The sequence below is a fragment of the Typha angustifolia genome, chromosome 15, assembly GCF_048772165.1.
Source record: "Typha angustifolia cultivar Huaian chromosome 15, ASM4877216v1, whole genome shotgun sequence".
Taxonomy (NCBI): domain Eukaryota; kingdom Viridiplantae; phylum Streptophyta; class Magnoliopsida; order Poales; family Typhaceae; genus Typha; species Typha angustifolia.
The window spans coordinates 14,881,809-14,953,897 of record NC_133253.1 but is presented as its reverse complement, the minus strand read 5'-3'; the positions used below and the strand labels follow the sequence as shown (position 1 = coordinate 14,953,897).

The window sequence follows — 72,089 nt, the reverse complement described above, 5'->3', positions numbered from 1 at the left end:
GAGTAGTTTGAGCGGTCTCCATCCTGCCCATACCCTTACTATTAATCGATAAATGTGTAGAGGGTCGTCTTCCATGTTGGTTGGTGTGCTGCCCATGTGACTAAAGTTGCACTCCAAGCTATCTCACACGTAATAGTGACATCTAGCCGTTGTGCCTATCCATCGGCCACATCGAAACCCTGCTTTGGCTTCCCTTTCTCCTTCATGGCGGAATGTTAGGGTTTCCGTCACTTGTGGACCTCTCCTCTTAATAGAATTAATCTAAGTATTCAAACATTGAGAATTAATTGAGTTTAGTTACTTTTTTATTATCGTATTTACTGTTTTATTGTAGCCATTAGATCGTCTTTACCTTTCTAGGAATAGATCATAGTCGTAGAACCTCCAAAGCTTCTAAACCCTGACCATCATTTTTCTCCAACAGCCATCCTACCTTACAGCTGCCCACCACCACCCTCTAATGACTGCCACAATATCGAATATTTACCATTCTAATCTTATTTTACTTTTTATTTGTCTTTTCATCCTGATCTCGATTTAAATAAAATTAGAGCTATTAGAATCCTAACTCATGAAGCTATTCTATTTAAATTTTCATAATTTTCTTACATCCGGATATGTCCAAATCTGGTTCATAACAGAGCTAGAGTCGATTTGCTCAAGCTCGGCTCGTTTACACCCCTATATGAGACATTGCACCATTTTCATGTATTATCTAAAGATAGAGTGTATTATATAGTACTTAAATTACTAGCAATCTATGCTTGAGGTTGCTTAGCCTATGTGGCATTTAGATGATCATACTATCTTGTATAGATTCTAGACGTTTTATGATAACAGAAAAATAATTGTGAGGTATGGTTATAGTTTCAGTGGTATCTAATGATGTAGTGTTAGGGAATCCATTTTGAGTCGTGCGCTTTTGATTTTCATTGTATGCAATAATAGTGGTGGAGATAAGGAGATGAGCTTACAATTGAGGTCCTTAGACTAATGGCCAGACAACTAGTGATATATAATATTGCTAAGCATGTATAGGTGACACTACTACTAGATGTCTATCCTCCTCATTGTTGAATTTGTTAGATGATTCATGGGCTAGGTGAGTGTAGAATGAAATATTATTTTATGAGTTTGTGTAAGCATATCATGTAGATTGAGTTTCTAATTTCAACTTAAGATGTGATTTATAATTAAGTAAAAATTTATTGATAATCACACTCGTTATGTGTTTTTTTATTATTGTGATACTTGAAGAGCATGTATTTATATTTACCTTTTATATTATCTTGGACTATACTTGTTGGGTTTTGTGTTCACCACTTTTTAGTGAAGATATTAATAGATTTAGAAGAGGAGGATGCGGATATCGAGGAGTAGCTGATTTTATTATGTTGAAATTATATATTTTTTGACTAGTTGGATTATAGCCCTTACGTAACTTTTATTTTATTTTTATTTTTTTCTACATAAAATATAATTTTAGAAGCTTGTTGCAGCCCGTGATACTATGTACATAAATTATTTTTGCTTGGATTGCTTATGGTATTTAAACCGTTCTTTGGATATACTGTGGAAGCATTTTCTAACATATCATATGAGAACCACGTAGGTTCCACCCACGTGAAGGGCATATGTATTTGAAGGTGGATGTACTTATTGCACACATTCAGCTTTGTATATGCTTAAACTAAATATAATGATTTGATAAAATTGATTTAGAAGGAATTGATTATTTATCATTTTATCAAATTGATTTTGTTATACACAGTTGCGTTTCAGGAGTATGTTTTATTTTTGAGCTTCACGAATTTTTATAGATAAAAAAAATTATCTTGATCATATAAAAATTGAATTGAGTAGAAAAAATATTAAGTGTTTTGTTACGAAATTGCTATAGGAGAGATAGTAAGTTCTAATTTACATAATGACAAATTCATGAACACAAAAAACTTTAAAATATAGTGTATAATCTAGTTTTATCTAATATTAGATCATGACATATGACTCGTGAAAGATTTCTCGTACCAAGAAGATCGAAGAATGAAAGTAAATTGAAGTCAATACTATAGTGTTCAATTTCTACAGACTTGGCAATTTTTGCGTACAAAACATCTTTAGTACAATTAGATTGCTTGTAAGTGAATCTTATATATAAATTTGGGTGTGAAATGGCTTGATCCAAGAAGTTGATCAGATCTGTGGTTATTTTTTCTATTTATTGAAGGAGGTTTTTTCATGTTAAAAAAATTGTTATAATGTGTTTATTGTATTTTTTTTTATTTCTTACTCTTAGTTTTCTTTCACCGACTTGAGTTTGATTTTCAAAATTAAGAGTATTACTCAGATTTCCATATCCTACTTAGTTTCGATTTTTCAGAATTTGATTTTTAATTAATTTTCTAAACTTAGTGAGATTTAGTTTCTTTATTTTTTTGACTTAGTTTGACTTTTTTTCTAGCTGGTCTAGGTTTTAATATCTCCTCCAAATTTTAGTTTTCAAATATAATTATTAATGTTTAAACTGCACAATTCATTTCTAAATGAAATCAATTGATTTCCATCCCAAACAACAATATTAGAAAGATTTTAATTCAATTTCGTTATTTTCCAAACAACTGCCAAATAAAATTAATTGAACTCCATCAGGATTGGTTTCAAACGTTCTCTACAGCACCTTCCAGCTTATTTTTTCTAATCTTGTGTGAAGGATACTTAGGGTATCCTATTTTTCACCATATGTAATTACCTTTTCTACCAAAAAAGAACCTGCTCTCTACATTTATAGTCACACTCCACCACTACCATCGTAACCCCATCGCCAGATTAGAAAGTGAAAGAAAAAGCAAGGATATAGGAGGATGTTATCATCTTCCTTGGCAACTCTCTTCCACCATCTCACGTTGTTCTTCATCACTAATCTTTCCATCCAGCTCTGTGCTTCATTGCCTTCGCAAAAGGTGGGTTTTGGCTACCGTTTGGTCTCCATAAGAGGAAACCCTAATGGAGGAGGACTAATAGGCTACCTCCAAGTGAAGCAGAAAACCTCCAAATATGGCCCTGATATCTCTCGTCCGAGGATTTTTGTCAAGTAAGGAGTTAAAAATAGAAAAACTAACCCACATATTCTTCTTTTGTTCTCTGCGACCCAAAAGTTCTTTTTTTCTTACTATAATAAATTATTATATTTTTTTTGACTTGCATGCTCTTCTTTTTTAGAATTGTTTTATATACTTTTTTTATTCTAACCTTGTTTTAGCATTTCTTTAAAAGCTTATGTCAAAAATTAAGTAACTATATTTCTGAAATTATCAAAATACCGCTATCCAAAGAATAATATGAATACCACTGACATAGTAAATATTTAAATTTAAAAATATAAAAATTAGAAAAAAGTATTAAATAAAAATTACATGATTGTGGGAGTAAAATCGTTAGGTATAAGCTCATTATATATTTAGAAACTTTAAAAGATTCACCATGAATGGGATTGAATTTTTCTTTCTAAAATATTTTATGTTAACTAAAAGCAACTCCAATCGGGCTCAATGTGGCTCTAAAACTAGCTCCAAATTTGGAACTAAGAATAGTGAAGCTCCAAATTTGGAGACCTACCATGAAAATGGAGCCCGCTCCATTTGTCATTTCAATTTTTAAAATACCAAAATTGCCCAATAATTATTATATTTAATAATTTTAATTTCATTTGTATTTTTTATTAAATAATTTAGTTAGTTAAACTGAGTATATAATTAGTTTTATTAATCGGTTTTTAACCAAAATAATATCATTGGAGAGGTCTCATGGAGACCTTTAAAATGAGTCTAATATTAAATTATTTTATTATTTATAAAAATGAGTCTAATATTAAATTATTTTTGAGTTAATTTAAATTTAAATTTAAATTTTAAATCTAATATAGAGAGATCTTGTCAATTAATTTAAATAAAATTGAAGATCCAGATGAACGTTCTTTCTTTCAAAGAAAAAGACAGAAAATTTGTAAAAGAAGCAAGGTTCATCGCAAGAAAGTGTATACAGTCAAGAAAGAGAAGGTGGCTACGGAACCGGAACCGATGGCTACGGAGATGACTTACCAGAATATTAAACATCTATTATTTTTATTATGTTTGGTTAATTTCTGTTTATTTTATGTAATGTAATTTTGATATTTTTAGTTAATAACATGTAATGCTTATTTCGATGTTTATTTCGTGTAATGTAATTTCGATACGTTTTAAAAAATTTGTAATTTAAAATTACTTCTAAAACTATTGATTATTAGGCTTATTTTAAAGATCTCGATGAGAGTTTTCTAACCATATATTTTTATTAAAAATAATAACGCTAAGATGACCTATTAAGTAATTTAAAATAGCTAATATAGTAATATATATTATATTATTATTTTAATATATATGGAGCCATATTTGGCTCCATATTTAGAGCTTTTGGGCTCCAAATATAGAGTCAGTTGGAGATGCTCTTAGATGAGTTACCAGCATGTTTTAAATAAATATTTTTATAAAAGGTAATTATTTTTATTTTTTTGTTGAAAAAAGTGATAAGGCAGTTTCCAACCAAAACAAACTCATAAGGTAGGGATTTTTTTTTTTCAAAAGTACATGGGTAATGGTCTTGGAAGATAAACTGATATATGAGTTAACATAAGTTTTAGATATATAAAGATCATTCTGTTCTTGTTTCAGTCGCATTATTAGGAAGGTACAACTGTGATTCTATTGAGGCTTCTTGTAGATTTTAGGTTTCCCTACTGACAAATTTGGTTGATCCGAAGTGCCCATGTAATTATTTAATAGAAAGTTGTAATTATTTACTTGGATCAGCTAACAATCTTTGCATTACTAACACTGAAGTCTTCTTTGGTTGTTCTTTCCTAATCACTATGTGAAAATGATATTGTAGGCATGAAAGTGGGGAAAGATTAAGAGTTCATATAACTGATGCACAGAAGGAAAGATGGGAAGTCCCCTACAACTTGCTCCCAAGAGAGCAACCCCCACCGCTGAGAAGCACTCTTGGGGTATCTACAAGTACTCCCTTCTCGGCTTCCGAGTACTCGGGTGATGAACTAGTCTTCAGCTATGCAGCAGACCCATTTTGGTTTGCAGTGAAGAGGAAATCAAATGGGCAAACTCTTTTCAATACAAGCTATGGGACTATGGTCTTCAAGGATCAGTATCTTGAGATCTCTAGTCAGTTGCCTTCCACCGCCGCGCTGTATGGCCTCGGTGAGAACACGCAGCCAGACGGCATCCGGTTGCGGCCAAATGATCCTTACACGCTGTATACGACCGACGCATCGGCAATCAATCTTAATACTGACCTCTATGGTTCTCATCCTGTGTATATGGACCTAAGGAATGTGGGGGGAGAGGCCTCTGCTCATGGAGTATTGTTGCTTAACAGCAATGGAATGGATGTTTTCTATAAGGGAAGATCTCTCACCTATAAGGTTATTGGAGGGGTGTTTGATTTCTATTTCTTCTCAGGGACGACGCCCTTGGCGGTCGTCGATCAGTACACTTCGCTCGTCGGCCGCCCTGTTCCCATGCCCTACTGGGCTCTAGGTATATTGCCTCGTTATCCATTAGTCTTTCTTGTAGTCATTCTCTATTTTTAACTTCTCTAACCCACTCTGCTCGTCAGGATTCCATCAATGCAGGTGGGGATACCACAATATCTCCGTAGTAGAAGGGGTTGTGGAGGGTTACAAGAAAGCTCGGATACCACTTGATGTGATCTGGAACGACGACGATCACATGGACGCCGCCAAGGATTTCACGCTCGACCCTATCAACTACCCTCGCCCCAGGCTCCTCGACTTCCTTGACAAAATTCACTTAGGAGGCTTGAGATACGTAGTCCTCATTGATCCTGGTATTGCTGTCAACTCAACATATGGTGTCTATCAAAGGGGAATGGAGAAGAATGTGTTTGTCAAATATGAAGGCCAACCATACCTAGCTCAAGTCTGGCCAGGCCCTGTCTACTTCCCAGACTTTCTCAATCCGAACACAGTATCATGGTGGGGCGACGAGATTGCACGCTTCCATGAACTTGTACCTGTCGTCGGCCTGTGGATTGATATGAATGAAGCATCAAACTTTTGCACTGGGAAGTGCGAGTTACCAACAAATCACTCTTGCCCAGATCTAGCTGCCTCTACAAAACTTTCGGTGTGTTGCTTGAACTGCAAGAACATAACAAGTACTAGATGGGATGAGCCTCCTTACAAGATCAATGCGTCAGGTGAGAAAGTACCACTGGGCTTCAAAACAATAGCCACTAGTGCAGTACACTACAATGGGGTATTGGAATACAATGCACACAGTCACTATGGCTTCTCCCAAGCTATTGCTACACATAAAGCCCTTCAAGGCCTCCAGGGTAAACGCCCGTTCATCCTCACGCGCTCTACTTTCGTTGGATCAGGATCGTATGCTGCACACTGGACTGGCGATAACAAGGGCACATAGGAGGATCTCCGTTACTCAATCTCGACAATGCTGAATTTTGGAATATTTGGCATGCCGATGGTTGGCTCAGATATCTGCGGATTCTACCCTGCGCCAACAGAAGAGCTATGCAACCGATGGATTGAGCTTGGTGCGTTCTATCCCTTCTCAAGGTATCATGCAAACTTTGCATCACCGAGGCAAGAACTTTATGTCTGGGACTCAGTTGCACAGTCTGCGCGAAATGCTTTGGGCCTTCGGTACAAGCTACTCCCTTATCTTTACACCTTGAACTATGAAGCTCATCTCACTGGCGCACCAATTGCAAGGCCAATCTTCTTTTCATTCCCTAACTTTACAGCGAGTTATAGTTTGAGTACTCAGTTCTTGCTAGGGAGTAGTGTCATGGTTTCACCAGTCCTTACTCAAGGTGCTACATCAGTGAAGGCAATATTCCCCCCAAGGACGTGGTACAATATGTTTGACATGACAAAGGCTGTAGTTTCCAAGGACGATCGCTATGTAACGCTCGATGCACCTCTTAACGAGATCAATGTGCATGTTTACCAGAATAGCATACTTCCATTGCAGCGAGGCGGTATGGTTTCCAGTGAGGCCAGGACTACGCCGTTTACACTTGTTGTTACCTTTCCTTATGCTGCCACTGACGCCATCGCGAATGGCAAGGTGTTTGTGGATGACGATGAGCGGCCTGAGATGGCACTCATTGAAGGGGAGGCATCATTCATTGAGTTCTACGCCAGTGTTCGCGGGAAGACCGTGACAATGTGGTCTGAAGTAGAAAAGGGGAGCTTCAGTTTGGAGAAGGAATTGGTAATTGAGAGGGTGAGTGTATTAGGACTGCAAGGAAGTGGACAAAGCCTGGAGATTGAGGTAGATGGGAAGCCCTTAGGTGATACTTCTAATATTTACTTTAGTGAGACTTCTCAAAGCCATGCAGAGAAGCTTGAGGGCGGTAACAAGAGGAAGACTATGATAGTTGAGGTTGGAGGATTAGCATTGCCTCTTGGGAAGAGTTTCTCCCTGTCAATAAAGATGGAGATCAAAGGGATGAGTTAGTTCATTCTATATGTAGGGCTGATTCATATGTTGCTTAACTCTTGCTCTGATAAGCCAAGTGCGTTTGCATGATGGTGAATACCAGGAAGAAACATTTCCATTTAACACACTGCATTTAATTCTATTTGCAGTTTACGCCCTCTATTTAAATTTACAAATTAAGCCCTAAGATATAACCAAACTATTTTACTCTCTTTCTCTTGCTTTAGAGTCTCTTTTTTAAGAAACAAGAAGCAATCACATGTATTAAAAGAAATAAAGAAAAAAAAAAGGAGGAAGTAAGTGCATTTTAGTCTTTTTAGAAAAGAATTATTTGTAGTTGACTAAATATTCTTTTCAACGCCATCTAATAAAAAGGTGTTAATGTTTACTTAATCCATAGTATTTTCTGCACATATTTAATAAAATATAGGACTTTAAAAAATAAAGAAAGAGTATAAACCACAAATAGGTTAATATAAATTTATTTATTAATAAAATATACATTGAAAAAGGCTCCTTATATGACAGGTTTGAAAGCCACTTTGATATAAGTGTTCAAGAAAAAAAAATCTTAACTCATTATTGCTTCAAAAAGTGAAGAAATGAATTGAAAACAAAGAAAAAGAAAATGAAAAAGAAAAAGGAAAGCAAACTGTTGAATATAACTAAGACTCTTTGGAAATGTCTACCTTGTTTTATAAGTGTGAAAGCCACCGACCACATACCTAAATTAACTTCATGCATATATCATAGATTCATTTGTTTTCTAGATTTGATTATGCGTCAGCTTAACTAAAAAATTAGGGCATGGTTGGGTTTTATATTGAAACTAGCACTTCCTGTCTTACATTATGGTTAATATCGAATTTTTAGCAACATGTGTTGATTCTGATGTCCCTAGTCTGAGTCTAGTATGCAGTTATTTGAGTTAAGACATATTTTTGCAAACTCAAATTTCAAGAATTGGATCTTGTTTCATTTAAAACTTTAATTTATGTGACTCGAGATTGTTTTTAGCTCTATTTAGTAGGCAAAAATCTTTTGGAGTCATCTGGAATTGATGGGATTTCTAACCATTGGATTTTGGAGTTATTTCAGAATGCTTCCAAAAAGTCAATAGCCTTGGTGGTTTCTGAGTTCGGTCCGCACCGACTCTGGTCAGTGCGCACTGAAGCGAGAAAGTCTTCTTTTTTTAACTGAGTTTTAGGATTTATTGTGCTTGAATTGGATTGAAAATGATTAGAAAAATACACTGATGACTTAGTGCATAATTCTTTTGATCATTTTGGTATGTTCTTTAGGTTTTGGAGCTTTATACTAAACTGTTTCTTTTAGGGGAGATGAGTAGGAGATGATATGGTATGAATTTGTTTAGCATATATAATAGAGTTGGCATTAGCAGATTATATTTTTTATGTCGGGTGTAGAATATAGATATGGTCATGTACATTAACCAGTGATTTTATTTAGGAGATATATGTATGTAAATCCTTTGTAGATACGTATCTGTTTGTAGCTCTTGATAGTTTATTGTAACCTGTATGAGTTTTGCTGGATTCTAGTGGTTTAGAATGATTATTTTAGATTCAGATATTCATGTGCTAAAAAAAATTATTTTGGATCGGAGATAATTCTCTTTTCACTCCTGAACTATCACCGAAATACCTCACCTTTTGATGCCGTTGACAAAATCTATAAATTGACCAAATTACCCCCTTTTATTTATAATGATAGAGTTAAGCAGCATAGCTAATATTAAATATTTTATTTTTTTAAAATTCTTTCATTGCCTCAAATCCCTGTTTCTCCTTCGAACCATTTCTCTCATCTTCCTCCCCCTCATCATCTTCCTACCTAAATCTGAGGCATTTAGAGAGAGATATATATATATATATAGAGAGAGAGAGAGAGAGTAGGGCAACGATAGGATGACAGAATCGGAAAAGAGGGTGACAGCAATGTCGGGCTCAGTGAGAAGGTTGATGGTGATGGCAACACCGGGCTCAGAGAGAAGGGCAACGACAATGTCGGGGTGGTGGGAGATGGGCGACAGCAATGCCATCTTCCACTCCTGTCATATCACCTCCTCCACTAGTCATCTCTACTCGTTGTCCCACCGCTCTAAGCACAGGCATGAGGAATTAGGGAGCCATCTAGGACTTTGTAGAATCGATTGACCTCCCTCATAAAAGCTAACCTCGATTGACTCGACCATAGAGCTACCACATATGTAGAAAAAGAGGGAGCAGGCAAGGAAGAACAACCATTTAACATTGGCATCGAAGAAGTAGAAGCAGGAATGTCGGCTGAAGGTTTGATCTATGGTGCTCTCACAGAATTGGTTGTACTGACTTACCTCACTAGCTAAACTATTTGAACTAGCCTTGGACGAGTACCGGAAGCCGAAAAGCAAATTATTTCTCTTCCTTAAATCCATCTTCGGCAACACTAGGAGAAAGAATATTTTAAGAAATATATTGGTTCTTAAAGAGAGCAGCCACCATCCCACCCTCACGTAAATCAAATTTCTTCCTAGTAGGGGACCGGAACAAAATGAGAAGCCCTTGTGCTCCACCTTGTTGTTTTTACCTCGCCACCAACCGGTGGCTAGTGCCAGAGGAGACAATGAGAGAGAAGGAAAAGGAGGGAGTAGTGGATGAGGATATTTTCTAAAAGAAGGAAGAAGAGATCGATGGTATTTTTAAGGTTATTTTGGTCATTATAAAAGACTATTTAGTGTCACGTAACTAGCACATGACAACTTATGAATAAAAATAGGTAATATAATCCTAAAATTGGGATATTTCTAATAGTTTAGGAAATTAGTGTATACTAAAAAAAAATTTAAATAGTCATTGTGAAAATCGATGATGATAGTTAAGAGGGTGAAAAGATAACTATTCTTTTGCATTATAGTATAATTTACTTATGAAGTAGATAATATTGAGTATAAGTTTATTTTTGTGTTAATATTGATCCACCTTATCACTCTCACTTACAATCACTCTCACTTAAAAATTGATGATGCCAAATTGGTATATTTTGATGTACCATTTTATTTATGTTAAATTTGTGAAATAAGGCTGTATGAAAATATGCAGATTTCTTATTATAGTACAAAGAAATAACCATCTGGTGCATATTATAACCCCACATAGTGGATATATAATATTGTACTACTGATAGATAAATATGCACCGTGTGAAAAATAACCCCGCACACTACACTGCAAGAAAATAACCCTATAGTACACAGTGTTATTTATCATTAGTGTGGGTTTATATATCCACAGTGCAGAGTTATAATATGCACTGCATATTATTTTTTCACACTACAATAAGAACTCTACATCTTCTCACATGACCTTATTTCACAAATTTAACGTAATATATGTCGTGCTGCTAGAAGGTTGTGACTAGAGATCTACTTCTAGAACAAATAATTATAGTAGGGAAAGCAAAAGATGAGAGAATCAAGCTCATGTGTTTTAGTGATCGCAAGTTATTTATTGATCAGCAACCATGACCTTCGTTGTCTCTTGCTCACTTGGAGAGGTGGGAGAGTTATGCTCTTGCAACAAGACTTAGTTAAGAATGCTACTAAATTCTTCTTAGAGGAGAGAGACGAGAAAAAAGAGAAAATAGATAAATGAAGTGACCGATGATTTAGTGTTATCTTCTCAATGAGCAAAGTAGTAATTTTAGATTATTATTAAAATAATTTTTAAAAGTAGTATGAAATAAGAAGAGAGAAAATAAAAAAATAAATTAGCATATTAGAAGAAGCTAAATTATAACACTAGAATAAAAAAAACTTATTTAAAAAAAATTAATTCATATCCCATAAGTGAATAGGGCTATATAAGTACATATGAACATAGAAGAGAACAAAATCATGCTGACATATGACAGTTTTTTTTTATATATAATAAATTAGTTGTTGTATAATCCATTTATATGGACTGAACAATTAAGTAAATCCATCCATAGAATGAGTAAAATATCTTTTTGAAGGAAAATATGATATTTTAATAAATATTTTTCTAATATGATTCTATGAGACAGGATACGAATAGTAAGATTCTAAGCCTTCTTTTATCCCTTTCACTCTACAACTACTTATATTGTTTTTTGTGTTCTCCTTTTATCTTTCCTCTTACAAATTTTAATGCTTAAATAGTCAACCCTCCAAACTTATAAAGTAAACAAGTCTCTTTTGAATGTGTCACCTACCACCTCATCGGCCTCAAAAAGAGTCATTTACACTAGAAGCGTTTTATATTAGATGCAAAGTGCTAAACATCTTTAGCATAAAAATCTAACTTCACTGGTACTAAATATATTAAAATTGAATAAAATAGTGAGAAATATCATATAACAAGAATGTGGTGCATTCACTTAGGCAGCCTTTTATTTGCTATTGAATCATTATCATATATACTTTTTGCCGTTCTTTTTTTTTTCAAAGAGAACATGAGAGGAGAAACTCCTAGTGTTCTCATTCTTTCTCACCTCAAAATTACTAAGCCTTATGATCCCCCTAATCCACCAAACTCTCACGGAGTAGTAAATGCTAGCTCTGCCATCAATGAGTAAGGGTGCTCAGTCTAAGGGCTTGCCACCGGAAGAGTTATTAGGGTGGATGCTGTTATTCCCCCATAGGTTCCTAGTCAAAAAAATATTTTGCAATAGCAAAATGAAGATGCTAGTAGTAGAGGTTGAGCTCATGGTCCCCCAGCATTGTGGGCTCAACTTTTCAAAGTGGCCAATACCTTGTCGCCTTCCATCGAGACGATTACAACATATCGCTCCATCATCGACAAGATTACAAGCATCTAGGTAGTATGCGCCCATGAATGCTAAGAGAGTAACATATAGTAGAGCTAAATAGAGGTTCAACTTAATGAGAAAAAAATTGGTCGTCCTCCCCCCTTTCCTATCTCATACAAGAAACGACGAAGTTTTTGGAAGCCGGCCGATACTCCCAAGATAATAGATATAGCCTCTTTTCACCTTTAAGTTCTCTTTTAAACATGATATGATCAATTTGCTCATAGGTCCATAGACCTCTCATAGCCTTGTACTTGATAAAATACCCTAGTGGCCTAACTTTCAATCTTTATCAAAGAAGATTATCTCTGCCCTAGTTCGAGTTCAACTGATTAGGCTATCAAGGGAATATTGGTTGCAGGACCTTCTTGATGAGGCAGCCAGCCAGCTTAGCAAATTGATTAAAATTGATAATTATACTCTAGCAACAACTGGGGGGAGGTTTGCTAGGCTTTGTGTCGAGCTCGACCTTACTAAGCTGGGTTAAGCAAACTATAATCATTGGGGCTCCCTAACAAACAACTTCACCAGTCGGTGGCATACAAAAATCTCCTATAAAAGTCTGCTACCATTATAGAAGAATAGGGCATCGTATTACTCCTTGTTGTGAAATTCTTGTGATGACTGTTCCTATCACCTTCGAGGCGAAGTGGGGAAGTGATGGTGCATTAGTGGTAGTCGATCAGGTAGGAGGTGGGTGGAATCAAAGAGAGCCAGATATTTTTGGCCATTGGATTTGTATTCATAAAAGGGGTCATGGGGTCATTGCCTGAGTGGCGCTGAAAAAAGTGCCGCTAGTGGTAACTTGGGGAGCCCGTTGCTAACATCGTTGAAACTAGGGGTAATGAGCACTCGAAGGTTGGTAAGGTTATTGCTAGGTCACTAGCAAGTAGCGTTACCAACCTTGCTAGTGCCCTTCTCAATACCTCAGCCTCGTGAGGACCAAACTTGTTATGTTAGCAAAATTTCGACTCTTGTGCAATGTGGCAAAAGAAGAGAAGGTAACTCTTTTTTAGCCGCACACTCTATCTTGGGACAAGATGGACCCATTAAGAGCCATGCCTCTCTCTTCTGAAGCCATGTCCATTCACATTACCGCTTCACCTCCCATTACCATCTATTCTACTGTTGTTACTTCATATATTAAACTTGTCACCTTTGCATTGCTCAGCACGCCTCTTTAGTGAGCCCTGTCGTTTCAGGTCAAGGTAGCATTAAGAAAGCTATTGTGCTGCCCTTTTTTCCTAAAGCCATGGGTAATATACCCCAAATCTCTCAAAGGGATTCTTTTTTCACTAATGCTTGCCATATGGAGGCTAGTCATAATGGACACCCAGGTGCCATGGAAAAGAGGTGTGAGACCCACGATGATATGGCAATGAATGATTTGTATAGCCTCAATCACGAGGCATCTTTGGTAAATGTTTCAATTACTTTCTTATCTTCTACTATTATGGCTAACTCATTTTTGTTCCCTATAGTTCTTCTTTCTCTAGCATCAATTTCTTCTCTACTTGCTTTACCTACGCCTAGTCCCATTAATATGGGGGAGAAAGGATGAGTATGGGGTTCTATTCCCTTTTCCAGTTCTCGATCCTTCCTCTTATACCCTTGACCCTAATGGAGGGCCCGAGCATGAGGAGATGGTTGCTTTAGCCATCTCCCCCTTGGAGCTAGCTCGCATTAGGGAAGTGAAGATAGAGCTAGATATCCAGAAGGAGCCTTCGGATCCTAATCTTAAGGCCTTCGCCATGTCAAAGCCATCCAAACAAAGGAAATTGAAGAGTGAGTCTACGTAGGTCAAATTTGCAGCCCTCCTCAAGCCGTGGAGGAGTTCTCAATGCAAAAATATAGCAGAGGTCCTCAAAGATCCGAGCCTACTATTAGAGATCTCGACTATAGCCGAGAAGAAACCTATTCTTAAATAGTTGATTAATGTGTCTAATATGTTTGAATATTAGGGGCCTTTTCAAAAAGGAAAGGTAGACACTTCTTTTCAAACTCCTAACTATTCATTCCCCTAATTTGTTCGCTTTAGTAGAAACTCATTCAAATAGAGTAGTCACAAACAACTTTATTCATAGATTGGGGTTGACCTGGGATGGTTCTTTTATTCCGAGGATGGGGCAAGCAGGTGGTGTCATGCTATGTTGGCGGGTTAGTTAAAGTGACGACTCTTTATTCATCTGAATAATTCCTTTACTATTTAGTATATGGAAGGTAAGTCTTGCCTCTTATCTATAGTTTATGCAAGTACCGTTACTATAAATAGGAACTAGCTTTAGCATGAGTTAAGTTGTAGGCCTTGATATTTGCCTTGAGGATTTTAATTGGATTCTTTTTCCTTATGACAAAATTGGGAATTCCCCTTTCTCCCTTACTTTCTTTACCTCGGTCTTTAGGGATTTTATTTATAAGGCCAAGTTAATTGATATTGGGTTGTTGGGCATTCCTTATACCTAGTGTAATGAACGACATGACCGCGCAAATATTCTAGTCAAATTCGATTAAGTTTTTATCTCTCCATTTCTTATGGCTCAATGCTCTCAGTATTTTGTGGATCATTTATCTTGCATAAAGTCTAATCATGCACCTCTTTTTATAATATTTGGCACTTATAAAAGGTTCAAGAAATCTTCTTTTAGATTTGAATCTTTTTAGTTTGAATATGATGAGGTTATTAAAATAATTCTTGATATTTGGGTTCACCTAATTATTCAACCAACCTTTTCCCTTCGTGGTTTCTATGACAAACTTAACTTGATTCATTATTCGATCACTAGGTAAAACAGAACTTTACTAAGCCTCCTAAAAGTCATCTTAGAGAAAGTTAAGCATGACATAATCACTTTGGAGGGGTCGAAGGGGTAGACACCGATGTCAATTGCTGATAATTCTATGCTAGATATTTTGAACCACAAGTGTTTGGCCCTACTTAAATAGATTAATAGTAAATAGTGTAGTGAATCTCAAGTAAAATTGATTACTGATGGCGATGATAACACAAATTTCTTTCACTTATCTACTAGAATTTGTGGACAAATTTTTTTATCAATTTTATAATCGTTAATGATGATACTATGGTTAGTGGTAGTAATGAAATCCCTAAGGCTTTCACTAATTTATATAAAGATCTCTAGCATGTAGATGTCAGGGACACCTGTTCCCTAGATTACTACCTAGAGATACTATCAGTTCTAGTCGTGATGATGAACTTCTCAGGCACTTTTCAATTGTAGAAGTTACGAAAGCTTTGTAATCTATGCTGACTAATAAGGCTCTGGGGCCAGATGGTTTTCATTCTCATTTTTATCGTAACTATTGGGACGCTATTAGTTATAATCTTGTTAATTTATTTAATTTCTTTTAAGATTGATATGTTTTGCCAGTTGAGTGGGGTAAAAATTACTTAGCTTTCATTTCTAAGTATGAAAATCCAATCAAGGTTGTGGATTACAGGACTATTTCTCTCTGCAATGTGAACTATCTTATCCTGATTAAAATATTAGTTGAGAAGATCAAGCCTTGTTTGCTTAGGATTATCAGTTATAAGCAATCAGCAATTGTAGCTGGCCGTCATATTCATGAAAATTGCTTTAGCTCATGAGATTGCTAACTTTATTGATTCCTCTTCTTGTGATGATAAGTACATTATGATTAAGAGTGATTTAGAAGAAGCCTTTGATCAGATAAATTGGGAGGCTATCTTTAAATCAATGATTTTGATGGGCTTTCTCGATAGACTTGTGAGATGGATTACGACTTATGTTTCCTCTCTTATATTTGTTTGCGTTAGTTAATAGTTGTGACTTTTCTTGGTTCATGGGGGAAGGGGGATTCAACAAGGTGATCCCCTTTCCCTTTATCTTTTTATTATAGTGGTTGAAATTTTTTACTTAAGAAAGTTATTAATATTGTGGATATTATCCTTCTGTCTCTTACTAAGGAGGTTAATATTAGCCATCTTATATATACTAATGACCCCCTACTGGTCATCAAGGATGGTCTTATGCCTTGCTTGAATTTGATGTCTACTTTTGCTTGCTATCAAGCTATTACTAATTTGAGGATAAATAGAACTAAATCTAAGGTGTTCTTTCCTAAAAAGACGCCCGCTTCTCTACGCAACCTCATTTGTAGGACTTTAAATGTGCATGCTAAGGTATTTCCTTTGAACTACCTTTGTTCTAAAATCTCCCCTAATACGCTTTTAACTAGGGATAATGAGGAGTTTCTCTTATGAGTTGAGGGGAAACTCGTAAGCTGGAAAATGGCCACCTTTAATTGAGTAAGTCGGGTTATATTAATTAGCTCTGTTCTATATACTATGCCTATACATTTGATGTCTTCAACTTGGACCTCCCTTGTGGTGGTTTACCGCATTGCCAAAATCTCGAAGAGTTTTCTTTGGTAAAAAAAGGGTGAATAAAAAAGACTATACATTTAGTTAGGACCAGGCAACTAAGTCGAGGGTTATTGGATACCTTGTGATCAAAAACTTGCATCTTACTTATGCCTCTCTTATTGCTAAGAGTTTTACATGATTTGGAAAGACTGGGATAAAATGTTCAAAGCCAAATATGGCCTTCTGTATCCTATCCTGATGCTACTCATGGAATTAGCACTTATTCAATAATGCTTTGACTGAGGTTAGAAGGGGGGGTTCTTTTAGCTCATTCAAAATTGCAAGGATACCAATGTGTGGAGGGATCCCGTGGATCTCTCCTATTCCCCTCCATTAATGGCCTACCTTTGTTAATATGGAGAATAGGAATGCCTTAGGGAAAGTTGCTGATCTGATTTTAGATTTTATGTGGGATATAAAGCTCATTAATCAATGTTTTGAGCCTTCTTTGGCTTATAATATTCTTATCATTAATATCCCTATGCTTGATAAAAAAAATAATCTTTGGATCTAGCGGCACCAACCCTTGGGCATTATGACCTCCATAAACTGAGTAACTTTTGGAAAGGTTAGAAAGACATTTGGGTCCTAAGTATCCATCCTATGCTAATGGAGCATTTTGTGCTCATGAATGTTAGTTAATGCAATTTTTCTTAACAAAAAATCATTGCCAGATATTGTGATATTCGTATGTAAGATATGGAGAATGCCTTAGGTTGTATAATAATTAAACAACCATTTAGATTATACTCATACAGTCATTCCTATTTATCTCTCCTCTCACTTCAAACTCAAATTATTTTAGTTTAATAATAAGAATTAATTATTATTTTACCGCTTTATAGGAAACACTCAATCATGTCTTTTCTTCTACAATTTTACAATTAATTCCCTCTCCTCTCTCCAAAGCTAGCAATTAGTGACCTACAATGTGAGGAAATAAACTTAAACGAACGAACTACTCATAGAGTAGAATTCTTACCTGCTCTGTGAGATTATTTCTCTAGTCTATTGTGTTACTTCTTTGTGGGTCTTTTCCCCATATGAAATAATGCGAGAATGTTAGGATAGTGAGTTAAGAGTATAGATCTTTGTATATAGCTAATGTATATTACGTATGTAGTCTATACTTTTATTAATAAAAAAATGATCACTAGTGCATATTTATAAATATTAGGTTTATATCCAATTTAAGAATATTTTGGTCATTTATTATAAAGCATCACCATATTCTAATTCAACTTCATTTTCATACTTTTATATTAACTTTACGTCCTATTAAATATAGTTACGTTTTTCTAATACTAAAAAAAAAGTTAATATTGGTATAAACTATTTGTTTAATTTAATATCAAATTATGTCACATCGAATATAATTATTACTTTTTATACTATTATATAAATAAATATTAAACTCTCCTATACCAATATTTATTCTCATTCTTCTGATATAAAAAATTGGAACAGTTTCTGAATTGGCCTTAGTCTACAATAGCTTATACCGGTATTTCTCCTTATTCTAGTATGCATAAGATATTCTTAAGTTGCATGTTTATACTAACAATTAATAATAACTACCATCTTTTTTTGTATTGCATTGTATTCCTACTAACGTCTACCATTTTCCAATGTATTATATTTTTATCATCATGGGCATTTACAATGTATTATGATCCGACCACATAAATTAAGTCAAATCAAGTCGAGTCAAATTAGTTATTTAGCTTTATCTTATTATTTTAAATTTTGAATAAATTAGATAATCCGCATATAGATCCGATCCGCCAGAAATTTTAGTCCTTTAAATAGGGGTGGACATGTATTGATAATTATCATTGAAGAAATCTGAGTTTAGTCAAATTATTATTTTCGTCCTTATCAATCATAGCCATAAAAACATCCAAACTTTCTAAACCCTAGTCACCTTCTTCCTCCAATAGCCACTCTATCCTACGGCCATCCACCACCACTCTTGGTCATCCACCATCCTCCTACAAACACCGCAACGTCAAATATTTACCATTCTACCCTCTCTGATCTATCTTCACTGTTTTATTTTTAATTTTTCATCCCAACCTCCGATTTAGGTGAAACCAGAGCCATTAGAACCCTAACTCAAGAGGCTACCTCCACCTAATTTTTTATAATTTTCTCCCATCAAGATCATTCTAGATCTGATTCGTAACACAAATACGTAATAAAAGATCTATAAAGCACTACTCTATGAACATTGGAGGAGAAAATATCCAAAAATACAAGATATCGTGATATCCATATATTTATGCTGATTGATAAGTAAATAGTCATGGGGAGATGAGCATTGAGTTATAAAAATAATAATAAATGATAAAAAAGATCCTACCATCAACGGAAGGAAAAAAAAAAACACTATGACTTGTAATAATCTAAACTAAGATACTATTATGTTAATCAACTAATATTTCTTGAAGGAGTCGTACATCATAATACCAGTTGCCACCCATACAAATCCAAGAGCAATCATACATTGACTATTAATATCTTGAAACAACATTTTTCTAATAGTTGAATCCTATTATTCTGCCCAAGGAAAAAGTTGATTAGAGATTTTAAAAAATTACTAAATATTCAAAGAATGTTCTAGGAAGTGTAAGCTCGTCTACTTGAATGAGTAAATGAGATTCGTGGAAAGGTCAGATCCATTTATGCAGTCTGGTCATACTTTACCCTTGTAATGAGGAATCCATGGTAAACAATTTTGGTCTACAGATATAGTCTTTTAGTCTCCACATTTAAGATAATAATGAAATTATCATCTGAGTAACACAATGGTTTGTCTGAACAAATTAATAAAGAAAATGGAGGCTTTATTTCTTTCCCCGTTATTGCGATGGTACTTAATACTCAGTACCAAACCTTCAGTTATATTTCTCAGCCTTAAATCTAATCACCGGATTTTGGATGTCATCTTGGCTTTGAATTAAACGAATCTCCAAACTACTTGTTTTTGGATCAAAACCTGCTTTCTTATAATCTGCTAATGTTCTCTGTAGCAGAGCCTGCAAAATTGGAGAGAATGTATTAGGTTGTGAAGAAATGTTCCGCCGGAACAAATTCCCAGAAGAATCTGAATAGCTACAATACAATCAGGCAATTACTATTTAAAAGAATTTGTGGTTGTATCAGAAGCATAACATACATGCTGAAAACATGAAATAGATAGAAGAGCAGATAATGAATTATGATGTTCCCAAAGAACAGGAAGTAAGGACTCGTCAATATAATTAAGTGAGCAGAAAATTTTGCAAAGGCTTCCTGAGCATGATATCTAGATACCAGCATTTTGTACTTAAACATGCATATATCCAAATTTTCTGAAACTGGTTATTTTATCATGTTCATTTGTTGGTTGATGACCTTTACCCATAGCAAAGTAATTACTGTTAAACATAGTTTTAAAAGTTGGCTGCAGAGACAATATATGTGGGCCCCATAGGCGGTGACGGTGGATTAACCGCCTGAAATATGCATAAGTCAGTCCTTATGTACAGCCTGAATGCATATAGGCCACTTATGCAAACTGCACACACATGCAATTGCACATTGATTGCAAAATGCTAATAACTATATATGTGCCGCATATGCATATGTACCCTCATATACATACGAAAGCGACATATTGTAACATTGAGATATCTATATCGCTTCATAAGAAACTCTACTGACTAATTTTATTGATGGATAGGATATTATGAGGATGATTCTACACAAACTATATTGCAACTTTTACCTATTTATTAGTTTATTATGATTAAATATTAAAGACAGTAGATAGGGAAATTATATGTATGTTATTTTGAATAGGTTTATTGCTAGACTGAAACTGAATCCATATATACACACACATGTTGCATATGCATTATGTGGTGGCTTGACTGCCCACATACTGCAGACACTTTTCACAGCATTATTATTGAATGTCTACTTGCGTAAATACAAACAATATGACCATGGGTATAAAGATTAGGCAGCATTACACATTTCCAACATTTCAAGAATTGGTTACAGAGGAATTTTATATTTTATTTGTAATCAAATTTTCTATTTTACATTTATTTTCCTTCGTATTGTAAAAAAGGATTAAGATACTGCACATTGCCTCTGTTGCTATTCCCAAATTGCAGGCACATGCAACGTGCAACACAGCAATGATACTTTGACCCAAAATGTTACCATCCTATTAGAGTCGGTAATATATATAGCATCACTGTAATGATACTCAGGGCTCTTGCATTTAAAAAATTTCAAGTTTAACGAGAGTCTGATTCATCAACAACAATTAACACTTCCCAATCAATAATTAACACTTTCAAGAAAATCGCACAATAATGTCATACAAATGGCATTGGCAGATTATAACGTTGTAGAAACTAATGGTATTTTGATAAAATGTCACCCTGTTGTGACTCAGAAGATAATTGCAATTTACCATCAGTCATTCAAAAGATTTATGCCACTACTATCTATTCCAAAGCTCATTCAATAGGAAGGAAAAATAAAACTGGTCTCAGGCTAGATGAAGGAGATCCAATAACCCCAGTTCCACTCTTCTAGTATATTAATCTTTAATCTTTGGTTTAAATATATGTATTAAAACCTACATTATAATTCTTTATCTTTAAATTATTTTGTAAATGACCTAATTTATTAAAAATAAAGCAACAATTAAATACAAATAATATTCAACACATAATATGATTGAATATATTTCATTAAAACTAATATTAATGATTGAACACTCTATAATATAATTGAACACATAATAACATTTAACATATAATATTAATTGATAATAGTTTAATAATTAAAACTAATATTTAGTTGAACATAGAATGATGAGGAGAATTAAAAATTTTATTTGCTGGCACAAGGATAACACAAGAATGTTACATCAAATACTATCGATATTCTCTAAAACTTATTAATTGATAGTATTGCTTGTTGTAACGTCTCATATAGTCTTTATACAAAGAATTTTATAATTCTTCTATAATATAATATGAATATTAAATATGCATAGGAATGATCGGCACTAGCACAAGCACAGATACACCATAAGCATAAGATTATGGATATAAAGTATAATAAGGGTATTGTAACTCTAGTGGGTAAAATTGATATGATGGTAATGATGATAAACTCATATTATCCTGTGGGTATATCTCTCTTGATGTTCTGCTACCTATAGACTAAGTTTCATTATTATCACCATCACTAACACCATCATCATCATCATCATTATCATCAATTTTATCTAAGCCTATAAATGATAAATTGATTAGTTGATTTCATAATGATTGATAAAGATAAGAAAAATATTATAAAAAAAAAGACTCGACACGAGGGTGTGCCACTGGCACACCTTGTTCCAAGTGTCCTGCCACAAAAGTCTGATTATGTATTGAAAATTAGGAAAACATCCTAATAACTAAGTACAACAATAATTAGGACTAAAAGGTTGATACAGTTGATTGGAAAATCTTATCTATAAGGAAGTTAATCAGTTAAATTAATTGACTTAGACTTGTAATCTGAGTCAAGTAAGATCAATAAACTCTTAGTTCACTTCAAGAATGACTTTTTTCTTATTCTGGAATACAAGCCCGTATTTTAAAATCACAGCTAAACATCATAATAGTCATATTTTAAAATACAAATACTATTTATCAAAATTATAGTTTATACCATACACTAACTCAATTACCAATTTACCATTGATACCTATCCCATAAATCTATTTTATATCAAATCAAAGGGTATTTATCATAATTTTATAAAACATAAAATATTTTTTCATCTTTTTTTCCTTTATATCATATCAAAAGTAATTATTACACTCTTATCCGGAATACCAATAAACATAGGAATATATCCTAGAATATATCGCTCATTTTGGTAATAACAAATATGAATTGATATTCCTAATTCAACCCTATTCCACATGTGGACAAGGCCTTAGTTTGGAAATATGTCTATTCAGGAACAATTCATTGAATTTCTGGATTGGCATTCTGGAGTCATATTTTAGTTGGTATATACCCATAGGGAAATCCCTAATAAGTATTCTACACCTTGTTGATGCATGACAGCAGAAATTGATAAAGGTCGTCTCTTCCATGGTTTAGGTCTTAATAGACTAATAATCATTTATAGACATGTGGCATTGTTGTCAACTATCCAAAGAGTCGGAGCGAACAGTTTATGACAATTCAACAATAGTGCATGAAAAAGATATTTTTTCAGTCATTAGAATGTTCTTAGATTTGGTAAGAAAAATAAATTGGAGAAAAGCATGTAATAATTTAGTCAGTCATATTAGTAGAACAAATGAAATAAACTAGGTAGGTTGCCTGATGGAATTTTCTAAGGTGAAATTGAGAGTAATATTAAGGGAGAAAATATACTTGCAAGCTCGATACTGCTAGTTCCGATGCTCTCTCAAGGTTTTCTGGATATTTCTGTTACACAAACAACAAAAATTTAACAGCTTATAAATTAGGAGAAGTTGCAGTAGTTCTGCAGATATGTAACAAAGTACTACTTAAACCGTACATTGCTCCATCCTAGCAAAAGCGCTGTCATCAGATCGCCAGTGCCCTGCAAGTTACAACACAATGGAAGAGTTATGGACAAGAAACCTAATATGGTATTGAATGGAGAGAGCACCATGGAACTTGCATACTAAAGATGTTTCTACCAACTAACATTGCATAACACAAAAAAATATAATAAATTGGTATTTTTCTATTAAAAAATTCCAACATTATGGAGTAAGCAACATATGATATGATGTAATAAATTATTATTATTATCTCTTTTTGCATAAAGTTAACTAAAATAAATCACTGTCTTCCAATTGACAAGATCACAGTCAAAGTGATGAGATTACATTGAAAATGACTGATTAATAGATAAACTGATAATATATATTGAATAACAGTTCTTACTAAAGAAGAGAAAGGAAGATTAGCATCAAGAGTTCAAGACATTTAGTAGATCACAGAATTTAGGATAATGTTATTTAAACTTATTTAACCCCGTCTTCTTTTTGCATTACTTACATTTTGACCCTTTTCCTCCTATCTAAAACATCCTTTGTTATTTGCAATAAATTTTTAGAAGGGTCCATGGTTATATTTAATCTAACAGAACCGGATGGAACAACATATAACGTCGAATAGTTTGCTTTCTCTTGAAGCTTGACATTTTAAAAATAATAGAAATGCCCGTAATTTCCTTTACCAATTTTCTCGTTTTAACCTATTAGAGAAGGAGTTGTTGGGGTGATGCCCCAAGGGATAATCACATGGGATGAGGAAGCAGTGAGATGATATTAAGGGTACTAGAGTAATGTTACAGCTCACAAACCTCAGTTAGTTTAACTCAAAGCCATGCTTAATCACCGTAAGGAAAAGTGACAGAGGGTCTTAACAGATTTCTTACAAACAACATGAGACATTTTGGATAGGAGAAGACAGGAGGGATTAAAACGGAAATAATGCAGAAAGGCTTGGGTTAAATAAACTTTTCCCTAGAATTTCATAAACAGGTGGAGATTCTATTACTATGACAGATAAGCAAAGCAGATTTTCTTCTCCATGTGTCCTGCTCCAGTACCATGTGAAGTAACCATGTTCAAACCATAGGATGGTAGAGAGCAGTGAACTAGAGGTAACAATTAATTCTGAACAAGGAGGAACATAATAAATTATCAAATAATGAACTTGTTTATGAACTTCCTGAATAATTTATAAAAACAACAAAGCGGCACAGACAGTTTGATCTTGATACCTTAGAGAAATGTCTCCAAAATATTCTCATTCCCAAGATAGAGTAAGAGTAAAGCATATAGCTATATAAGCTCGTTGTGACTGTTGATACTCGGTACTAAACTAATATGTACAGCTATATGTATGTTGAATGTGATATGTTCCCATGGAACCAGCCACAGGACAAAAGTGGTGTCTGATGCCAGTCTGTGACTGCAGATCTAGCATAAAACAGAAGTCTCACAACTGTCCTTGGACAGACCTAATACAATCTGAATATATGCACTTAATGGTAGGATATGCAATATGATAATTGATTAAGACAGTAGGATAAAATTGCCCGAGAGTAGATTAAGATGGTTTGGAGATTGGAGCCCTTCCTTTCCAATTCAATTGGAGGATCAAGGGATTTTAACTGAAAGATCCCAAGAAGACCTCCTTAATGAGAGGTGTGACCGGTCTCTTTTGTTAGAATAGAATTTAAGAGCTTATTTGGTTTGATGCTAAATCCTGAACTTAATTAGTTGGTCTCATCTCTTAGTCTTGATTTTTTGAAGAGTAAACTTAATTAAATATAAAAAAGATAAAAAGATGTTTGATTACTGAATCAGGTTAGGAGTCCTTGAACCAGTTCAGACCCTCCCTAAACTCGAATCAAATGGGCTCTAAGCGACTTACTACACTAAGAAATGATTCATATGGAGCCACCATCGCTGAGTCCATGAGATAGCCAGCATTACAGCTGTAGTACCATATTTAATGGATGCATATAGTACAACACAACAGTGGAAGGATTTCACTTAAATATAAGGTTCTTTGAGACAGGGTAAGAGGACCAAAAATGACGAGGAGGAACTAATAAGTTGGGAACTCGAGGGCAACTAGGGGCTCTTCGATACAGCTGGTTAAAGGCAAATATAGGGAGGGGTGTCATTCTTAAGAAGATTGTCTATGGCTGCTGAAAACAGAAAAGGAATAAAAACAGAATAAGAGAAAAGACTAGATCGAATAGTCATGCCTCAGACTAGTTCTCCATGCCTCAGACTGAACAGAAGAAAGATCAATTTTCTTCTATTAAAATCAAGCTGAGTAGATCATAAGAAAAAAAAGAAGTTATAGTAAAAAAGGCCTTGCAACAAATGCCAAACCTAGTTTTCATCTTAACAGCTACAAACAGATAAACTTAAGGAACTAAAATGATTGATGCAATCAGTCAGTGCCCTCAATTGGAAAGTCAAAAACGACACTGTAAATCTATGAATAATGAGAAGATTGAAGAAGCCATCTCTAACTGATAAGTTTAAATTAGTTAGGAATTCATCTAACAATAAAGAGAAAATAAATGGATAAACTAAAACACTTCACAAAACTAGCATCACGTACTAATAGAACCTAAGTAAAAGCTGGGAAAATATAGTGCACGTAACAATACAAATCGAGCTTACACTGACCAGGCTTCAATCATTTTCCCCTAATTCTTGCTTATGCTTTTAGTCCAGCATCAGATAATTAATAAATTATATGAATTAAGACAGGGACTAAGTAATTCAGGTTTAAGTCAAGCCACTAAAAGATGACACTGATCAGCATCAATCATCTTACACCAGCCAACTTACATGACCAGAAAACCAGACAAAACAAAGAACACCCAAGTATAAAATCTGAATGACAGTAACAAAGAACCAGACAAAACAAATGATTAGTCATATTTAATAAATACTAAGATTAAAACTACATGACAGAGGATCGACTTATTTATTACATTTGTTGTATATAACTCATATAACTCAACAATATCCAGAACACTCAAGTATCAAATACCCTATGTAATTGCACAGGATAGATAACAAGGCTTAAACATCAAACTTGTGAAAGATGCACACCCAAATTATAACCATTTCAATAAATCTTTAGATAGAAAAGAATAACACATCCATGTCATGCCCACAAGAAAAAATAGAAGCAAAAGAAAGTAAAGAAATATATTCAAACACCAAATATAATTGTCTCCATGCAATATGAAGTGGATACCGTAAAATATGCAGGTATCTTTGGTATCACTATCTTAAATTGTTCTGGAGGTTGACCCTGCAAATTAAGCACCTTAAGATTATTAGATGGATTCTTCTTAGAAGAATGATAAAATATTGTTTTTCATGTCAGAAATTTCAGAAACAGAAGTAAAGCATAAATAAGCTCAATTTGCATTATCAACAATAATAGTAGTTTCTCTAATGTCAACAATGTAGCCTGTTCATGATCCACACTTTTTTGAGCTAATTCATACTTTTCTTGAACATATTCCACAGCTGTAGTTTTGCAGAGGTAGAAAGGAAAGAGAAAACCAGCAAATTATGCTACCAGTCTGCCAATCATCACTTCCAAGGAGTGCCCCTGGTTGCCAATTATCTAAAATGGATATTTGGTCCTTTTTTTTATTAAATAATTTTGTTCCTTTTTCTTTAACTGATAGAGTAAAGAAAAACCAAATGAAAAAGGAAAAATACAAACACCCTCTCCTTCAAAAGATTAAACAAAATGTAAAAAAGCTCTATTCACCTATCACTAATGTGTTTCTCTACCTTACAGCATATGACATCTTCACTCCCTTAAGACATTTACTAATTTGTTAGTGTATAATAGTTTTATGAGTCTGTAAACCTAAAAAATGAGGAAACTACAATGTCCTCACAGCCATTCCACTTAATTGTCTTCCTGAATTCTTACACTTAATTTTACTCGTGTTATATACCCAGTCTCATTCATATGCATTCTTCCATTTTCTCATGTTCCACTCACAGTTGACTTCTCCGCTACTAGTGATAAAAGGCATCCCAGTGCATAAGGCTTCTGCCTATCGGAGTTTGGAGAGGAGAGATATATGCAGTCTCTTACCTTCATTTCTAGAAGGTTGTTTCCAAGACCTGGACTCATACCTCTTAGATGCAAGGGGCAAGCTTTACCATCACACCAGGTGATGTTGTTTTGTCCATCATTAGTAAAATAATTAATTAATTGAAAATGTAAGGCTTCTTTTGGATGAGTTCGTAGTATTTCAGCTGCTAGTTTCTTTTTCTGTCTTCCTCTTGTTAGAAAAAAAAAGGTAGGTCTGCATTCCAAGCTTAATCTCATTGATCAGCTAGCCTCTATTAAATAAGAGGTTCCCTAGAGCTATACAAGGTAAGCATAAAGATATACAAGGAAAGAAGATCAATCAGCATAAATCTATCCAACGAAAGTAGATCAATCAGCATAAATCTATCCAACGAAAGTAGATCAATCTGCATATCTACATTTTAGGAGAATATATTTGGCACCCGTCTATATCCTAATATAGAACAAAGCATACTCAATGACACCTCTTCAATTATCCAGGCTAATCTAACAATTTTATAACATGCAAGGCACCTCCACCGAAACGCCACTTTAGAGGGCATTAAGAACGCAATGCCGCGCTACCTCTGAAATTATCGCATTCTAGTATTACTTTGTTCCCTTATCTTTTCGTTGCCAATGTCTTTTACTTGGCACCTCTTCATCTTGTATGATCCTAAGCCATGAATGTTGCCTACTTTAACTACACCAACAGCAAGCAACTTTTCAAATTCTTTTTCAATATAACAAATAATCAAAGTTCGAATGCTTCATTTCCTAATTGGTTCTCTAGAATTCCTTTTTGGATTTTTCAAGTATCGATTTGCTGGATTCGCTGCAAACTGAATTTATAAATTTAAAATTGGTTCTTAACTTCTTATTTCCTAAACTCTATATTACTGTGAAGACTATCAAACATTTTTAGTTTGTTTGCTTTATTCTTCTTATGGTTTGATTTTGTTAAAGAACAACAAACAAGCTGCTATTCATGACTACTTAAGTTGGCTATGAGAATCATTTTTATCCATTCAAGGTTCTTTGTTTAAATTATGTGTCGTCATGTCCTTCTATATCCCTGCATCAGTTTTGGTCTTTCCCTCTCTCTCAAGACACATTCTTCAGTAAATCACTCATCTTTGTAGTGGTGCATAGGTAATCCCTTTGAACATGTCCAAACCACCTCAATTGATCGTTATGTAAAACAACTGCCCTAGGTTCTACCCCTAATATATTAGATAAACTTATATCTTTCTCTATCTTTTAGTAATCTCACTCATCCATCTCAACTTTACCACATCGGCTACTTTTCCATGTCATTTCCTAATTGATCAACATTTGATCCATAAAGATCACTGGTTTTGTAAAGTCTAACAGAAAATTCTTCTCTAAATGTAAACGGGATATGATGTTCATAGTATTGTACCAAAGGCCATTCTTTTATTTTTACCCACCTTCCTCTAGTTCTATGTGCAATGTCCTCATCGGTCTCTCCTCTTGTCGAACTATGACAAGAACATCTACATAGCCATTTAATAGAGGCTGGATAATATACAAAACTTCTACATAGTCATCTAATAGAGGTTAGATAATAGACAAAGTGTAACACCCCAAATATTATAAAAAAAAGAAATAAATAAAAAAATCCCGTGACGCACGCGCCGAGCGCGTGCGTCACAGGCGCCTGCCACTTTGCCCCCCCTCCTCCTCTTCTTCTTCTTCTTCTTCCCCTTCCTTTGCCGTGCACGCCACCTTTCTCATCTTATCTCCTTCCCATCACCGCAGCCACCTCGATCCTCCCCCCCCCCATTTTTTTTCTCCTCCACCGTATTGCCTCTCTCTCTCTCTCTCGTGGTTGCCGACGCCGGAGCCGTCAGCCTCAGAGCCGCCGAAGCGCCGGACCAAGAGCCTTCGAGCCTGCCGGCCAACCCCCCAGTAAGCCTCCCCCCTGCCGTTAATTTCGATAGTGTAACCCCCTTCCCTCGCCGTCGTCGGAGCCCACGGCGGCCAACGACCTCACGTCTAGCCGCCGATCCGAGAAGCCCCAGTGGAGGGAGAGAAGCTATCTCTGGGCTTCGGGCCCTCGTTGAGGAAAGGAGGCGCCTCCATGGCCATCGGCCTTTCTCCTCCCCTCTTTCCCTTCTTTCCCCTCTTTCCCTTTTCCTTCCCCTTCTTACCCGTCGGTCTTATGGCCGTGCCGCCAGCCTCGCGCTGTGCCGCCGGCCCCGTGCTGTGCCGTCGGCCTCGTGCCGCGCCGCCAGCGTCGCAGCCCTCGGGCTTTCCTTTCGCCCTGTTGTCTCCCTCCCTCTAAAGAGATGGGGGTGGGAGATGGGTGTTGGTGGGCTGCAGGTCGCAGCCCACCTGGACTGGTCTCGGGTGGGCTGCAAGGCGTAGCCCACCTGGCCTTGGACCCGGGTGGGCTGCAGGCTGCAGCCCATTAGCCCAATGTTGGGTGGGCTGCAGTCTGCAGCCCACTATTCCAACCTTTGTGGGCTGTGGCTGGGCCCCCAGCCCACCAAGGCCCTCTTACTTTTTTGGTTGGGTTTGAGCCTACCCATTGCCTCTAGCCTAGCCCATTTGGGGCCATTTGGACCCTATAACCCTGTTTATCTTTTTCACTTAATTTGATTAGCCTGATCCCTCGTAATGATAATCTAGTACCATGTGAATTTTAGCATAACATAAGACTCGCCCTAGGAGACCCTTGACTCATGTATTTTACCAAACATAAATGCATTAATAAGATAATTAATTCTATTAGTTCGCTAATCTTACGTATGGCTTACTTGCGTGAATTAATAGGATTGACACCGCGTGAGAAGGATTTTGGGATTCCGGAGGAGCCGGCTAGCTGACGAGATTTACCATAATGTGGAGACCCCCCAGACGAGTAGAGTTATACAAACCTAGAATAACATAATTACAGTCATTATACCTGTCATGACACTGTAGAAAATGTCGGTATTAATGCATGCAGTTAGTACACCATGTTATATCTTGGCATATGCAGTCATTGATAACTTGCTCATCATAATATTATGAGAATGTTAATGTAGCATAAACATTAGTGTGATAATGCTTTACATGTATCCTGTATGGTATACCATTGCATAGATGTATGATTGCTGTGAATATAGAATATAATGATCATGATGACTATAACATGTTTTATACACTCATAGACACTGCACCACTTCCACCTATCATTAGTAGTCGAATTCTGACTAGGCAGTACCCTTACTCACTCAGCCCAGGGTTAAGGGTAGAGTGTATCTTATATGACTATACTATAGCGGCCTACACCTGAGGTTGAGAAGCCTGTGTGGCATTCAGGTAGTTATACTGCACAATCAGGACTAGATTATGATGATAGAAGAACATGATTGTGAGGCAGGGATATAACTCTAGCGGTACCCGACGACGCAGGGTTAGGGCGTCTGTTGATGAGCCGAGGGCTCCCGATTCTCCCGCCGAGGGCGGTGATGATTTAGAGAGTGAGATATGGGCTTACGACCGGTGTCCTTAGTCTGATGGCCACAGACAAACCGGTCACATGTAGTGTCGCCATACACGTGTAGGTGACATTACCGCTAGATGTGTTTATATCCCCCCTCGATGTATGAGATGATGGATGATTTTATGATAGATGATTTTGTGATGGATGATTGTTTCTTGAGAGTATTTACCCTGTGTGGTGAATAGCTCGGTGAGCGATGATAAGTATGATTAATGCTTTGATAGGCCTGAGATGACTAAACTGCTATTTTATTGCTATGCATAACATGTAAAACCTATGATTGAGATGTGTACGAATAAGAGATTGTGTCAAACTTTATATCTGTGTGAACTTATCATGATACGTTTAGGAACTAGCATGTTCCAGGATAGTGACTGGTAATCTTTATCGATTGCATTGATTTAGTAAATTGTGGTAAGTCTTTTCAATAAGCATATCGCTATCGTTAGCAAAAATAGGCATACATTGGATATACACATGTGATTTCATTATTTTAGATTGTATGGATCCTACTCGCTAGGCTGTAAGCTCACCACCTCATGGTGGTATTATTTTCAGAGCTAGGGGACGCAGGTGCGGGTAGCGAGGACTAGCTGCTTTTTTCCTTTTCAGTATGTTTGTTAGTTATGTTAAGCCCCTGCGAGGGCGTGATGATGGTGTTGTATTTTGGACTTTAGCATTGTATTTTGGATGTATATTTGGAAGGCTTGTTGTGGCTTGTGAACTTGTATCCGGACTCTTATAGTTGAGTTTATTTATGGTGAAATTGGCTATTGTGTGCCTTGTGAAATCTTGTACTGACAGGTCATGTGATGCACCGCGTGGGGGGATTTACCCACACGGTTTACACGTGTATTTGGAGGTTTGGGTGTTTCACAAAGTAACCTACCAATGTAGCATTAACTAAGCTGATTTCATTTCCACGTTTCAAGAAAGAAGAAATCATGCAATCGATTTACCAGGTAAGCAAAAAATGATAAATATGTAAACCTCAACCTCACATCAAAATTATAAATAACAAGAAGATGTGAATCTGTACCTTAACCTTCTGATGACTACCAATGAGAAGTAGCTCATCTTCTAAAATCAAGCTAGTAATTACCACCTGAACAATATTTGAGCAACAAAAGAAGTACAAGTTAGTTAACACATACGACATAAGCACAACTCTAGTAGCTACCTTGCAGGTACAGAGATGCACAAGATTACAGTATTGTACAACCATAGGTAGATCGTAGTGATAATCAATCCATGCAATATATAGTCCAGCTTGATTAGAATATTAAAAGATAATATTTCCAAATGAGTAGTACTACTCTCTATGGTGGGTTCATATTATATGACAACTCAGGTAATAAGAATTGCTTGGTTCACTTCATGGTATGATTATTCTAAAATGACTTGTAGTTCATTTGGAACAAGACAAATTGTCACTGTCCATTGTGAAAAAATGCAATGTGTGATTTTACATAGTGAAAATGTAGGGCTCAAACAATGAAACTACTTAAATGTAGGGCTGACTGGCTGTTATATGAATGTCCCAATTTTGTATGAATACAAGTAACAACGTATACAGATACAAATTTTGACCACAAGACACTATTCCTTGGACTCCTGGTTGCTGGAGATTGATCAGAATGAGGAAGAAAGTGGATACGAAGAGGCTACAACTAGTGTTAAAAGAGACTTCTCTTAGATTTTAGGTTTTGAGAACTTATATCCCAGCCATCAAGATGAATGGATGGCTAATATGACAACAGAAAACTTACATGATAACAGAGCCCAATACATAGAAGCTACAACTAGAGTTAAAGAGACTTCTCTTAGATTTTAGGTTTGAGAACTTATCTCTGCCATCAAGATGGATGGCAAATGATTAAAAAAAGTAACAGACATATAGATACCTAGTACACTCAATAATATATGCAATGTTATTGTGCTCAAAGTTGGGTTACACCAAAAGCATAACCAAGTCAGAACTGAGAGAAATTCTAAGCCCATTTTCCTAAGAACAAGCCAATGTAACCAGCAACCACAATACTAATTGACAAAGCCTGGTTGAACAACTTGCAGGGCCCATACCTGAGCAGACCACTAATTGAACTTTAATTCATATGGAACAAGTTTCCCAAATTCTATGCCTTGCATCAGCCTAAAATATGGGGCCCATTTAGGTTGACTGCCCAGGTGGCATGTAGCTGCTTATGCAATTTACCATGTAAAACTATTAGAATATAAATAATTACTTAATTATTTCATGGCCTATCGAATAGGCGAAGGTAGCCAACTGGCATATAGAGACTTGTTTTATACTTCTAGAAAAGTTCTATCTACATACAACTATACAAGATGGCAATAGCAATTATTTATAGTAAGGATCTAATCTTATATCAGCATGTTTTCTGAAGGTAAAGAGTAGGGGTGTAAACAACCCGAGCATGAGCAAGCCTGATCTAGCTCAGACTTCGCTCGAAATTAATTTCAAGTTTACTTTTTTTTGTTTAGGCTCGGCTCTAGCTCAAATCAAGTCAAGCCTACCCGAGCTCGAGTCCAAGCCTGATTGGAGGAGGTGTCAGCTTGCTAAAGGAGGAAGAGGAAGCCGAATGAGGAGGCTTGATGACAAGAGGAGGAGAAGAAAAGCAATTGCTTTTAATAAATATTTCTTCAGTTGGTGAGGTGTGCAATCGAAGAAGACAACCCGCAGTGATTTAAGCATTAAACATAAATTGTACTTCTACCCTCCAGCAAAAAAACAAACAAAAAATTTTATCATAAACAAAAAACGATTAAGAGGAGTGATGTGATAGAATCTGCCCCTAGTCTACTACTACCACTTTTACCTTACACCTCTTTGATTTGTCCAATCTCAAATTAAACCACGCAGCTACCAATATTAAGCTAAGCGCCTTCCTCCTTGGTCTCATCATCAACTTCCAACTACCGCCAGGAGATGCAGTCTGTGGCCATCAATGACAACAAAGAGAGCTGCAGGCTCTCCTTCGTCAGCGGTCCCAACGAGGAAAGCTGCGGGCTCTCCTTCTCTGGCTCCGCCTCCACCATTGTGGCATCTCCGTCATGGCCTACCTCATCAACGGTCCCACCAACTGGTCCACTGTGTGGCATGCCCTAGATCCTCTGAAATGGCCATGAGTCGACTGTGCCGCGACCAGTGAGGAGGAGGACGAGGACACGTGGTGGCACATGTGCTTTGTGGAGAGGTTGGAAGTGGATGGGATACTGATGTAGAGTCGTAAAGTGGGAGATGTGAGAGAGATTTAGGTCTTTTGTCTTATGTAAATGGGGATAATTTTTGTCTTCAGATGGATGTAAACAAGCCTACCGAGCCAAGCCTAAGCGAACCAGCTTCAGCTCAAGCTCGGCTCGAAATTTAAATTGAACCTCAATTTTGAGCTTAGGCTCGACTCAGCTTGAGTCAAGCTGAGTCGAGTTTGAGCTCCAGTCAAGCCAAGCTCAAGCCGCTTGTTTATTTTGACACCCCTAGTAAAGAGCAGAGAAAGTGTCCAAGTATGCACTTTGTTATGCTAAATGCAGGGGGTGAAGGAGCAATACTATAAAAGCAGCGCATCAAGGTCTAGGAAAGAGGGATAGTGGAGAAAGGTTTGTAAGACAAGAGCGAGAGGTGGGGAGTAAAGAGTGTGCACTTTGTTGCACTAAGCCATTAAGAGTTTATCAATAGTATGGGTCGGGGTTGGGAGGGGTGGGCAGTATGTAGGGGTATAGGACATAGGAGGGAAGAGGGACACGGCAATATAGAGTTTATCAATAGTACAAATAGGGGAATGGGTTGGAATTGCAAAATCTATTCCTCCAAATCTACAGGAAGGGGTGGAAGAAGGGTGGGAGTCTAGAATATCCGAAACCCTCATGGCCTATAGGTGAGGAAAGGGATATGAGTGTAGAGATTACACTCCAAGAACTCTTAGTGGATATGGAGGGGGTGGAATAGGGGGAGGAGATTGTGATTAAGAGAGACAAGAGAGAAGAGAACGGATGCGGATGTCATTATTGCAAGAGAGAGAAAGCAAGAGATATATGATTAGACTAAGGGCAAGAGGGAGAAGATTCCAGCATCAATGTAGAGCTGAAGGAGGGAAGCAAGGGAGAAAAAGTGGCAGGGAGCTTATTGCTGAGGAGAGAGACAGAGAAAGGAGGGATGGAGATAAGGTCATAAGAAGGAAGTGAAGTGGGATGGTAGAATAAAGCAGGGGCAAAGAGAGTGCCAGTGGAACATAAGTGGGACTACCATTCCATTGGAATAGATACGCAGAGCAAGTGAGAGGGAGCTGAATATTAAAGAGACCAATAAAGCAAGAAAGCAGCTACCAGTAGAGGTGAAAATGGGTTGGAAACGAGCTGAATAGTGTTAAGCTATATTATATGTATATCAGTATATCTATTCACCTGATATTGATACAGATATCGATATCAAACAAGTACTAAAATTTAAAACCAGATTTTGCTATAAATTGATGTTAAATATAAATCAAGTATAGATTGCTCATAGGGCATGGCTACCAGGGAAGAGATATTTTCATCATCTGTCTATATCCAGCCTCCTTGGATTCTTGGCATCATCCCACTTGGGACTTAATGTTAAGATCTATTTAGTGATAATAGACTTAAAATATGTATCCAGATAAACATATCCTGATTTCAATCCAAGTAAAATTTTTATGGTTGTGTCTATATATGGAACCAGAAACTTTTCAAAATTCTAATCTGCTTTTGACACTTCAATTAGTAGATTGTCAATCATCGAGGGAGATAGCCCAACCCAACAACAATTTCCATGTATGTCATGCCAAATCCCTCTTAACTGATATTGTTGTGAGAACTGAGAACTCAGATTAAACCATTTTCTGGAGGGTTGATGTCGAGTTGGCTTTGATCTTAAAATATATGAAGTTTTACTTTTTATAGGAAACTTTTGCCTTAACAAATTTGAGTTGAGCTCTAGATAACTTTTTATTGTCTAGAAAAGGCTCTAATGATGATGTTATTCTAAGCTACAAGTCAAGAATACTATATGAAAAAAAAAAGTAAGATGAACTTTTGAAATTTGTTACCAAAATAATCAGTTAAGCTAGTTGAATCAAATGGACTTCATATTTTGAGTGAAAAGCAACAATTCAAAAAGTAGTTTTTACATATTAACAATGCAAACCTTCGTAGTTCCATTGGCATGAAGAATATTGCAAGCTTCCAGTCCATCTTTTTCAGAAGTAACCCTATAATGTCCAACGTGAAAAACGAGTAAAATCAGTAGAAGAAAAAGTGAAAAGAGGGTAAGATCTTTTAGTTATTGTTTCATGTGGAAATTAACTACCCAACTAGATTATGGTGAACAACCATGTTATACTTTTATAAGACCAAATAAAAAAAAATTATTACAAAATGGTTACTTTCTAAATACGGAGTTGGAACTTATGTAACAACTAATATGTTATAAATTAAAATGTAAAACCAGTCCATAATCAGAATGTACATAATCATTAATTGTAAATATTTATCATAAAAGTTTGCATAGTGTACATATAGAGCATTCTTGTGTATATCATTTATCAACATATGACAATGAGGTAGCAGTGTACATCTTCCCTACACATTACCCACGTTGACAGGAGCCTCGTGCAGCAGGGCACCATTTTTATATGCCAATGGGGACAAAGTAAATTTCAGTATAAACTAAAATAGCATAAATGATGGTTTGCCATTCTCCTATAGGGAGCACAAGAGTAATGGATTGTTATACAATTTATGTCAATGGAATAAAATAAAGAAAATTTGTCATCTTAAACTAGATCATTTACATAAAAGTTGAAACAGGTTATGTATGATAATTCATCACAGATATTAATGTTATACTAAGTATTAGCACAAGTACAGGAAGCATTGATATTCTTAACATTAATCACCATAAGAACAACAACAACGACAACAACAAATGGCCGATTTTTCTATCTTAGTGGGCTGTCTATGGGGCAAGTTTTTCTCTTTACTTATTTGGGCCTTGGACCACCCAACAAGTGTCTTTCCTTTGGAGAGACTTCAAAACCTACAAGCAAACAATATGTTAGTTACGAAATAATTATAGGGGTATGTTACCCTTGTTTAGACAAAAAGTAACATAACCATATCGCAAGTAAAGATGGTATGCTCCTCTTGTATGTGTTGCTTATTCAAATAATTGTGCATTGCTATGTTCCAACGGACCTCCATAATTATTCAAAGGAGCAACACATACAAGAGGAGCATGCCAAACATGTGATATGGCCACGTTACTTTTATTTGAACCAAAAGAATATTACCCCATAATTAACAGAAATTTGCTTGTAGTTTTCAGGTCTCTTAAAGTTGCTCCAAAAGAAAGGCACTTACTGGCAATCTAAGGCCCACAAAAGTAGAGAAGAGAGAAAAGGTAGTCCCACAGTTTACAATAGGCCATTCTCCTGACCGAAGAAGTTGTAGAACTTGCATTGCAGACATATCTCAGGCATTGCTTATAAATTCTCATGCATTGCACACTTAAGGACCTGCCGTGCACACATATATATCCGAGCATTGCTCATCTAACTCCATGCATTACACACCTAAGGTCCTTCACTGCACACATATATCTAGGCATTCCTTATATAGCTCCATGCATTGCACACCTAATGACCTGCACTGCACACACATCCAGGTATTGCTTAAATAGTTCCATGCATTTCACAGATAAGAACATGCACTGCACCTAACTCCATATTATTTAACAGGATATTTCCTATTTGGAAGGGGCAGTGCATACACATAGAAAGGAGACCTGAATGAAAAGATGATTGAAGGAAACGTCATTGTTGTCAAGGCAACAGATGTACTAACTCCATGCATTACGCACCTAAGGGCCTTCACTGCACACATATATCTAGGCATTCCTTATATAGTTCCATGCATTGCACACCTAATGACCTCCACTGCACACACATCCAGGTATTGCTTAAATAGTTCCATGCATTTCACACATAAGGACATGCACTGCACCTAACTCCATATTATTTAACAGGATATTCCCTATTTGGAAGGGGCAGTGCATTCACATAGAAAGGAGAGCTGAATGAAAAGATGATTGAAGGAAACGTCATTGTTGTCAAGGCAACAGATGTACCATAATCATGTTGTAAAAGGTGCTGATAGTGTAATATTCTTCTTCCTTTCTTCTCCTTTCCTTTTTCTCTCCCCACGCCACAACCTCTTCCTGTTCCTTCTTCCTTGCCAAAGCCATTGTGGTCAGAGCCAAGCTGTCAGAATACAACCAGAGCCATCGGAACCCACCAGTTGATGGGTTATTGAATTGAGTTTTTCCACATGGACCTCATGTGAGTGGATTCATTCACATTTTTATTTGTCTCGTATTTTGTACAATATTACTCTTCGTGCATTATTATTCTTCATGCCAATTTATACTTTGTGCAATATTATACTTCATCGTGTCATGTAACATATTCCCAATTAAAACTTCTTATCCTAAATATAACAACCAAATTTCTACTTTTTCTTATCCAAACTAATTATTACATTTTGTCCATATTCTTAAAACCTAATAAGCAAACTTGAATATTATTCCACCATAGAACACCCAATGAACTTATGCTAGAACAGATTTAGATTGGAATCAAACAACAAAATGTAAACTTAGCAAATGGAACACTAAGAACCTATAGATTGCTAAATCGTAGCGATAAGCAACCTTGTATCCAAAAGCATTTACATCTTTTAGCGTGCTTGCAGCGTAGAGGCCACATGCGAAGGATTCTTAATTGAAACCAATCTAGACCTATAAATTGCTCGCGGAAGAACCATGAAAAGAAAAAGGAAACAGATCTTTTAGGTAGCTTTGTGTCATTGTCCCATCTAATCCTTCTCTATTCCTCTCTTTTCTCTTATTCTCTCGCTTCACGGTCATGGCCTATTATTCTTCTCCCCCTATTCTTCTCTTCTATGCTCTCACTTTCTAATATTTCTGGTCTCCTATTTCCCTCTCTAGTTCTTCCAATTCTCTTTTATTCTACTTGCCTCTTACTAAGCCCACACAACCCCTATTTCCCTACTGAAAACATGGAAGACTCTTAAGAAAAAAAACAAAAACAACTGAGGTTTACAAGCGATTGGAGTAGCTTGCAGTTCTGTGCTCCATACAACCTCACCAGTTAGATCTAAACCTGAAAAGAGCAAGTTTGAAGCATCTTCAATACTGATCTTCCTTGTCCTATTCTTTAGTGCACTATATATCATTATCACCCCATAGACTATTCCTTTCAATCAAACCTCAATAATTTTCTTAGTTTAATAGTTGATTTCAGTTACAATGATTGTTGTGTCAGTGGCACGAGGCATGCTGACCTTAGTTCAGCATGGTATGTACCGTTGGCATGTGCCACGCCGAGTTGATGTATCATTGGCAAACCAAATAGTGTTGACATGCCGAAAAGCTGGGAAGCACAGATACTCTAATTAGGGTGGAGTATCCGTATCCGATACGTTTTCGGAGTATCCTAAATATAAATAATGAATTTTATTTTTGGATACGGGGTGGATACGGCCGGATACGTTGGGGATACGTTTCAGATACGTTTTGGATTTAATTCGGTAATCGGGTGAGTTTAAACCCGTTAAGAAATTTAACTTACCCCCCCCCCTATTCCACCCCCAATTCGATATCAATCAAACCGTGCCCTAGCTCTCCCTCTCTCTCTCTCGACGACGCTTTTCCCTCTCTCTCTCAACCACGACGACGCCACCGCTCCCTGTTCTCCCCTTCTCTCTCGACGAACCAGCTGACAACGCTGCCACTTTTTGTTCTCCCTCTCTCTCTCAACAAGCCAACCGACGCCGCCACCGCTCTCCCTTCTCCCCCCTCTCTCTCGATGAAGGTCTGTTCTATTCTGTTTATTTCTTCTCTCGATGAACTAGCTTTTTTTTTTTCTTCAATTTCTTTTCAGTTTTTCCTTGATTTCTTCTCTGAATTTTTCATTTGATTTCTTCCCCTTCCCCTTCTTAAATTCTGTTTTAAGTTACTTTTCTCAGTTTTTTTTCTTTTTTTTCCTTTTCTTTTCTCAGTTTTTTCTCCCTTCTCTGAATTTTTTTCTTCTTCGATTGTGCAGATTTCTTCTCTGATTTTTTTTTTCCTTTTCTACTTTGCCTTATTTACAGTTTAATTAATTCTGTATGATCACTTAAGTATTGCATGTCTGAATTTTTTTTCTTCTTTGATTGTGCAGATTTCTTCTCATATGGAATGCAATGATACTACTATTCTCATTTTGGTGCATTATTTGTTGAATGTTGATGTATTCTTTGTCTAATTGTCTTTGATATCTATTACTCTCATTTTTGCTATTAAATGCTTATGTAGATAATAGATGTATTAAAATATTGAATGCAATATTATGTATATGTTGTCATTAGAATATAATATTTTTATATAATTTTTTAATTGCCGTATCCTAGACGTATCGTATCTTGTATTTTGAGAATTTGCCGTATCCCCGTATCCGTATCGTATCCGTATCCCGTATCCATATCCGTGCTTCATAGCCGAAAAGTAATCTCTATACCTTTCTAAGACTTTAAAGTAGGTTTTAGGGGCTAAATTAAAGTCCAACACTATATATTAGTATAAATATCCAATTAGATTCTAATCTCATGGATTTCCCCAATTTTTTCGGATCCTCTTTGTTGGGACAAATAACATGGGGGAAAACAAAATATTCCTTTGATTTCTAAAATTTAAAACATAACCCTTCAGCCCTATAGGTTAGGGGGCTGGGTGAGTGCGGATTGCATTGTAGCACCGAAACATAAGACCTTTTATTTAGAACTTAGCTAATTTGTCCTTACAATCCGGGCAAAAGCAAACCGTCAAGGAAGGTAAAGAGTGGGGAGTGAAAACACCAATGCAGCAGAGAACGAATAGATAAAGCATCAAAATGCAAAGTGTTATCAAAAGAGATAAAGAGACCCCAAACTAGGCTTCTTTAAAATAAAATATGCTTAGTTCTAATGATACACATCAATGAGTGGCCATGAAAGAATATAAAGATATTCTCTGTATCAGTGTTGATAATTTACTAGCACAATACGTATCAAAGTGTACCAACATACAAGACAATCTATGAGCTAAACATCTAAACAAACATAATTACACTCTCAGTATGAAGAATTTAGTATCTAAATATTTCAACTAGTTCTGATTTCATAATTATAAAATATTGAAACGTCCCCTAATTCTTGCATATTTGACCTACTACAAGCATTGGTGCTATTCGTGGTATGACAACTACAGAAACCTACCAATTGTGTTTTGGGCCTTTGGCCCACAAGCATTTTGGCTTTTTTGGCTTTTGTTGAAATGCAATACTAGAGCCAAGCCTGTAGTTGTATAGATATGATTGTTATTGTACTACAAAAAATAGACTAGTAAAATGGCTGTACAAAATGACTGAAAGAGACATGCTCCAATCAGCAGTGCATACATGATGATCTGATACTGGCAAGTCCCCTGATATACATCATCCAATTATAGTACAGATACAAGCAGGAAAAAAATATCAAATGAAATACATGCCTACCTCAATCCGGTTAGTACTTCAACTTCAAAGTGATTAGGGGTAAGCATAGAAGCAACAGGAACAACCTAGCCAGAAAAGGAATGTAATTATTAAACTCGTATATCAGACAAACTTAATTTGAAAATCTAACTACCAAAATGCACTCTCAAATAAAGAAGTGAAATATGAAAATAATGAAATGTGTCTAAAGCAACGAAGAATGAACTCCTCACCACCTAGTTTGGGGGCATTACATTAATTAATTATGCTCATAGATGACATTCATCGGATCATTTTGCAGCTTAAGTACTAGATCTAGATAGATGGGAAATTTAGTCAGTTAATTGTAGAATGCAGTTTGTAGAGAGAAACTTCTTATGTGCATATGAAACACAATTCTGGAGATTGTTCTCATTGACTATAAAAGTATATTTCACTACTAAGAGCAAAGCTATGGCTCTACTGGGGAAGCAAGACTTAGGTTTCTGACCATTCTGACTGATGAATACAGAGGTCAATGATTAAATTTACTAGAACGAGTGCCGTGGAAAGACGTAAATTTTTTGTTTCAAGATTAATACAATAAGGTAAACTACAAGTACAAATTAAATGTCCGAATATTACACCCAGGAGGCTAGGAGAGTGCAAATAACATTCTAACAGGAATGATGTGAGAGGGAATGAAACATGATAGATGGTACAGGATACAGGAATGATATGTGAGGGATAAATTTTAGTTTAATCCTTTAATGGGCCAACTTTCAAGTGGAATATATCTACCATATAAACCCACCCATATTCAACTCTCCCATATTCATTCATGCCCTAGCATACTGAGGAGGGTTTGCTCTAGCAGGAGGGCACGCCTAGGGATAAATACTAGTTTCTTTGATTTTTATGATGGCTTTTGTGCCAGTAGCTATGGTAAGTTGGTAACCAACAGGGCTCTCTCTCTCCCTCCCTCCCTCCTTCTCTCTCTCTCTTGCTCATCATACTGAAATTCTTTGATTATATACAGTCAAATGGAGTATTTAATCAGAGTATAAAACCTCCCATGAGATTCTAATTATATTTCTACTTTTGTAGTTTTGTTGTTTCTGTCTTTTTTTTATTTTTTTCTTTCTTTTTCTTTATTTTCTCTTTCTTCCACTGCAGATTAGTTCAGATGTGTGCTGTTTTAACTCTTAAACTTTTAAAGGTTAATTATTTTTAATCGCATATATTTGGTGGTTGGTACTGTCGAAATATATACAGCCCTGACTTTGATCATATTTTAAATCCAAAATTCACTGTTGTCCTTAGTCTCTATTTCTTTTTCCTTCTTTTCTTTCTTGTTTACCGCACTCAACCCAAAAAAACTTCCTGCTAAATCGCCATCCACACTTGCATTTTAGTCTTGTAGCATGAAACTTTCAATAATAAATCTCATAAACTTAAAACTTAAATCCCCTCAGCCTGAAGGCCCTAAACTGTTTTCCCTTTCTAACCACTGTAAGCCTTTCATCCTTAACCTTACAAAAGGACAGCCACATATATCACAGTACTAACCTATAAGCCTTAACCGTTGTACCCAAGCCAAATTCCCTAGATCCTCTAGTGCAAACTCATTTTATCCCTAAACCCCAATATAAATACCATTATATATCCATCCAGAACCTCCAAAAAATTCCTAGGTTCTCTGTCTGACATTCCAATCAGCTAAAAGACTTTTAGTACTCCTTGTCTCCTTGTTGAATTGATCCTTGATGGAAAGCCAAGCACCAAGGATGGAGTTTTGCTAGTTCACCCACATCAGCTTGCCCAAAGTATGCTCATTTAAATGTATACTATTTGGTTTGACCTGATCCAATTAGTCTGCAATTCAAGAAAGAGCAGGACAATAGGACAAGCAAGATGGATTTACTTGTCTGATAAAATTGCATTCCGTTATGCTAGCTATGTACTTTTGCCACATTGGGATCATGAGAAGCTTAACTAGATGTAAGTGGAATAACAGGCAGGACCAAAATAAAAGATTAGATTTAAGCTACAAAGAATGGGATGGCCAGGTCTGTCAGGCTGTTTTATGCTGCCCTAATGAGAAAGATATTCCAAGTTTAACTCAATAAAGAAGAATCTAAAATAAAAGCAAGAAAAAAAATACAAAAAACAGCAAAAGATATGATAAATGAAATATTAGATCATTACAAACTATAATAAACACAAGCTTGCAAATTATATGGCAATGAAACATAAGAATGGAACGAGTGAACTAGAAGACATCGACAAGGAAATAAAATAAAATGGTCAATAGGATGAACATGTGCCAGATCATGTAGTTTAAATGGTACCAAACTAACCTTTTCTCTATACACCGATACCAATTCTGGTGGAACATAAAGCTTTCCTTCGTCTCCCATGACTGGATCACAAACTATAGCAGCAGATGCAGTAAAAACCAGATAATCAGCTTCTCTAAACAAGTGTGCAGAAAATAAATGAGCAGTGCATTAAAAAAGGGCTAAGGGAGGGGGTTCACTCCACTGCCTTACAGACCAAGACGGTCTAGCATTTTTAAAAACTAAAAAATAATTATAAATAGTATATAATAGATATTAATATAGCATATATATAAAATTTAATAGTAATTTACAACCATAACAACAAAAATCACAGATTAAATATATATATATATATATATATATATATATATAGGGTGCATGATAGCTAGTGAGAGACATGCACCCACTCTACATGTCAAACCACAATGTTTGAAAAAAAAGGTGGTGGGTTCCTAATGTAAAGTGAGAGAAAAAAAGGAGAAAAAGAAGTAGAAGTAGAAGAAGAAAAGAAAAAGGAGGAGCACATGGCCTCGCCACTCTCCACACTTCTCTCTCTCTCTCTCTCTCTCTCTCTCTCTCTCTCTCTCTCTCTCTCTCTCTCTCTCTCTCTCTCTCTCTCTCTCTCTCTCTCTCTCTCTCTCTCTCTCTCTCTCGCGTGCGCGCGCACACAAACATTAGCTTAGGACCCGCTCCAACGTCGTCCTCCCATCTTGTGCAGTCCGCATTGTCAGTTTGCGGGGTGGCTAGTGTGCCACCCTGCCAACCACCTTGGTAGCCACCAAAACATTTTTCAAAACCATGTAAATAAGTACAGTGATATTTGGATCTGCTTACACTTGGATCACCTTTAAGCATATATCCAAAATATCATTTTGAAACAAAACTGAAGTCAACAAAGAAGTTATCTTGAAAAGTAAAGGTTAACTGCATTTTATCCCCTTATGTTTTGGACAAAAATTATTTTCCCCTCATGAATTTTGTTTTGTATTCCTATGCTTCCCTACATTTTTAACTATATTGCAACTGTTAAGTTTTCCATCGAAAGTTTCACATGCAATTATTAAGTTTTCATCCAAAATAGTTCACTTAGTTTCCATGGGAACATACTTATACGGTGGTATCCAATGAATATCTAATATGGAACTAAAAAATCATAGGAATAGGCGAGCATAATGGGATCGGGCCGCGAGCGGGCATAGTGGGTTGAGCTTTCAAACTAAGCAGGGGGGGCAAAGGCCTAGCCCACGTTACCTATTACCATCTCGGACTCGGATCAAATCGGGCCCAAATCAGGCTCGAGCCAAGCTTAGCCAAGTTAAAACTGGGCTGGTTCGGGCCGAGCCTGAATGGGTTGGTTCCAATGATTAGTTTTAGGAAAGGATAAGAGAAGGGAAAGAGAGTTGGATGAGATTGAGAGAAATGGTCATTTTTTTTGTTAGGTGGAATTGAGAGAAGGGATTATTTTGATTAGGAACAAGAGAAAGCAAAAGGGAAAGAGGAGAAATGAGGAGGGTGAGGGAGATAATTATATGGTGGAGATGAATAAGATAGCAAATGACAAGGAAAGAGAAATTGTATCTGTTAATAATTTGAAGGCGTCATTACATTATAAAAATTATATTAAAATAATATTAAAGCAAAAAATTAGTCCCTTCCTAGTCAAACTACTCATTCATCTCACTCCTCTCATGTCAACTCCAGCTACTCCCCTCATTCACCAAAATATGTGGTTTCTCAGCATCATTTCTATAATATAGTCAAGGTCTTACAATTATATAACATTTGTTTCATCTAAAGAGTGAAAAATTCATCTGAAGTACTAGAAGTACTAGAATCACTTCTCATTGTTCTCAACTTTGAGCATTTTTCTTTGGTTCCATCTACTATTTGCTCCTCAACTTCCCTCCTAAGCAAGGATCCAAAAATTGATCGATCTCGAGTCAGATTGGCCAATCCGAACCGGGATCAACCATACTCGATTCCAGTCCAAGCCCAACACCAGTCAGTTGATTGGTAGCGGGTGGTTGCCGAGCATATCGACTAGTATAGGAGGCCGATCCAAGTCAGGATCGACCGATTTAGGTTGAAAGGGTCAAATCCATAACGAATCTGACCTAAATCCAACCTAGTGAAATCAATTATAACGTCCCCATCATCTTCTCTCTCTCCCAACAGAAGATAGTGCTTCTCCCATGAGTATTTCAAACTCCGGTGATGCAGATCCAACTTTGACGAATTTGACGACCTCGAATATGTGATTTTTTTTATATTTTTTTCTTTCTCTCTCTCTCCTTCACTACATAAGTAGCAGAATTTTTTTTCTTTTTTTTTCTTTCTGATTCTTCCATAGTTCCACTCTCTCTCTCTATTCTTCTTCTTCACTGCAGAAGCAGAATTTTTTTTCTTTTCGGTTCTTCTATTCTCTCTCTCCTCTTCTTCTTCACTATAGAAGAAGTAATATTTTTTATTTTACTATCATTTTTTTCAAATTTTAAAATTTTTTTGCATTTTTATATAATATTTAAATTTTCATATGATTAAAAAATAGTCTGGTCCAATATGGATGATTGATGTGGCCTAATGTATTATTTTTCCGAGCGTTCAATCCTGAGTTTCGAAACCTTACTTTCAAGTCAATTGATTGAACGCAACCTACATGACTACCTTTGATACTATTATTGCTTTATGTATCACCAAGTCAATTGATTGAACGCAACCTACATGACTACCTTTGATACTATTATTGCTTTATGTATCACGGGAACAATAGGAAAAAGTAGTAATAGGAAGCATAACAAGTCTAAAAGGATAAATAGTTTGTATCACAATTATCACTCAGCTCTTGTTTGATTAGACAAATATTATAGCTACAATCTGAGTATGTCTAGCATTAGAACTTATCTTAATCAACTTCTAGTGTTACAGACTCTTCAAATAGCAGATAACTAGCCAGACAAAAAGGAGATGAAATGGAAAGGCTAAAATAAGATAATGCTGTTTAGTCTTGAATTGAATATCTGCAGTATCAACCGAAGTCCTTCATCTTATCATTTTCTATATAACAAAGGACCAGATTTTTTAACTTCAGAGTTCGCATAAGTACCTTGTCAGCTATAATTTAACTCTAGACATGACCATCTAATATGACTAATCTGCAATAGAGTGCTGAAGTTTTCTCCTATAGATGTCTTAAACAATATGCTATACAACTGTGCAATATTAGATCCTTTCATGCTTAACTATCCTATGTATCATTTGAAGTGAATGAATCAGTTGTTGTAAGTTAATAATCTGAAAAGGAAATGCTATTTGCTTAGAACCAGAAACATTGATAACAAAAGTAAAAGGTCCCTTAAGAATTAAAATACAGCATAATAACGATTGCAAACACTTCAAAAGACAAGCAAATGAGAAAAACTACTAAAAGGGGAAAAGAATAAGAATCTATGTTTCGCATCAAGAGATATCAAGAAAAGAACAGATAGAACTGGATGGAAGAACAATAGGACATAAGATAGCAGTTATGCCAGAAATTAAGAAGAAAAGGTGAGAAATATCTACCATAAATGAGGCCAGGATTGATTGAGCGTAATCTGTCAACGACTTGTAAAATAGTAGTCAAAAATGAAACTGAACCAATATAACCTGTAAAATGCAACATTGAACAGCCAAATAGTATCTAGAAAGAAAACTCAGCATAATTATCACTTGTAGAAAGGCGTGATATCTAACAAATTTCAAGGTGGATAAATTTATGTTATTTTATTGTGTATGGAAACAAGAATAGCCCATTGAAAAAGGCAAACCTGTTAATAAATGAGTATAGTATAATAAGTCGTTTGCTGCAAGGCCTTCAATGAGATCCCACAGCTGTTCGCCATTAAGAACTTGCCCTCTAAAAGTTGGATATCCTGTAGAATCCTCTTAATAGTAAGGCCATAATTTCCCTTGCAACAAGTGTAATTATTATTCGGTTATCCACGCATACAGCAGCAGCAGATAAATCCGCACCATATATCAGGCCTCTGATTTCTGAGACTGTTGGAAGGAAGTTATGTAAAGCAGCTTGCCTGTATGATTGGAGAACTGCACGGAGTTAATAGGATCCACATCATAGCCGAGAAGCTGAAGAGGAAAGACAGCTGACTTGTTGCCAACATATCCCTATGAATTAATTGACAAAGTATAAAATATTATTTTAATCAGAAAATTACCTGTATCATTCCAGAATGAAATGTTAGCACGTGCAATGTGTCTGAAATAAAACTTGACAAGGAAATTCCAAATCCCAAAAGTTAAAACTGGTTGTGTATGATTTTTTATGTTTTTTTCTTTATTTTAAATGTTTCAAGCTCTTATATTCATAAGCCCGCCCACCAATTCCTTCAGTTTATAGAAGCATGACAGAGAGCCTTGAAATTAGATGGACATTGCATCTTAAGAAAATAAGAGGTCAACAAATGATAAAAGAGTAGTATTCCTAATCCATATTTGGTTCAAATTTGGCCCTATCATATAATTCGAGCAAACTTCAGATGAATCTCGAAAGGAACCTTTCTTTTGACCATCCTAGAATGAAAGTGAAAAGTTTCTGCTTAAGATTGGATCCTAGTTTCATATTATCACTGATGAGCACAAATCTTATTTGCTTTCAATGTTCAAGCAAAATTTAAAGTTCAAACCATGATGGCAATATGCTGATAGTCCAACTACCCTATATTAGACAAACTAACTACTATTATTGACACAGCTCGTGATCTAAGTCCTTTGCACATGGAAAAAATAAAACAAAACAAAACTTCAGATGAATCTCTAAAGAAACTTTCCTTAGACCATCCTAGAATGACCATGAAATGTGTATATTCATAAGATCAGATTCTAATTTCATATTGTCATTGACGAACAAAAATCTTGTTTGTTTTCACTTTTCAATGTTTAAGCAAAATTCAAAGTTCAAACCATGATGGCTATATGTTGATAGTCCAACAACCCTATATTAGACATATAGCTATTATTGGCACAGCGTGTGATCTAGGCCCTTCGGGTCTGAAAAATAAAAATCTTTTCTTTGTGCGCGAACCATATTAAACTTAATGACTAACATTCAGTTAGGAATAGCATGGTTAGAAAAGCAGACATGGGCTTATTGTGGTCAGGAAATTCCAAGTTTGAAATGTTTGTTCAAAGCAATGATTTGGGTGGATCACATAATTTTAGTAAGGCTGAATATGTTCCCATATAGAATAAAAGAGAAATCTTTTCTTGGAAAGACTGAAGAAAGTCCATTTATTTGTTCAATGAAGATGGAAAAACTTAATTTACTTTTGTAGCTTATAATAGAGAATGGTAGAATGAAGGGTCTTTCCCTCCATCGGTTTGTCTTCTTGAACAGGGTCCTCATAGAACTAAATGCTATCATGTTATTATCCACCACTTCCTCCCAAGTCATATCTTGTCTTTCTCATCTTAATTCGATATATTCAGACTTGCCTGAAGTCAGGCCGTACTAAAATTAAGAATTCAATAGGCATAGATATAGTTAAGACAGCTTGCCAAAAGATGATGCTAAGAACCATCCCACAGACAATATTCAAAGAAATAGATTATTCCCTTGCCATCTTATAAGAAAGAATTTATGTTACTTTCAAAGGTACTTCCAATCCTCTACGGAGCACATCGTGCATTTCCATCAAAAACTGACTCCTGTAACTGAGAGCACGGAACGAGTTGTAAAAATAGGCTTTTTTCCTAAATTATGCAATGCAAAAAGTTCAACGTAACCAAACAATTATATTTACCCAGGCGAGGCCATCCACCTTTTCCATAAATTTAATAAACACCCGAAAGAACCCGCACAGAACCCAAAAGAGAACACGAATCAAATTTGAATATTGACCAGCAAGACAAAATCCCCCAAGTCCAGATTTCATCACATCTTAAATATCATATATTCAAGACTAAAGATAGATCATTTACACTCTCTTCAACTCAATACCACAGGAATCATGCATACCTGAACGGTGTGAGATTGGATGCTAAGGACGCGGCCAGTATCGGACGGGAGGGCCAGGGAGAGGATTGGAGGAGGCGCCATTAACGTTCTCCGCGAGGATTTCCTGCGTGAAAAGAGTTATCCTTTTACGAGATATCTAGATCGGTGGAGGAAAGGAAAAGATGCGAAACTGTTTTTATACCTCCAGGTAGCGGGGCAGCGTAGGGGGAGTCTTTCGAGCTTGTGATGTCTCAGGCCACTCATACGACGGCTTGGGAGTGGGGTGGGGGGAGACAAATAGCCGACTAGGTGAGGCGATGACGAGAAAAATAAAAGGAAGTTGGTCGTCTGCAAACACGTCTGTAGAGATTTCCTCCAACTGGATACTTGGCATCATACGATTGGCTACCGTACTATTTATCCTGCGTTAATTTATTGGCCTTCTGATATGCTTATATTCGGTGACATCATCTGTGAAATTGTCTATGGAGATTCGCCTTTTACGAATAAAATTGCGCCACGTAGTTGCCGGGCTATAAATTGAGGACTTCCCCCCCCTCTGACATGGCAAATTCCTTCCGCGAGTAGTACGTTGAAATTTCTAAGTATCAACTATGAAATTTCTAATAGTTTTATTTGGGAAAGGACCCGAATTATATAATCCCATTGGGTTGTTATTTATGTAAGTGGGACTAATAGTAAGTCACGTAACTAGAGATATTTTAGAAAATTCTGTTGGTCAGGTTGTGGTTGTAGTTGTAGAGGACCCAGTTTATGTACAAAGTGGCGAGTTGATTGAACAGTCCACAACACATATTTGAATAAAGAAGATAGTAACTAGAAAGTACATCTCACCATTGCCTGTTTGTTCTGAGTATGTGTTTTTGCCACTTCTATGTGGATTTTTATAGAGGATATTTTGAGGAGGTTAACTCATTTAGTTTGCAGTTGAGGTTGGTTTTAGGTCTTGGAGGATGGCGGCTTTTGTGGGTCGAAGAAAAATTTGCTCAGAGTGGAATTTACAGTTATACACTGGTATTATCTGGAAATGGAGGATTAACGTTGTCTTTCACAACATTTGCGAACTGGTGCAAAAACTCTTTAGCACTCTATAATGCTTCAAAACTAAACTGTTGAATTCCTCAATTCAGTAGAAACCCCCACAATCGAGGTGGGCAAAGTCATTGGATCACTGAGATATAGGTGGCCTAACTTTGTGGTCAGGCAATCTAATAGGAGTCCACTTATTACATGAAATTGATGTGCTAAGTTCTAGTCTCCTCTAGTCACCAAAATTAATATATTGTGTTTAAAGACTATAAAAGATTTGGGCATAGAAAGTTTACATGTCGAGTGAAATACTCTCTAATGTCATCAATGACATCACTCTTTTGATTTGGGTCATTAAGTCCACCATTGCTGATATATATATATCTACTTACAAAAATATCAAGCTTATACTTTTTTCTTCATATTTTCATAAAGGCCTCTTATTGGCTTGAGAATTCAGGTCACTCTTAGGGTTTCTACTGCATTTGGTCTAGTGCCTATCATTTTCCTCTTTTGCAGTTGTTGTCTTATATTGAGAAATTTTTATAATCATGGCGGTTAACTAAATGAAATCTTTTATTTTCTTAAAGAAACTAACATTTTCTTATGTCCTTGACCCACTTATCTAATCTAAAAGCATCCTACAGTAATTTTATATAATTGTTCAATTGTCAGCAATGGCAAATTAGACTTTGGTTGTAAATGTGGACACCTAGGTGGATAGCCACCTTAAAATAAAATTACATCATCATAACTTCTTGAAATATACATCTTTTAGGTTACACATAGTTGTAACATTTATGCCTTAATAGCAGTAACTTATAATCTCTTAGTAAATTTATATAAGGGTCTTAAAAGTGAGAAGGAAAGAACAACTTAGAGAAGAAAAATACACACATTCTCTCTCTCTCTCTCTCTCTCTCTCTCTCTCTCTCTAATATTTCCTTAATTCCTTGTGATTAAGTATATTGGTTTCTTATTTTATAACACATAATCAGCACTATGCTCTACCTTCTTTCTTCTCAATCGCAAGTCGACATAGATTTATTTAGTCAAGATAATATTCGACTTCTTTTTCCTCAACATATAGCACAAGGTTATAATTTTTTTTTAAGGAAGGTCCGTAGATAAATTTCATTGCTCAGTCATTATTACAGATTTGATCTAGACAAGAGCCGGCCCAAACTGTTGTTTTGTTGCAGCAGATGGCATGACAGGCTAGTAGGTGAGAATACATGTTGTCGGAACGGCAAGTGTAACCTAGCCTAATGGAAGAAGTAAGGGAGATTAACTCCTTGCATTCGCAAAGTAACGGTTGAGCTTGCGAGTCAATCATTATGTTATGATCATTAATTGCAATGACTGCAATCTAACAATAAAAAAAACATCCACTTTGCCACGTCCAGTACTAAAGTAGCCCAAGTAATAGTAAGAGTTTACTTGACTACTAGTGCTAACTTAACACTATAATAAGAGCATCTCCAATCGGACTCTAAAACTCCAAATTTAGAGCCCGGTGGAGCTCCAACCGAGCTCTAAATGGGGCTCCAAATTTGGAGCCATAAATAGTGGGGCTCCAAATTTGGAGCCCCACCATGAAAATGAAGCCGGGCTCCATTTGTCATATCAACTTTTTAAAAATACCAAAATTGCCCATAAGTGCTATATTCAATAATTTTAATTCTATTTGTATCCTTTGTTAAATAATTTATTTAGTTAAACTGAGTATATAATTAGTTTTACTAATCAGTTTTTAACAAAAATAATACCATTGGAAAGGTCTCATCGAGACCTTTAAAATGAGTCTAATATTAGATTACTTTTGAGTTAATTTTAATTTTAATTTTTTTATTATTTATAAAAATGAGTCTAACATTAAATTATTTTTGAGTTAATTTAAATTTAAATTTTTTTTATTATTTATAAAAATGAGTCTAATAAATTATATATCCTAAAATATAATTACTCAAAATTATCCTTAATATAAATATTAAAAATTAAAATACATTAGATATGAAATACATCAAACATGAAATATATTAAAAATGAAATACATCAAATAAAAATTACATTAAAATTTATATTCCTTCATTCCCGTGCCTCTTCCATAAGTGTTCAATTAGTGCATTTCGAAGCTCAAAATGAGCCTCTCTATCTTGGATCTTCCTATGTCGCGTAAAGAATCGTTGAAATCGTTCATCATCATTGGCTTCAAGCTCTTCAATTTTAGGTAATGTAATTTTGATATTTTTAGTTAATGACATGTAATGCTTATTTCGATGTTTATTTCGTGTAATGTAATTTTGATGCGTTTAATCAAAAAATTAGTAATTTAAAATTACTTCTAAAACTATTGAATATTAATCTTATTTTAAAGATCTCGATGAGAGTTTTCTAACCATATATTTTTTTAATAAAAAATAATAACACTAAGATGATCTATTAAGCAATTTAAAATAACTAATATAATAATATATATTATATTATTATTATAATATATATGGAGCCCGGGTGCACCGGGCTCTTGCTCCATTTTTGGCTCCATATTTGGAGCCTTGGGAGCAAGCATTGGAGATGATGCTCCATGATAGGCTTCAAAGTTATTGGGTTTACTGTATGGCCCATGTAGTTTGAAAATTTTCAAATCCTTAGTGTTATTATTTTCTTAAGTTAACACCAGGCAATAATTAAATTAACTAGGAAAAATCCATACTCAAGATGACTTTTATTAAACTTTCAAGGTTCACGTTTTTATGAAATTAACTTTGGGTGGATTTCATTACTAATCATATATTCCAATTTTATTCCAGTATTTAATTTGAAAATAATTATAGATATAATAATTAAACATAAGGTTAATTGTGATTGATAAAAAAAACAAATAGTGTTGACTATTAGTTGAACCGATGTTGATTATCTCGAACTTAAATATAATGTCAAAATCAAGCATGACACGTAATTAGAATTAAAACCAAAACTAATAGAAGTAATAAAATAAAGTTAATAATTAAAAATAATAAATAAAATAAAAAATAAAATATTTTTTAGTATAATACTTTAAATAAAAGTAAAGTTGAGTTTCATATTGTGCTCCAAATTTGGAGCTAACTATGGTTGGACTTTAAAAGATTTAGAGCACTAGAAGGATTTTTAGTGCATAGTTTTAAAGTATAGTTCCTCCTTTTTAAATTCTAAAAATTCTCTAAGATATATAATAAGTTTTATTTATATCGATTGTATCCTTTTTATACGCTAATTATATAAACTTAGTGTGTAATTCGTATTTAAATTAAACATACTAGGATTAAAAAGGTCTAGTCGATGCCTTCAAAATGAGGAGAATATTAAACTAATTTAGAGTTTTAAGAAACATTATTTTTAAATTACAAAATGTTGAAACTATTTAATATTAATCTCATTTTAAAGCTTTTCAACCATATATTTTATAACAAATAAATTAATATTAATAGTATTTGTTAATTAATTTTAATATACTATATAAATATTAAATTATTTAATAATTAAAAAATTAAAATAGAAACGGGCTCTAAAATGGTTAGAGGTAGACCTGATCAAACGGCCCAGCCCTACTTGGCTCGATTTGGACAGAGCTGATCTTGGCTCGGACCCACTTTTTGCCCGGCCTAACCTAAGCCTGAACTACCAATGGGTGGAACTGGCCAGCCCTTTGCCCCCTTAGCTTGGCATGGAAGCCTGTCCATCGGCTCAACTAGAAAGCCCGGTCCGAAAGCCAACCCAATAGCTAAACATGATCATGGGGCAAGTTGGGCCAGGTTTAGACCGAGCTTAAGTATTTATTCACGACCCGACCTACCAATCGCTCTAGCCAAACTAGGCTAGAATAGTCTAGCTCGTTATCGCCAGTCGACCCATGAGAGATTAGGCTAGCCGGGCCGAGCCGGGCTAGCTCGACTCACCTTTTAGCTATTTTTAGAAAAAAATTTATCGTTAGCTTATTCTTTTTTAGAAATATTTCTGTTCCTCTATTTTTAATAAAATATATATATTAAAAAAATTAATTGTATAGAGAGTACTATACAGACTAAGCTGACCACTAATTGGATAGGTTTGCTAAAAAAATGTAAAATGGTATAGTACCAAAATTCTTATCGGTTTTTACTATAGCAGAACAAGCAGGCTACTATAGCAAAATGAGCAAGCCTAGTTGTGGTCGAATGGGCGAGCTGAACGGGCAGAGCAAATAAGTAGGCTAAATGGGTAGGCTGAACGGATTGGGTCGAGTAGGCAAAAGGCTGGCTCGTGCCGTCCATGGGTAGTTCGGGCTCGGGCCTGGCCTAGCCTAAACCGGGTCTTAGCTTGGTCCAAATCGGGTCAAGCACGGGTGGGCTAGGCCATTTGATCAAGTCTACCGTCAACCCATACAAAAGCCTACCCATTTAGTACTCTGTATTGTTTAAATTTTTTTTAACATATTATTTTTTCTAAAAAATGGGAGGAACAGATAAAAAAATTTAGCCCGGCGTGAACAACACGCTTTCTCATAGGTTAACTGGTGATAACAGGCTAGACTATTCTAGCCCGGCACGAACCCGACCTGCCCTGACCCACTCGTGGGTGGGCTGGCTCATATAGTGGCCAACCTGATTGGCCCGGTAGGCTCGACCCAAACCCGACTCGACCCGCCTAATGCTCAAGTCTTGTTATAGGGCTCCAAATAGAAAACCCTTTAAGCATCTCTAACGGATAGCTCTATATTTGAAGCCCAAAGACTTCAAATATTAATCAAATCATATTTTCAAGCCTAGTATGCTCGATGCGTTCAAGTTCTATTTTAATTATTTAATATTTAGTTTAAAAGTCAAAATTAAAAATAATACTGAAATAATTCAATATTAAATCTATTTTGAATGTCTGATGGCACTTCCAAACAATAATATTTTCATTAAAGTTGATTAATAAAACTAAATATATACTAAGTTTAAAAAATTAGTGAATTAAAGAAAATGACATAGATAGAATCTAAAATGATGTTATATATCTAGGGTAACATTATAATTTAAAAAATTAATAGTAAATTAGATCCGGGCTCCAAACATCTTTCTCAAATTACGAATTTGGAGCTATACCATAGCAAGTTCTAAATTTTGAGTTTGATTTGGAGCCCCATTAGAACAAACCAGGCTCCAAACCTGGTTGGAGATGCCAATGGGAGTTATCTGAGCTCTTTGTTTTTCCATCTGGACAAAATTATAGAAAGTAGAAACCCAATTGCTAGATATTAGAAATTTGTTCTTGCTCCTCACCAACCTAAAAATATATATATATTTTGCATGACACAATTTGCAAATGCTCGTGGTTATGAATCATGATACTTAGTGCATATGATGAAGTCTATTTGGGTTTTATATCTTGTGAGGGTCAGCTTTATATTGTTTAGGGCTACACTTATCTAGTCCAAAACTATAGCTTAAATTTATATAGTTCTCCTTATTTATATTTACTTTACCTACTTAGTCTATAATCTCCAATCAATTACAACAACAACAAACTAAACTTTTATTATAAGAAAACTACAAGACTATCGAAGCATGTAGCTTTTCCTGGAGCACTTGGAGGTAGGTTGTTTTCGAGCCAAGCAACTTTACTTCATCCAAAATTCTGTGAGAGCAACTCCAATTGGGCTCTCCAAAGTTAGCTCTAAATTAATTTTGAATTCCACCATAAAAATAAAGCCCGGCTTCATTTATTTTTTTAATTTTTTAAAAATATCAAAATTGTCTAATAATTATTACATTCAATAATTATAATTTCATCTGTATCCTTTATTAAATAATTTAGTTAGATAAACTGAGTATATAATTAGTTTTAATAATCGATTTTTAATAAAAATAATACCATTAGAAAGATCACATCGAAAACTTTAAAATAAGTATAATATTAAATTATTTTTAAGTTAATTTAAATTTAAATTTTTTATTATTTATAAAAATAAGTCTAATAAATTATGTGTCCTAAAATATACTTACTTAAAATTATTCCCAATATAAATATTAAATATTAAAATATATTAGATATGAAATACATCAAACATGAACCGGTCGGAACCGGTGACTATGAAGATGATTTACCAAACTATTAAACATTTATTATTTTTATGATATTTGGTTAATTTCTACTTATTTTATACAATATATTTTTAATATTTTTAATTAATAATAAATAATATTTATTTTAATAAATATGGAGTCCGCTTTGACCGAGTATCCTACTAAAGCCTAAGAGGAATAGAGGATGATGAATGGACCAAAGGAACACTAGTACACTACCTTAGCAACCGGCAGCCTTCCCCAGATGCCATTCTTTAGTAGCTTTCACTTCTTCCCAGATTTTGGACCATTTCTTTTCTTTTATTTTTCTGGAGCTGCTGCTGCCTTTCCAGTTTCCACCGTCCTTTCCAAATCACTAAAATAACTTTATTTCCGTAGCTTTCGACACCCCAATCCATGATGACAGTTGACAAGCTCCTCCCAGCAATCTCCATTAGTAGCTTTTAAATTAATCTTTATCATTGCATTGCCAATCTGCTATTATCATTAGCTTGCGTTAAAGTATCTTAGCAATTAGCACGACAGGTAGGACTATCAATATCTTCGTATCTCCTGGGTCCAAGTGCCCAACCATTAGCACCGATAATATATGAACTATAAAAACAACATGTTGAAATATAAAACAATATATTAGCTCGATTTTTAACAGACATTAGCACCGCTAATCCTTTTAAAATCTATAGCAGTTTAAACAAATGCTATAGATTTTTCGATTCAAAAGAAACAATATTTTATTGGTGTAAATATATTATCACTATAAATAAATTTTAAAATAGCCAACCTACTCTTACAAATGTAAAAAATTAACTTAGCATAGAGGAATTAGTACTTATATGTACTTATACCCAAAATTATTTTATTCATATATAATTTTATTATACATATTATTCTCTATAATTCGGACTAAAATGAGACTTTTAAATTTCAATCTAACTTAATATAGCTATGTCCAAATTAGAAAACTTCTCCTTATATTTATTAGAAAATTGATAGGGAGAAGAGTAATTTAGGTATTTTGATAAATTTTTTCTTTATTATATTTAATTTAAAGGAGTATTTTAGTAATTTGGTCTATTGTATTAAGTTGGATTAAAACTTTATGTTAACATAATCTTTATAGGGCCTAAAATTAATCACGTGACACTTTACATATTATTATTATTTTAAGTAAAAATATAGCAGATAGCTAATAGAAGAGGCATTTCAGAGGTTTCTTATAGTTTTTTTTTGTAGTTTAAGTTCCAAAATTCATTCAAATAACTTTGGTTTTACAACAAAGACCGAAAGATGGATTAGTCCATTCTTTGGTCATACATTTCTAAATTGCTAAACTAGCGAGCAAGTGAGCCTTCGTGTTGTTGGCCGTACTCATGTAGCACACTCTATGAGGAAGATGCAAAGAGATCCACCTCAAGCATTTCTGAATGATTGGTCTAACCGACCAATATATATCTTCATATTTGTCATTGATAGCCCTTGCTACTTTGGCCAAGTCACTAAAAATTCAGCAAGCTTTGCTTGGGTAGCTCGTGAAAACAATGTTTATACTAGCCAAAACCGCTAATGCCTCGCTGTAAAAGGCATTGGAGCACTTCTCCAAGAATAGGGCTTTTCCTAAGTTGTGCTTGTTTGGGTGACGAGCGACCAGTATGCCAACTCCACCAGATAAAGATCCACGCCATGCAACGTTGACCTAAACCATGTAATCTCCTGACTCGGGCACAGTGCCCAGACCCTTGCTAGCAACTATTCCATGCAACTTCTCGGCATTGTCTGCTACTTGGAACACCTAATTTACATATTGAAGATGATTTGCAACCCACGAGTGGTCCACTTTAATGATAGTCTCGCTTGGTGAGGAGGCAATCGCTCTAAAGGCTAAGTCATTCCTCATCTTCCAAAGAGTCCACATGAGTTCCAGTGTGAATCCGAGGAGCTCCGGTGTCAATATCTCCTGTTGTTCAGTAATCTACATATCAAGGCGAGAGACTCCCTTGTCTAGTTTCAATCCATGCCTGTTGTGAAACTAGGTAGCTCGAGCAAACTCGCAGTTGTAGAGAAGATGCTCAACGGTTTCATCCTCTGTCATGCAGCGAGGGCAGCTAGGATCTGTTGTGGAAATTCTACTATTTAATGGCGCCTTCACTGGCAGTGCGGACACTAAACAACGCTAGAGGAAAGTTCTTATTCTTGGTATGTTAGAGTAACCCTTCCAAACAAACTTTCACGAGGCCTTGGAGCTGAGCTAGGAACATGAATTGTGCTAGTTGCTATTCGAGAGTAATTCATAGGTCGACTTGGCTGTGAAGGTGCCCCTCATGAAGGCTTCCAAATTAAACAGTCGGGGTGAGTCCAAGAAGCCAGATATGTCTGTAGACTAGTGCTCGATAAATGAACATATTATGAAAATAATTGAGAAAAATCTATATGTAAATGAGCAATAATTTAAACAATCTAGGTGTAATTATCCATTAAAAATATAAAATCTCTATCCAATCAGAATTCATTACAGAAGTTATCAGATATCTATCTTAAACCCAAAAGTGAAATAGAGTGGTATAATATATAACATAAATGAAACAGTATATTAAACATCATATTTGTGTCTCATATTAGAGCCATCATATGAAAGAGTATGCTATATAAAATTTTAACTTTTTAGAGTATTCATAAGTCAACAATCTCAACTTATTAGGGTTTGAATTGTCACCAAGAAAAGAAAAAAAAAAACCACTTCGTACCAAGTTATTCAGTTTGCAACAATAATCATAAAGAAGGTGATTCCAGCATTTCAGAGTTCAGACTACAAAGGAAGAGATCCGATCACGAGAGCTTTTTCTGGGTTGGGCCCACCCCGGTCCATATCATTATCATCGTTATCTGCCAACGGACGGCCACGATTGAAGACTTTAATGGCCCTACGTTGATTTACGTATCCCTATAACAAGGACAAAGCCTGGCTCACATACACAGGGCCAAAAGATCCCACGCATTGTCTCCACGTTCACATGCACAGACAACACCACCACCACCACCACCACCGCCACTGTCCAAATCCGCCATGGCATTAGCTTGGCCTCTTCCTCTTCTCCCCCTCCCCCTCTCCCCCCCTCCCTCTCCCTCCCCACCCCTAACCCCGTCGTCACTCGCAACGGCTCTTCTGGATAAGTGTGTAAATCTCTGACCTTATCTGCAGTGCCAAGATCCGATCTTTGTGGATAGACAAAGTCGAGCTCCTGTCATCACACTAGAAAAAAAAAAACTAAAGCGGGATGAGTTTGAGAACCAGATAATGCCTACTTTAGGATTAAGTCTCTTCGTGAGTATTTTTTTCCTGCCTAACATTTAAGAACGCATGCACTTGGAATCATTCCCTCTCCGTGATATAGTCCCCACCACGCCCAAAAATTAGCCAAGACTTAAGGAGGGGGTGCCCCATTCCCATTAGAATAGTTATCTTTGTTATGCTTTTTTAGTTGCTAGTTCCATCGAGATTCTCTAATATTTCGCATAAGCTAACATAAAAGGTAGTATATATCTTTTACCATTTTATTTCAAGCTCAATTACTACCACACATGAATGCTTTATGTATAAAGTTTGGACTAGTTAACTTATTAACTTATATGTATGTTGATGATGCCTAACTACTGCCTAAGGCTAACTTTTATTTTCTTTTGGTATATCTTGAGCTTCTCTGAATTTATAAATTAGTACTAATTTCGTGCTATCTTTTACTCTCAATAGTGGTTGTGGGCCATACAAGACACCTCACATTGCAGAGGCTTCACATGTTACTCGGAAGCTATATCTTACTACTATGCATCACTCACTATTCGTACTATACAAGACCACCATACACTACTACTAAAGGAGCTAAAGCTAGCTCGCTGTTACCCTCCATCTATCTCTCTATAGTTACAATTTCTCACCTTTAGAAAGGAAAAGAGAGAAGGGAAGAAACAGGGTAGGAGGATGTTATCCTCTTCCTTGGCAACTCTTCTCCACCACCTCATTTTCTTCTTCATCGTCACTATTTTTTCCACCCAGCTCTGTGCTGCACTGCCTTCGCAAAAGGTGGGCTTTGGCTACCGTTTGGTCTCTATAGGAGAAAACCCAAATGGAGGAGGGATAATAGGCTACCTCCAAGTGAAGCAGAGCACCTCCAAATATGGCCCTGATATCCCTCGTCTGAGGCTTTTTGTCAAGTAAGGAGTGTTAAAATGGAAGAAAGCTAACTATACTATTCTTCTTCCTTTTCTTTTTTCTGTGGATAAAAACCCAAAAGTTCTGTTCTTTTACCATCTTAGATTGTTTTTTAACTTATGGTCTAAAGGTGGTCTTCTTTTCTAATACGAAAAAGTACATGGAAAGAAACCTTGTGTGTAATGGTCTTGTAATACTTACCGATTTATAAATTTAATAAGTTTCTAAGATTATTCTGTTCTTATTTTTGCTGCATTTAAGAAGGCACAAGTGTGCTTCTGTTGGGCTTCCTATAACTTTTAGGTTTGCCAAGTTATGATATTCTTTATGAGTTATTGAGTTGATCCCAAGATGCATATGTATCTCATCTGATATATTTAATAGTAAATTGTAATTATTTACTTGGGTCAGCTGACAATCTTTGCATCAATAACTCTCACAAAACCCTGATGTCTTCTTTGGTTGTTCTTTCCTAATCACTATGTGAAATTGATATTGTAGGCATGAAAGTGGGGATAGATTAAGAGTTCATATAACTGATGCACAAAAGGAAAGATGGGAAGTCCCCTACAACTTGCTCCCAAGAGAGCAACCCCCACCGCTGGGAAGCACTCTTGGGGCACCTACAACTACTCCCTTCTCGGCTTCTGAGTACTCGGGTGATGAACTAGTCTTCAGCTATGCAGCAGACCCATTTTGGTTTGCAGTGAAGAGGAAATCAAATGGGCAAACTCTTTTCAATACAAGCTATGGGACTATGGTCTTCAAGGATCAGTATCTTGAGATCTCTACTCAGTTGCCTTCCACCGCCGCTCTATATGGCCTCGGTGAGAACACGCAGCCAGGCGGCATCCGGTTGCGGCCAAATGATCCTTACACGCTGTATACGACCGATGCATCGGCAATCAATCTTAATACTGACCTCTATGGTTCTCATCCTGTGTATATGGACCTAAGGAATGTGGGTGGAGAGGCATCTGCTCATGGAGTATTGTTGCTTAACAGCAATGGAATGGATGTTTTCTATAAGGGAAGCTCTCTCACCTATAAGGTTATTGGAGGGGTGTTTGATTTCTATTTCTTCTCAGGGACGATGCCCTTGGCGGTCATCGATCAGTATACTATGCTCATCGGCCGCCCTGCTCCCATGCCCTATTGGGCTCTGGGTAAATTGCCTCGTTACTCGTTCATCTTTCTTGTTGTCATTACATTAACTATTTGTCTCTATAATTCATTCAATAGGCCTCTTTATCATGATAAATACGTCAATGCCGTAAGACTATAAACTGTTCATCTTTCCTGGTCTAGTTTTTGATGGATTTGTTCCATGTTGTGCCATTGTTCATTTGTTATCAGAGTTTGTGGGGGTTATATTTGCTGTCTTGCTTTTTTTGTTTTTGTTTTGTGTAGTTACTTCCTTCACCTTTTAAGTTATGGTAGTTGGTTTCTTTTGTGAAACAGTAAATATTTAATTGAATGATATTATCTTTACAGTTTGCAAGGGCAGGCTTGTATTCAGACCAGCTGATTCTATCTTTTGAGTAGGTTATTAAAGTTTAAACAACTTCCCCATTGCACCGTCCTTGAAAATCCAGCTGTCTTTGTTCACATAAATCTCATAGGCTCTTCTATGACTGGTGCAAATAACATTTGTTCCCCCCATCCCCCTTCCAGTTCCCTCTCTTTTTTGTAAATAATGAGATTAGTTTCCATTTGATAGACTTTTGAATTTTTATGATTAAAAAGAGGATAACTATACATTGCCTTCGATCATTAGTGATATGAAAATGCTCCTTAGGTAAATAACAAATGATGTTTACCAACATGGTAGATCTTTAAACTGAGTATTTTGATCAATTGGTCTGATAGTTCGAAGTTTCAGGTTCAGTTTTGGATTCGGCTTGATTAAAAACGAAACTTTTCAGTCAGTTTCGGTTGGTTTCAGTTCTAATCTCGTTGTATTGGTTTTGGACTTCTTTTGATAAATAATCTTTATCTTATTTTTCAATGCATCATATAAAATTTAACATCATTTAGAGGTTAAACTTCAAACTATAAGTTTCACCATATCTTGTGTAAAAGAACTAGAACCATGAAGTTTACATAAGTATTAGTTTCAGTAATAGTAGGCTTTAGCTTCCTGATAATTTTAAGTTCTCTAATCCACTCTGCTCTTCAGGGTTCCATCAATGCAGATGGGGATACCACAATCTCTCTGTAGTAGAAGGGGTTGTGGAGGGCTACAAGAAGGCTCAGATACCACTTGATGTGATTTGGAATGACGATGACCACATGGACGCCGCCAAGGACTTCACGCTTGACCCTATCAACTATCCTCGTCCCAAGCTCCTCGACTTCCTTGACAAAATTCACTCACAAGGCATGAGATACATAGTCCTCATTGATCCTGGTATTGCTGTAAACTCTACATATGGTGTCTACCAAAGGGGAATGTCGAAGAATGTCTATATCAAATATGAAGGTCAACCTTACCTAGCTCAAGTCTGGCCAGGCCCTGTCTACTTCCCAGACTTTCTGAACCCAAACACAGTATCATGGTGGGGCGACGAGATTGCACGCTTCCATGAACTTGTACCCGTCGATGGCCTGTGGATTGATATGAATGAAGCATCAAACTTTTGCACTGGGAAGTGTGAGTTACCAACAAATCACTCTTGCCCAGATCCTGCCTCTACAACACCCTGGGTTTGTTGCTTGGATTGCAAGAACATAACAAGTACTAGATGGGATGAGCCTCCTTACAAGATCAATGCGTCAGGTGAGAAAGCACCACTGGGCTTCAAAACAATAGCCACTAGTGCAGTACACTACAATGGGGTATTGGAATACAATGCACACAGTCTCTATGGCTTCTCCCAAGCCATTGCTACACATAAAGCCCTTCAAGGCCTCCAGGGTAAACGCCCGTTCATCCTTTCTCGTGCTACTTTTGTTGGATCAGGATCGTATGCTGCACATTGGACTGGTGACAACAAGGGCACATGGGAGAATCTCCGGTACTCAATCTCAACAATGCTGAATTTTGGAATATTTGGCATGCCGATGGTTGGCTCAGATATATGTGGATTCTACCCAGCACCAACAGAAGAGCTATGCAACCGATGGATTGAGCTCGGTGCATTCTATCCATTCTCAAGGGATCATGCAAACTTTGCATCACCAAGGCAAGAACTTTATGTCTGGGACTCAGTTGCAAAGTCTGCAAGAAATGCTTTAGGCCTTCGCTACAAACTACTCCCTTATCTTTACACCTTGAACTATGAAGCTCATATCACTGGTGCACCAATTGCAAGGCCGATCTTCTTTTCATTCCCTAACTTTACAGCAAGCTACGGCTTGAGTACTCAGTTCTTGCTAGGGAGCAGTGTCATGGTTTCACCAGTCCTTACGCAGGGTGCAACTTCGGTGAAGGCAATATTCCCCCCAGGGACATGGTACAATTTGTTTGACATGACGAGTGCTGTAGTTTCAAAGGATGAGCATTATGTCACACTAGATGCCCCTCTTAACGAGATAAATGTGCATGTCTACCAGAATAGCATACTTCCATTGCAGCGAGGCGGTATGATATCCAGTGAGGCCAGGACCACACCATTCACACTCGTTGTTACCTTTCCTTATGGAGCCACTGATGCCGATGCAAATGGCAAGGTGTTTGTGGATGATGATGAGCGGCCTGAGATGGCGCTTATTGAAGGGGAGGCATCATTCGTTGAGTTCTCCGCCAGTGTTCATGGGAAGACTGTGACAGTGTGGTCTGACGTGGAAAAGGGGAGCTTCATTATGGAAAAGGGATTGCTAATTGAGAAGGTGAGTGTGTTAGGGCTGCAAGGAAGTGGGCACAGTCTGGAGATTGAGGTGGATGGGAAGCCCTTAAGTGATACTTCTCGTGCTTATTTCAGTGAGACTTCTCAAGGACATGTAGAGAAGCTCGAGGGTGGTAACAAGAGGAAGAATACGATGGTTGAGGTTGGAGGATTAGAATTGCCCCTGGGGAAGAGCTTCTCCATGTCATGGAAGATGGACATCAAAGGATGAGTCAGTTCTATCTATGTATAGCTGATTCAAATGTTGCTTAACTCTTGCTCCTTTCTGAACCTCTCTCTTGCTTTATCATCTTGTGTTGTATGAGGTTAAGAAGGGGTAATCTACTGAAGAGCCGCCAGACCCCAGTGCTTCTTAGATTTTTGGTCTAATAAAGTAGGTTAAAAATTGGATCTTCTTCTTCTCTTCTCTCTCTAGATGCAACCTATGATATTGAAAAAAAAAAAGTTACCTGCTAAATCAGTGAGGCTCAATATCATGATTTTTTTTCTTTAATCTATCTTAGTATTCGAATTCATATCCGCATTCCAGATGTCTCCGACCCTTAACTATGATCACGGTAGCCGCGACCCTTAACTATGATCACGGTAGCCCTAACCGGCAATCCGATAGTAGATCTAAATTCATCACCTTCACACCACATCTTGATCATTCAAATTTCATCCTGTGGATATAGATCCTGGTGATAGGCATGACATAAAGTTTTAGTTCAGCACCTCCACCGTTTGACATCATTCCAAAGATATGATGTGAGAATTAGGGTTACATTAAGCAACTCATGTTTAAAATAGGGGTAATATATAGAGCCAAAGTAAAGGATCTCACGGAGTCTTTAAAATCTCAATTATACAACCTTGCGTGTAGGTAATTGTTTGGCTTATAGTAATCATCAAGAGAGAGAGAGAGATAGATGTTGCGTTCTCTCAATTATGGATACGATAATTAATTTGTCCTCTCCTAAAATATCAATTAGTCCCCATCACTCACACAATCAATTAAGCAGAATTATTCTCGTGGTACATTCTATTCTTCAGACGATCAAATATTCTTTTCTTGTACTATCTTGGACAAAAGTTCTTTTTGGAATTGTTGATGGAAATATACTTATTTTTTTTAAATGTTAATCTTATCAGCATTCTTATCGAAACACTTTAGATGATGCATAATATCTCTTAGTTTTGAAAGATTTTACTTAGAAAAATATTTAACAGTTAAATATTTTAGTTAGGACTACAATAAAATACACTTCTTTTTAGATATCTAAGTTCATATGCCGTCTATTTTGATAAATAAATTTTAAAATAGAGCTAATTTAGCTAAAAGCTCAGAGTTCTTATAAAGTCCTTTCTATTACCTAATTTACTGTACTTAGTAAAAGTTTTTTCTCGGATCTTTACGCCTATGATGTAAATAGTTGTGATAAAAATTATTTGTGTTCTTATTAAAAAGATATGCTTTGGTATAATGATGGATATTTGTAAACAAAAACTTGAACCCAATTGGAAGATTAAAAGCAGCTCCTCTCTTCTCCTTATCCCTCGGCCTCTTGACTCCACGGGGGATGGAGTCCTCCTTCCGCGCAAGCTCATCTTGCTATTATATTCTTTAAAATATCATAATTACTACTAAACCTATTGAGCCCTTTCAAAAATATCATTCCAGTAGCTAAATATATTGATCACAATCAAAACTCAATTTAGATTCAGAAAAACAATTTTGCCCTTAAATAACATAATACAAGAAATTAAAATCTTATTTCTTTTAAGTGATAAATATGTTACCCTATAAACTTAGATGAAAGAGGAGGGTATTTATTAACTTTAATAACTATGTTGATTTTTTTTTAATAAAAAAGAAATATATTATTCAGTTTCTTATGGTACGTAAGGCACCGCTGACATTAGCAGCCAAATGAGATATGAGAGGGGGTGGAAAAGATTCCTCCCACTAAGGTACAAATGAAAACCATATTCCTAACGTAATTTGCGAGCCGGTCAGCTAGCTGATTAGCATCGCGATAGATATAGTATAAAAATAAGAAAAGAGAAGCAGATAAAAATATATACAGTCATCAATAATAGTAACAGATACCCAAGACGTCGGACGATAACTTCAAAATATTTACAAGGCGAAGCAAATCAAACTATGTCAAAAATAATCTATAAATATTAAGTCAAAAAAAAATAACAAATCCTATTTTAAGTTGTCAGAATCAATGGTTGGAGACCTTTCATAAGTTCGATGAGTAAAAGAAGATAAAGAGGTGATGTTGTAGTTCGTACAAGAGAATCCTAATCAAGATAGAATTATTATCAGTACAAATTCTGGATTGAAACATAATGTGGTCCAAAACTTTGATAGAATGAATACTCTCTTTTCTTTCTTATCTCACCATTGCCGCCATCGATGTGACACCTCACTTTTACGCCGGCCCCACCTCTTTCCCATCTATCTCCCATTTCTCTATCCTACTCTCTCTCCTTTTGACTCTTATTCTCCCTTTTATTTCTTTTAAAATAAATTAATTTATATTGGATATAAGCATATTAATATAATATATTACTATCCTAGTAGTGAGATAAGTAACAGATAAACAAAATTATATTAAAATAAATCTTATTCCACAAGTAAACGAAACGTGCTTAAAATGGAATTGGGCTTTCATAATCCAAGCTCTTTGGATTGAATGTGACACCCATACTCTCTTCTAATGGGTCTAGTATCATGTTAAGATCCTTTGGATCCTAGATGGTCCACATGACCCCATTTTGATTAGTGCAATCCTTCATTGAAAGGGTATTCTCCATGATGAGATATTAGTTACACAATGACAGCCAAAAAGAGAAGAACCTACTAGAAGAATTAGATGTTTATTTTCTCTATGTGTAGTTTATTATTAGCAGAGGTTTCTCTCCTTGTCCCTCTCTGCTTCCTTTGTATTATCTTGTGCCAAATCTATAAGTTTATTTGAGCTGAAATGAAAAATAAGGGAAGTAAGAGAGATGTATTTGTGACAGGATTTATTCATATATGATAAGATGAACAGTTGCCATGTTAGAATTTGTGAGCAAAGTTTTCAAAAAAGTCTACTGTCCCAGACCACTTTGAAGATTTTGGTCAATATCTATTAAAATTAAACACAAATTCCCTTTTTACCTTTGCAAAATCCCCCCAAAAGAATATAATACATAGTCATCAAGCTTATAGAGAATAATGTTGTATGAAGGAATCTCCTTTGTCCACTAAAAGCTAAGAAATGCATGTACACTCGGCCAATATCTTTAGACAAGCTTTCATATAGATTTAGATTTAATGTAATTTAAGAAGTAATGAACATGCTTAATTTGAATGAAAGATGCTATCATACATGTTTTACAGACATATAATAGAAAAAGGTTAGATTTGTATCTTGTTTGGTTTGAAACTAAGCTCCAAACTCGATTCGTTGGTCTTATTTTTTAGTTTTAATTTTTGAAAAGTAAACTTGATTAGATATAAAAAAAATAAAAAGATGTTTGGTTACTGAATCAGTTTAAGGATCCCTAAACCAGTTTAGGAGAGGTTCCTAAATTCAAAGCAAACATAGCCAGATTTACATTATTTTTTCTTTTAGAAAAACTCCATAGATGATGTATTTCAACTTCGACGGGTACAAACAAGATCCATAGGAAAATTGTTCCAAACTATGCATATATGGTATAGAATAGTGTAGCAATTAAAAATAGATTTAAACTCAAAAATAGATGTGAAAAAAATAATCGCAAACACAAAAACTTCTACGTAGAAAAACCTCAAACCGGCTTAAAAATCATATATTTAAACTCAGATCGAAATCAATTACTAAAACTTGTTGCAATTAACAAGAAGCTTATAAATCACCTATTGGTCTTCACAACTCAATCTTTACCAACTTTGCTCGCTAGACCCCGCGATATTTTCGTGATAGATTTTCAAACTTCAGTAACCCTCAAATTGATCATTCCATCTCATCAACTCTTGAGATGTAGTTTTTCTAAATCTGATGTAGATTCATTGAGATAAAAACGATTTGTTTCATCAAAAGCCAAGAAGTGATCTCCAATGGACCCTAAAAATGACATCAACGTGAGGATAGATGATTGAGATATGGTATAATATTCTTTCAAATATTCTCTACAGATTCTCTTAGAGATAAGGCAAAAAGATCTCTAAAATAATTTCATGAAATGACATATTTTATGAAGATTCATAATCTCATTTTAACATATTCTGTGTGCCCTGATTTAAATTTGTACGCGTGCTCGAACGGCAAAATAGACAGTTCAAACGATAGAGTGATCATTCCTATGCCCTTAGATATTTTTTTTTATAGTATTCTAACAATCATGATATTATATGAGCACTTCAATAACGATTTTAAAATATTTAGAATACTTTGACTTTAAAATCAATTTTTTACTTTAATATTTTTCATTAAATATCTCATACTTGTCGTAACTAGTGTATATATTCATACATAAAATCTAGACAAGTTATATGAAAAAAGATTATGTTTTAAAATATAATTTGCTAATTACATAAGTATAAAAAACTTAACAATCTCCTATTTTGACAATATGTAATAAAATATAATTTTTTAAAATACAAATTGTAATAATGTATACATAGACACATGTTTTATTTGCTTAAATATCATACATAACTTCAATATTTTATACTAAGTGAAATGCATATGAGGCTATAAAAATAAATTAAGCAATATGATGTATATGTATGGAAAAATAATCACAAATAACTATGACATGATATATTTACATAAAAATATTCTAAAAGTCTCACAAACAAATCACAAATAAAAAAATTTAACATTTGAATTCACATATTATATTTAAGTACTTTTAGTTGATTCAATCATGAAATATAAATTGGCTTATAAAAGAATTCAGACTTATTATAAAATTAAGAGAAAATAGATATACAAATATTTATATCAAGTTTGATTACCCAAAATTGTTAAAAGAAATATCTAATTATATTATTTTGATAATTCACTCTAGTAAAATATATAAGAGATAATCCTAAGATATTAAACATCAAAATGAGACATTAAAATAAAGTTAAGCCGAACTTAGTTCACAATTTCTCCTTTCAATTCAAAAATATATTAAACTCTTTTACTCCGCTAGTATTTTTTATATCAAATAACTATTTTGGTGCAACGACGACTTTTACACACGAGTTATGTAATATTTTCTTTGCAACACATCATATTAAAAATATAAATGACTCATGGATAATATAAATGTGGACGGTATCAAACTGCACATTTTCACACTAGTCAAGTGGTAGTCCTTTTAATTAAATCTTTTAGTAAGAAAATATGTTAGGATGGTGAAACTTAGTCAAAAGGTCAATTAATGAATATTAATTTAATGAGTAAGATAGTTAAAAAAACATACTATGAGATAATACTTGAGCAAAGATTGAATCATAATAACTATAATGAATATACACGTAATGTGAAAAAGAAATAGCCTAGAGTAAACAAGACACTTGGAGATAATATATTAAGTATTAGCACAAATGACTATAACTCCAACAATAACTTTATAAAACGACATCTTTATGTCATAAGAGTCATTTTAATTTAATAACGGTATCATTTCTTTTTCTTATATTCTTTTTTTATTTATTTAGACAATAAATTATGATCCCAAGCAGATATAAAAAACTTAACAAAAATTTTAAAACATATAAACAATCAACCAATCCAAAAACTAATTTAAAACTAAAAAAATAAGATATATACACACAAAGCATATAGCAAGATATATACTATGTATATAATATACTCACACTGTATATAAAGATATATAGATTATATCTCACACTGCTATAATATCCCTATATTACCTCATTATAGAGAGATACCTTTGTAGTGCAAATAAGAATCCTACTTTATAAAGAAAAAAAAATCTTGTAGTGTGTAGAAATAATCTCGGAGTATCAGTCTCTACTACGTGACTCGTTTGTCTGTGCTGCGGGACAGATCACTAATGGCTAAATTTAAAGAAAAGCGAGAAAGATAGAGAATTAATTATAAAAAGAAAGTGAAATGTAATTGAGTGCTATTCTGTGAAGGGGTAAAATAGTAAGTTATTATTATCATTAAATTAGATTAATTTGGGTGTATGAAGTGAGATGAGAGAGAATAAGAATTATTATACCGTTATAAGCATAAATGGTTGTTTACTTGCTATGATAGTATAAATAGACTTCTTTCAAAAAAAATTAAACCTTATCTATAAGAGAATTGAGGTTTAGGGAAGCCAATCGAGTTGCCAATTAACTTGCATATTGTGGTAGGACATCGGATATGGATATGGGTGTACATGGGTTGATGGTTTTAGCTTCAACCTTTAGTCCTTTTCAATTTTAATTGAGTGTTTTGTAACTGTGGTAACTAAATTTTAATATATTTTATCTTTTTAAAAAAGAAAAAAAATAGTATTATACTTAAATATTTTAAAGTTATGGATGATTATATAAGTTTTTCAAGGTACTAAAATAATACGGACCGAAATTCGGTTAACAAAGATATAACAAATATATTACATAGATGTATATTTTTAATATTTAAAAATTTATTAATATTATTTTAAATATGTTAGAAAACTTAACTTATTATTTTTAATGAATATATTTAAGTTCGACTAATATTTTGGTCAAATATGATAAAAAAAATTAACAAATTTAGTTAGAGTATAACCATAAATAAGTAAAAGAACGCAAAATAAACTATTGAAAGGTAAAATGAATTTAGAGCTAACCAAAAAAGATAAAATATAACTTCCCTACCCTTCTTATTAATTAGTACAATTACTTACTTTTACTAAATAATTACTAAGAAAATTATGATTACTTCCTAGAAGTTAATTTGCTGTAAAGTTTCACCGCTTTATTCCATCCAACCTTTTTTTGTTTAAAAATCAACTAAACACATTTTTACCGTGCAAAATATTCTAGTCAT

The 72,089-nt window shown here is 35.4% G+C and overlaps 2 protein-coding genes and 1 pseudogene across 2 annotated transcripts; 2 read left to right on the top strand and 1 right to left on the bottom strand.

Annotated features, from left to right (window-relative positions):
* Positions 1 to 2,861: 2,861 nt before the first annotated feature.
* Positions 2,862 to 7,559, top strand: LOC140776994 (alpha-xylosidase 1-like; annotated as a pseudogene).
* Positions 7,560 to 19,441: 11,882 nt separating this feature from the next.
* On the bottom strand, positions 19,442 to 50,189 carry LOC140778888 (pyridoxal kinase). The gene is made up of 13 exons (XM_073123784.1): positions 50,094 to 50,189; positions 49,913 to 50,015; positions 47,970 to 48,063; positions 47,706 to 47,810; positions 47,461 to 47,544; positions 43,918 to 43,991; positions 41,600 to 41,664; positions 36,157 to 36,220; positions 32,011 to 32,076; positions 26,615 to 26,671; positions 23,367 to 23,411; positions 23,219 to 23,272; positions 19,442 to 19,813 (listed from the first exon to the last, which is right to left on the bottom strand). The coding sequence occupies exons 1-13, from the start codon at positions 50,153 to 50,155 to the stop codon at positions 19,673 to 19,675; spliced, it is 1,014 nt and encodes a 337-aa protein (XP_072979885.1). The 5' UTR covers positions 50,156 to 50,189; the 3' UTR covers positions 19,442 to 19,672.
* Positions 50,190 to 60,885: 10,696 nt separating this feature from the next.
* On the top strand, positions 60,886 to 65,475 carry LOC140777862 (alpha-xylosidase 1-like). The gene is made up of 3 exons (XM_073122260.1): positions 60,886 to 61,236; positions 61,736 to 62,400; positions 63,414 to 65,475. Exons 1-3 carry the CDS (start codon positions 61,004 to 61,006, stop codon positions 65,291 to 65,293), a joined length of 2,778 nt encoding a protein of 925 aa, XP_072978361.1. The 5' UTR covers positions 60,886 to 61,003; the 3' UTR covers positions 65,294 to 65,475.
* The last annotated feature ends 6,614 nt before the right edge of the window (positions 65,476 to 72,089 follow it).

Coding starts and splice junctions, on each gene's coding strand:
- LOC140778888 (XM_073123784.1), bottom strand. CDS start 50,155: ATGAGTGGCCTGAGACATCACAAGCTCGAAAGACTCCCCCTACGCTGC. Junction 50,016..50,093: donor CGCTGCCCCGCTACCTGGAG/GTATAAAAACAG, acceptor CTTTTCACGCAG/GAAATCCTCGCGGAGAACGT. Junction 41,665..43,917: donor TATCGGTGTATAGAGAAAAG/GTTAGTTTGGTA, acceptor TTTTCTGGCTAG/GTTGTTCCTGTTGCTTCTAT.
- LOC140777862 (XM_073122260.1), top strand. CDS start 61,004: ATGTTATCCTCTTCCTTGGCAACTCTTCTCCACCACCTCATTTTCTTC. Junction 61,237..61,735: donor CGTCTGAGGCTTTTTGTCAA/GTAAGGAGTGTT, acceptor TTGATATTGTAG/GCATGAAAGTGGGGATAGAT. Junction 62,401..63,413: donor CATGCCCTATTGGGCTCTGG/GTAAATTGCCTC, acceptor TCTGCTCTTCAG/GGTTCCATCAATGCAGATGG.